The sequence below is a fragment of the Anastrepha ludens genome, chromosome X, assembly GCF_028408465.1.
Source record: "Anastrepha ludens isolate Willacy chromosome X, idAnaLude1.1, whole genome shotgun sequence".
Classification (NCBI taxonomy): domain Eukaryota; kingdom Metazoa; phylum Arthropoda; class Insecta; order Diptera; family Tephritidae; genus Anastrepha; species Anastrepha ludens.
Genome location: NC_071503.1, coordinates 86841649 through 86913737, shown reverse-complemented (window position 1 = coordinate 86913737; position 72089 = coordinate 86841649). Strand labels below are relative to the sequence as shown.

At 37.1% G+C, this 72089-nt stretch overlaps 5 protein-coding genes across 5 annotated transcripts; 2 read left to right on the top strand and 3 right to left on the bottom strand.

Moving 5' to 3' along the window:
• Positions 1-30507: 30507 nt before the first annotated feature.
• On the bottom strand, positions 30508-31456 carry LOC128870321 (uncharacterized; the record flags this gene model as incomplete). Its single annotated transcript, XM_054112931.1, has 2 exons — positions 30508-31291; positions 31352-31456. Coding segments are annotated over 2 exons (861 nt in total), but the record flags the coding sequence as incomplete, so codon positions are not given.
• Positions 31457-31458: 2 nt separating this feature from the next.
• Positions 31459-32333, bottom strand: LOC128869338 (uncharacterized). The gene is made up of 2 exons (XM_054111874.1): positions 31880-32333; positions 31459-31819 (listed from the first exon to the last, which is right to left on the bottom strand). The coding sequence occupies exons 1-2, from the start codon at positions 31983-31985 to the stop codon at positions 31506-31508; spliced, it is 420 nt and encodes a 139-aa protein (XP_053967849.1). The 5' UTR covers positions 31986-32333; the 3' UTR covers positions 31459-31505.
• A 4004-nt stretch (positions 32334-36337) lies between these two features.
• LOC128870320 (uncharacterized) lies at positions 36338-38093 on the top strand. The gene is made up of 2 exons (XM_054112930.1): positions 36338-36747; positions 36848-38093. Exons 1-2 carry the CDS (start codon positions 36338-36340, stop codon positions 38091-38093), a joined length of 1656 nt encoding a protein of 551 aa, XP_053968905.1.
• A 6850-nt stretch (positions 38094-44943) lies between these two features.
• Positions 44944-48092, top strand: LOC128869234 (uncharacterized). The gene is made up of 2 exons (XM_054111767.1): positions 44944-45425; positions 46559-48092. The coding sequence occupies exons 1-2, from the start codon at positions 45205-45207 to the stop codon at positions 47106-47108; spliced, it is 771 nt and encodes a 256-aa protein (XP_053967742.1). The 5' UTR covers positions 44944-45204; the 3' UTR covers positions 47109-48092.
• A 10850-nt stretch (positions 48093-58942) lies between these two features.
• Positions 58943-59937, bottom strand: LOC128870319 (putative nuclease HARBI1). The gene is made up of 4 exons (XM_054112929.1): positions 59439-59937; positions 59283-59386; positions 59072-59219; positions 58943-59007 (listed from the first exon to the last, which is right to left on the bottom strand). Exons 1-4 carry the CDS (start codon positions 59581-59583, stop codon positions 58943-58945), a joined length of 462 nt encoding a protein of 153 aa, XP_053968904.1. The 5' UTR covers positions 59584-59937.
• Between the last annotated feature and the right edge of the window lie 12152 nt (positions 59938-72089).

Genomic DNA, 72089 nt, shown 5'->3' with positions numbered 1-72089 from the left:
TAACAGAAGAAGCAGTATTCTCTCTAACATATATAATTGATTCTGGCACTGGTACAAAATTGGAACTGAAAAAGTGCCAAAAAGGTCAACAGCCTCCTTGGTAGAGCAAGCGTAGTTACCATTGAAAACACAGCACTTAGTCTCCTACAGCTATAGAATTCTAAGCGAATAACAAGCAGTATATGATGATTAACAGCATACGATATTAGCAGAGAATGTTAATGCAATGAGAAGGTGCAAATGTTACTGTGAGCTTTTTTTAGTACAATTGAGATTTGACAGATTTGAAGTAAGGGAATTTAGCACACCGAGTTTATAGACACCTCACTGACTTTTCCCCACACAAAAATTAGAAACACCACACATCTTTCACCTCAACACACAACACATTTCTCACCTCGACATTAAACCAATTAAATTTTTACTATTTTCGTATTTACTAATATATTTTCGTATTATTTTTGAAATAATAAGCGAATACGTAAAATTTATTACATAATTTTTTTTTCAATTACATTATAAAAAAAAACGAATTAAAAAAAAAAATTTATAAAAAAAAGTTTGCGCCGGGAATTGAAATCGAGTCTAACATGTGGCGAGGAAAAATAGTCGATGCGTTTATTTCTTCGACTGCTTATTTTTTTACCATTTTGTTACTTTTGAATTGATAAGCGGATACATAAAATTTATTACAAATTTTTTTACGATTACATTAAAAAAAAAAATTTAACAACGAAAAAAAAAATTTGCGCCGAGAATTGATGGCGAGTCACGTGGGGAGGATAAATACGCAGAGCGTTTATTTCTGCGCCTGCGTTGTGAACAAAAGGTTTGTGATGTCTACGTAGATATGTATGCGCGCGACGCGAATAAGTTTTAATAAATTCTGAAAGTAATTCATGAAGTTTTTCATTACATACATTCATACTCTATATGTACATAAATGATGGTATATGACAATATACATAATATGTATGTATGTACATGTCAATAGGAGGTATTTGCATTCAGAAAATAAAACGGTTTAAGATAAATCAACACTTATTTTATATTGTATGTCACTTTATAGTTAATGTATTCGACAGCATTTACATACATATGTATGTATATATGTACATTTGTATATGAAAAACAATAATGCACAAGCGTAAGAACATCATCTTCCTTTCATACCTACATATGTACATATGCATGTATGCCCAATAACCTTGACTTATGTACATATGTACACATGTACACATGTCACAGCACATCACATTCTTACAAGAAATCAAATACACATACGCACTAGTGAACGAGTTTCTTTCTAACAAGTGCAAAAACAATTCTGCTCTATGTATGTATACATACCCACTTTATGTCCTAGCATATATATAATACATACATACATATATGTATACCTACTTGCCTTCTAAACTTCCTACAAAATAATTGTATTCATATGTTACTACATCCATGCACGTTCATACATTCAAGCATACATATATGCGCGAGCTCAGCGCTCCCTTCTTGATTTCGTGTAGGGGAGGGGGCCCAGTTGTGACGCAGGCCCAGTTGTGACGCAGCTAAATATTTTTGACATGCGGTATGAAAATGACAGTTTGAGCCCTGCCAATCATGTTCGTTTGACGTTCAGCAGTTTTTGTGCAGACACCAACGTTAGTAGTCGCATTGTGTATACACGCACCAAACATCGTGTTGAAAATCGTGCGAAAAAGTTATTTTGATTTTTTTCAAAGTACCAAAATTTTGTGAAATTAACAGTGAAAAGGCGAGTGTAATGCATCAAAATATTGTATTTGCCGTATATTTTGTGATTCTATATGGATTTATGTGATTATGTGGTGTCTATAAAAAACTTGCTTGTCATACACAAAATAGCATCGTGACCCGGTTGTGACTCAGCGGGTGGCCCAGTTATGACGCACCTTTTTTTTGCACTACAATCATATAGAACTGCCGAATTCCTACATTTTTGTTGTTGTTTAAAAAACACCAACTGCCAACTCGATCAATTGCAACGTATGCAAGCGTCCAGTTCATTTGAAGTGCGCCAACATGCAGGCAAGTTATTTCACTTGCAAACACTGCGAAAGTGACGTGGACGACGACTAGGAATATTTAGATGACGATGATGAATAAAAATCGTCGTCATTTATGGCCATTGAAGGACATTTTCTTTTGTATTTTTCATTATTTTTACCATTGAAAGCCTTCAAAATAAATAAATCATTAAATCACAACAATTGGTGTGACATTCCTTTCATATTTTCTCATTTCCAGTAAATTTCTTGAGGTGCGTCACAACTGGGCCCCTTTTTTTTTGTCCTAAAAAAAGTTATCCTGAAAAAATTTGTTCCAAAATTTTTTGAGTAACTCAAATAAACATACTTTCTTTGGAGAAAAGTTGCGTTTGGTTAATAGTTAAATGTTAAACTTCTTCATTTTTCAATTTGCGGAACTGAGGAAAAAATTTTAATTTTTTTCAAAACCCGCGTCACAACTGGGCCCCCTCCCCTACTTTTGTCTTTCACCAGTCGATATTCCTAATATTGTACTTACAAAAACACAATACTTTGATAGACGCTAATGCAACAGCAAGCGCAACGCGATGGCCGCTTTGCCACCACACATTCTAAAATGTTCTAGAACACTACAAAAACACATACCTCACATGCGCATGTCGCCCGAAGCTAAAATCTAAGCCTAGCGACTACAAAAACAAAATACATTCGTAGACGCAGTCGCAGCGGCCATGATTTTATCAGCGACGGCGCTGAACAATTTAGAACAAAAACAAAAAGTTCATTCATAAGTTCGAGCTCATATTTCAATTTCATTCATAAAACGAGCCGCCCATATGCCAATTTTCGCAACCATTCGAAAATAGTCAATATTGGAATATTTCGCGAATTATTTGCCAATATTTGATAAATCTTGAATTTGTGTCATGTTGAGTGGCCGCGGCTCCGTATGTATGTATGCACCCTTATATGTATGTAAATATGTCTTCTAACTGTTCGACAGTCGCGAGTTAATGCGACTTAGATTCCTTGAACAAATCCAGCGAATCACACATTTCTGTTCGCAAAGCCGCATATATGTACCCTATGATCAAAAAGTACCGGGAACGTTTAAATAAAACATAACAGAGTTAAATTTCCGGCAAATTTATACATATTATCTCCTTCAAAATATGACCCGCCTGAAGCAACACACATGTGCCAACGTTTAACCCAGTCTTTCAAACACCCGCGGCAGGCCGACATGGCCTTCAGCTCCTTCGTCGTATTCTCTTTGATCTTTTTGATCGGTGCGATGGCACGTTATCATCTCGCAAAGTCCAAGAATTGTTTGCTCACATTTCCGGCCGTTTGCAACATACAGCATCTCTCAAAGGCTTCAAAACGGATGAATAATATTCTTTATTGACTGTCTGGCCCGATGGAAGGTACTCATGGTGCACTACGCCTTGGCAATCGAAGAAAACAGTCTTTTTGCTCATAGGGTATACATATCCCATCATTTCACTGACGGACAAGAAGACGGTCGCAGTTGTTGTTTTTTGTATGCATACATTTTGCGTTCGTTGAAGGTTTGTATATATTTATATACATATGCGTGTATGAGCGTTTGGCTTTCTGGATGCATCCATGGATATTAGAATATTTTCTCATCAATATGTGTATGTAAGTAGTTCAGATTTGACTGAAGAGATTAAATATAGGAATGCATATTCATATGATTGAAATATGGGACGGTGTACTGCATACACGACACGTCTTTCACGATTGCGCTAAACTATAATTTGTAATAAAGTTTTCTAAATCACTCATTTATTCGACTCGCAGTTTTATATGCACATATTCTGCGTTAGTTGAAAGTTTGTATGCGTAATTATATGCATATGTATATGTGATATTAGAATGATATTTTCTCATCAATATAATTTGGCTTTGATGAAAGAGATTAAAGACATATGTAGGTACATACATATTTTCTGTTTTGATTGATTTATATAAAAATCAGGTCATATCCAGTATGAACTATTTTATACCGAAAGGAAATTTCCATTTATGAAATACAAAAAAAACAGTATTTTAAAGAAATTTTAATTAAAATAAACTCAAAAATTTTACCAAACTTTCCTGGTTTGAATTGTAAAAAAAAATGTGCAAGAAAAAAAATATGACTTCAGGACTTGAACCTGAATTAAATACGTGCCAAAAAACAAAACGAATAATTCCGCCGACTTTAGCTTCTGCACCACAAATTAACTGCCGCGCGGCCTTCTTAATCGCAAATTTATTCGCTTCGCTGTTGGCATGAAATAAGTCGATTTCCTTAGTAGTGTGCCGAAAAATCTTATGAAATTCCTCAGTAGTTTGGTAAAAGCAGAAATAATCTGAATTGCTGTCCTAGCGTGGTAAGTAAAAATAGAAACCCCCCACTCGCGGGGTAAATATCTGCAATTCGCCACTAGTGAGGAAAGTTGAATTTGAAATTACCTTAGTATGAATCTACAAATTAGAACTCGAAAAAAGCTCATTTAACATTTGCTCCTTCTCATTGCATTAACATTCTCTGATATTAGATCAAGACATTCACTAAGTGAGAAATTCATGTTGTGGCTTATGAAAACTAGATCCAGAATTCGAGAAAGCTATCAGCACAGTTGATAATTTGCATAAAATCTGAACTTAAAAAACTTTCAACTAAGTAAGATTTCGAGAAGCTGTTGACATTTTTAGCAATAAAAGCACAGACTACACTCGACCACAAACGACCGAGATGAGTCTCTTTATGATTTCATAATTAACACTAACTTGTCGGTATGTAACAGGGGTAACACTCCCACTTTCACCTTTCGCAGTACGGAGTAAATCAGTGGATGGGAGGAAGTGATCAATGTTACTCTATTGTCTGAAAACAGCTCAGTAAGGTTAGACAATTGGAGGGTCTCTAATAAAAGGTCTTTTTTAGATCGCAGCTGAATCTTCTACGATCTGGATCTTAATGTTGACCCGCCCTTACCGTATATAAATCCACTAAGAACCAACCGGAAGAGGTTCAGAAACGGAGTAAATAACAGGATAGCAGAGATTCTCATCCACCAAATCACTCTCACCGAAAACCTTAAGAGTAGGGTCATAACACTGGAGAAGGCATTTAGTAGGGCCTGCCCCATAAAATCTAGCAAAAAATATCACCATCTTTTGTGGAGCAGTGAGCTCTTAGAACTAACGGAAAAATCTAGATCAACGTTTAACCTCAGCTACTCGACAGGAAATTGGGAATTGTACGGAGAGAGTCGGAGACAGTACAAGAAGGCAATTAGGGCCCCCAAGAAAGAGAGCTGCGGGGAATTTTGTTCGTCAATCAAATCCATCAGGGACTCTGCTAGGCTTAGCCGTGCTCTGTTCAAAGATCACTCAATGGCTTCTTGGGTCAAGAAGTATGATGATGCTTGGACTTCTCCGACAGAAGAATCGGTAGAACTTCTGCTAAACACGCATTTCCCGGGGTGCAGCATCCACAGCATCTTGCAAAAGAAATAATTACAAAGGAGAAAGTTCCACGGACAATTAAATCTTTTGCACCTTTTAAATCTCCGAAGCAATTGCAAAGATGTTACAGGAAGCCTTGGACTGTATCCTACCATGGCTAGAGGAAATTTTTAAAGCGTGTTTAAACATGCGTGGTCATATTGCAAATAGTTGGAAACTAGTCAAGATCGTCTTCATTCTCAGAATAGGCAGGAGGGACATGAATCAACGAAGGACTATAGGCCAATAAGTCTTTCGTCGTTCCTGTTAAAAACCTTTGAAAGACTTTTGGACATATGAATATCTCAGAAGCTCTTTGGAGAGCTCTGGTATAACAACTGCACAACATATTTACCTCAAAGGCAAATCTACGGAGACAGCGCTTCACGAGGTAATCCGAACAATAGAGGGCTCTCTAGAGAACCAACATTTTACCATGGCGACATTCTTGGATATAGAAGGCGCTTTTAACAATGTTCGTACAGATGCCATCCAATGGGCGTTAATAGACTTAGAGGTAGAAAATTGCATCAGTAATTGGGTCATCTCTACGCTAGAAACCAGGATCATCAAAGCTAATATGGGTAATATCTGCATAACCAACAAGGTCCACAGGGGCACTCCACAGGGAGAGTATTACCTCCACTTCTCTGATTATGCGTTATTAGTAAAGTCTTAACAAAGCTTAATAGAGGTGGGGTAAAAGCGGTGGCGAACGCTGCTGATTTGGTATTAATGGCGTCAGGACTGTGTCCTAATACGATCAGTGGGATCATCCAAAGGACGTTAGACGAGCTTAATTCTTGGGCCACAAGCTCTGGCCTAAGTCTAAGCCCGCGTAAAACAGGGCTCGAATCATCACATTCGCGAACGTACCACTCGTCACTGAGAAATGCATATTTCGGAGTATGGCGTACGTGAACGTACCTTCTTATTGCAGTTTCGTATGATGACAATTGTGAACGAGTGCTGAACGTACTCGATTGATCGTACTGTCATTCGAACACCGACAGCCGCTCGTAAACGACCAAATTAAAGCAAAGATGTAAGTAAATTGTAAAAATATATAATTAAATATGGTTTTTATAATAAATTTATTATCGGACGAATTTTAATAAACTCAACCCCACCCAAAAAGATCTGATGGCGGAGTATATGGCCAACAACCCCGGCTTGGCAAAAAACCAACTGCCGAATACCGCGCAAGGCAGATATACGACAGGTAGACTGTGGGAGGAGCTGGCAACGAAATTGAATGCTATTGGGCCCCCAGTTAAAGATGCCAAGATGTGGAGGAAGGTGTGTATATAAATGATATATATTACAATATTTTGAAAACTTATTATTATTCTTGGTTTTTATAGGTTTTTGCTGATCAGAAGTATCAGGGGAAAAAAGCTTTCTTTCAACAAGGCTTTTAAACAGCGGACTGGTGGAGGACCTTTTACCGAAAAGGTGATTACTGCCAGTGAGGAGATACTAATCGAAGCAGCTGGACTTGAGGCTTGTGTAGAGGGAATCCAAAAAAGGAGGAGGCAAACTCTTGTCACAGCTCCTTACCAGGCCCAACAATATACACTCCTGTCTGCACCAAAACTCTGCGAAGCAGAACACCGGGGAAAAAGAGTGGACGTGACGAGAAGCTGGCGTTGCTCCAAGAAAATTTTAAATCTATGCATGAATTCCAAAGGAGGTGGACTCAAAATTGGACAGACTGGTGCTAGCGCAAGAGAGAATGCTGGCAATAAAAGAGGGGAGACATCGCATCCAGCAAACAACGCGCGAGATTGACCTTGAAATTAAAAGACTGCAACTAGAAGCCCTACGCGACAGCTTAGGGAAATAAGTACCTGTTATTTTATATTTTAGTTTTAAGTATTCATTGGAGATTTTATAAGGTTTTGGATTTTATGTGATTTACTTTTGTATTCTTTAGTATTTAAGTGTTTACGACTGACGAACATTTTTATGTGATAAATAATGTATGTGATAAAAATATATAAAAAATTAATTTGCATATCTTTTTATTTCACTTAAAGTATAGGACAAAGGCATATGTATGTGTACATATATTTTTAATTTCGAGAAAAATTTAGTAAGGAATATCTTATTTGGTCTCCTATTGTTTGGCCTATTGTAGTGAGATGATTTGCTTCACCGGCGTCGATTTCAAATGAATGGTCAGAGTCATAATTCTGAGGATTGTAGTTAATTTTAAATTTAATGCAGCACATACGTTAGCAAATCTTGCCACTTTTGTAGGATGTTATCGTCCTCTCTTGCCATATCCTAAAATTCTCCAGCGCCCTTTTATAATTCCAATGCTTCTTTCAATAATGCATCTTGCCTTGGAGTGAATATCATTGAAAATTGCTTCACTTCAACCATCCAAAGCGTTTCTATAAGGGGTTATGCACCATGGTTCAAGGGGGTAGCCAGAATCCCCTGTTACAAAGTAAATAAATCAGTGGAATACACGTTGCGAAGATTTGAAGGATTGGGAACATACCTAAAAGCCATGAGTTATCCTGCCTATTGTCCTGAAATCGTTCTTCCAAAACTCTTCTCTGGTCTGAATGTTTCCAAATGAAAACGTCGTGAGCTGCACCACCGTATTGGCAATTGATTGCCAAAATTTTGTAGGTGTGGTCACATACCTAGTAAAAAGATTGTAACAAATATCACATTTATTCAAGCAATATATTGTAATAGCTACTTGCTACCATTGCGTTGATGCTATGATAGCCTTTCCTATTGAAGTACATGTGCTCGTTTGCTGTAGGTTTTTGCAAGCCGATGTGAGTGCCATCAACGCACCCTATAACTAAAAATTTACTATAATTAGTAAAAATATAATTTAAGTTGTCTGTAGTTACCTCCAGGTACTTTGTACTGCTCCACAAACCACTCCTTGCAGCTAAGTGAATCTTCTGGCGCAAATCGTATTAACTGCGGGCATAACTTCCTTTCCATTTCTTTCAGGACGTGGGATGTTAACTTCGAAACAGTGCTCTGGCCCATACCGATCAAATAGTCGCTGCCAACACTGTGCTGGTACCCACCGCTGGCCAAAAGTGAAAGTGTAGCTGCCAATTGTAGCACTGGAGGCACCGCTTTGGTGTCTGATTTCGTTAAATTTATTTCCTGTAGAACAAATTCGAAGGCCTCTTTGGTCAGACGGAATCGTTTAAGGAACCTGCAACGAAAAGTTCGTAATTGAGCTAGAATAATTAACTATTTACATACTTACGCTGTGTTTGGGAGTGCCAAAGGATTGCTCTATTCTCTTAGCTGCCTCCGCACTATTTTTTCTTCTCTATCACTTTCACTGGAACTCACATATAAAAAAAAGTCGGATCCATGGTTATATTCTATTTGTTATATTTGTATTTTATTTGCAATTTTATAGTTTTTCAGCAGTTTTGACAGTTCCACATCTATTGTGACCTAAAAATACGATCCAAGGCAATATGGAACTCGAAAACTATTGTGAATTGAAAATAAACTACGACCCGTCTGCATTCGTTTGTTTCAATGCGATTCAGCTTATACGATTGACGTGTCGCGTAATTTTCTTTCGTATGGTTGTTGATCGGTGCACGAATGTTATGATTCGAGCCCTGAACTTATGCTTTTCACCATCAGATATAAGGTACTCGTACCAACTTTTCTTCTTCTTCTTAATTGGCGCTATAACCGCTTACGCGATTTTGGCCGAGTTTAACAAAGCGCGCCAGTCGTTTCTTTCTCGTGCTAACCGGCGCCAGTTGGACACACCAAGTGAAGCCAAGTCCTTCTCCACCTGATCTTTCCAACGCAGAGGAGGCCGCCCTCTTCCTCTGCTACCACCAGCTGGTACCGCATCGAATACTTTCAAAGCCGGAGCGTTTGTATCCATTCGGACGACATGACCCAGCCAACGTAGCCGCTGGATCTTTATTCGCTGCGCTATGTCTATGTCGTCGTAAACCTCATACAGCTCATCGTTCCATCGTCTGCGATATTCGCTGTTGCCAACGTGCAAAGGTCCAAAAATCTTACGCAGAATCTTTCTCTCGAACACTCCAAGCGTTGCTTCATCGGATGTTGTCATCGTCCAAGCTTCTGCGCCATACGTTAGGACGGGCATGATGAGAGTCTTGTAGAGTGTTAGTTTTGTTCGTCGAGAGAGGACTTTACTACTCAATTGCCTACTTAGTCCAAAGTAGCACTTGTTGGCAAGAGAGATTCTACGTTGGATTTCAAGGCTGACATTGTTATCGGTGTTAATGCTGGTTCCTAAATAGACGAAGTCTTTTACAACCTCAAAATTATAACTGTCAACAGTGACGTGGGTGCCGATACGCGAGTGCGCCGACTGTTTGTTTGAAGACAGGAGGTACTTCGTTTTGTCCTCGTTCACCACCAGACCCATTCGCTTTGCCTCTTTATCCAGTTTGGAGAAGGCAGAACTAAAAGCGCGGTTGTTAAGACCGATGATGTCAATATCATCGGCATATGCGAGCAATTGTACGCTCTTATAAAAAATTGTGCCTGAGCAATTAAGTTCTGCGGCTCGTACGATGCTCTCCAACATCAGGTTAAAGAAGTCACACGACAGCGAGTCACCCTGTCTGAAACCTCGTTTGGTATCAAACGGCTCGGAGAGGTCCTTTCCAATTCTGACGGCGCTGTTGGTGTTGAGCAACGTCATCTTACATAGCCGTATTAGTTTTGCGGGGATACCAAATTCAGACATAGCGGCATACAGGTAACTCCTTTCCGTACTGTCGAATGCAGCTTTGAAGTCGACGAAAAGATGGTGTGTGTCGATTCTCCTTTCATGGGTCTTTTCCAAGATTTGGCGTATTGAGAATATTTGGTCGATGGTAGACTTTCCAGGTCTGAAGCCACACTGATAAGGTCCAATCAGTTGGTTGACGGTGGGCTTCAGCCTTTCTTTGTTCTTACAGGAAAACGCCCCGGTCTTAAAACCTTCTGTAAGCCGCCGAACTCTCTGGTAGAATTTTCGGGCGTTGTTCCTGTTGGCCAGCATCTCAAGCTCTTCGCACTCACGTATTTCGGCCTCTCGTTTCTTCTGTCGGATAATACGTCTCTCTTCCTTTTTCAGCTCTCTGTAGCGATCCCACATGGCTCGCGTTGCGCCCGATCGCAGCGTGGCTCTATAGGCGGCATCCTTTCTTTCTGCGGCAGCATGACATTCCTCGTCGTACCAATTGTTTTTTCGGGCTCGCCGGAATCCGATTTCTTCTTCGGCGGCGGTACGTAGAGAACGAGAAATGTTGCTCCATTGTTCGTGGATGCCGGTTTGTTGGGCAGTACTCTCTGAGAGCAGGAGTGAGAGTCGAGTGGCGAATCTTCTGGCTGTCTGTTGTGATTGCAGCTTTTCGAGGTCGAACATTCTTTGCGTAGGTAGATGCACGTTTTTTGCTGCACAGAGGCGCGTGCGCAGTTTGGCTGCAACAAGGTAGTGATCCGAGTCAATGTTGGGTCCTCGGATCGTACGTACATCTAATACACTAGAAGCGTGTCTTCCATCTATCACAACATGATCGATCTGGTTTCGCGTTTTTCGATCAGGGGACAGCCAGGTAGCTTGGTGTATCTTTTTATGCTGGAATCTGGTGCTGCAGACTACCATGTTTCGGGCCCCGGCGAAGTCGATCAGCCTCTGTCCGTTACCGGATGTTTCGTTGTGTAGGCTGAATTTTCCGACTGTGGGACCAAAAATTCCCTCCTTGCCCACCCTGGCGTTGAAGTCGCCAAGCACGATTTTTATGTCGTGGCGGGGGCAGCGCTCATAGGAACGTTCCAGGCGCTCATAGAAAGAATCTTTGGTCGCATCGTCCTTCTCTTCCGTCGGGGCGTGGGCGCAAATTAGCGATATGTTAAAACAACGGGCTTTGATGCGGATTGTTGGGAGACGCTCGTCCACCGGAGTGAACGACAGTACTTGGCGACGAAGTCTCTCTCCCACAACAAATCCGACACCGAATTTGCGCTCCTTTACATGGCAGCTGTAGTAGACGTCGCAAGGTCCTATGGTTTTCTTTCCTTGCCCCGTCCATCGCATCTCTTGGATGGCAGTGATGTCAGCCTTTACTCTCACGAGGACATCAACCAGCCGGGCAGAGGCACCCTCCCCATTAAGGGACCGGACATTCCAGGTGCATGCCCTCAAATCATAGTCCTTAGTTCGTTTGCAGGGGTCGTCATCAGTATAGGGAGGTCTCATCCGAGGCTTTTTTAAAGTTTTCATTGGGGGCGATTTTTAAGTGGCGGGTCCCAAACCCAACGCACAACCAGCTATCCTGGAATGTTTCGCCTTCTCACTTTAGCTCACTCCCGAACGGGTGTTCGGAAGCTACCCAGAGGATACGTGGGCTAATCCCGGCCGTTGTGAGCTGCTTGAACCATATGTAGAAGAATCGTCCTGGCCACTCCCAAGTGAATGGCGATCAGTAACTTTCGCCACTTGCGTGGACTTCTACACATGGAACCATCCTCCCAACTTTTACCCTATCAAATATTATCCGTACCAACTTTTACCCTATCAAATATTAAACTCTCTCACTATCACCCAGCGCAAAGTACTTGGCGGTAATTCTGGACTTCAAACTTAGCTGGAAATTATGTGTCGAAGACCGGGTAAGAAAGGCAGAAATTGCTTTATATGTCTGTAAACGTATGCTTGGAAGAAGATGGGGTCTCCAACCTAAGCATACATTATGGCTGTATAAGACGGTTATACGACCTATTTTATCGTATGGTTCGGCAGTTTGGTGGAAAGCTCTAGGGAGAGACTGGATATAATCATGCTATAAATAACCGTTTAATAAGTTGGTAACGAGGATGTGGCAACAAAATGGTGCGGAAGCGCCTGGAAGAATCACCACTTTAACCAACCAACCAAAACGCAGAAATTGCAGCCAGAATGAATACCCACAAGGGCTGTTGCATTATCAACATGCATCTTATACAAATTATCTCGACTGGCCGGTAGAATGTAACTAGCACAGACGTAAAGATTTGATTTCCCATGTACTAGGATGCAAAGATGATCCAGAAGTGAGTCTTTGTTGTTTAAATGCTTTAACGATGATCGATGCTGACGCCAAAAAGCTATTAAAACTCCTCCTCCTCTTGACAGGCCTATTTTTTGGGAGTCTCGGTCTTTCCGGTATACATTAAAAAGATTCGAACCAAAATACTCATTTTCATTAAATTCAGCATTCAACCAAGTCTCAACAAGAACATATGTATATGTCATAGTGCAAGTAAGTACTCCAATTAAATAGAGTCTTAGACTTAGTTCTAAGTCCGGAACCATTTTGGAAATAAATACTTACACAGACTTGGACTTGGAAAACACTCTTGCATAGTAACATTCATATTCGACTGTTAAGTCGATTCTGCCAGTGCAGCAGCATGTGAGCGATTCGATGCAATTACATCAACGGAACCAGCAGGCATTGGTAATAGAGGTTCTCGTTTCTTTGGTGAGGCTTTCGCATTTTTGGTTTGGTTTCACATCTTTGCTTGACACTAACAAGCAAGAAATTCTAATAAATGTTTAGCCACCCTAATGTTAATTGCGCCTACCGTTCCGACTGTTGCAAACCACCGGTTCCAGTCGCTGCAACGTTAAAGCCGTTAACCTCAGCATTTCCCCGCAGAACAGTTAAAACGTTTGCTGTGTTAAACGCTGTTCGGCGAAATTACTTTCGTTTTAGCTTTAAAATTTGATTTCACTGCCATCGGAGGTTATACTATATTCATAATAAATAATTAATTCCGTGTTATTGTATCATATACTCAATAAACATATATTTAAATATTAATAAAATACTAGGATCGCCTACGGAAAGCAAAATTTAGTCATACCTTGTTTTTAGTATTTGGCTTATTGCCAAACAGGCTAACCTAACCTTTTTTAGTATTTATAGTCATAGAAAAAAATTTAAACATATATAAATGCATAGCTTATGTTGAAACTTTTTACATAATACTTTTTGACGTGATAACGTATTATAATTCGATTTAGCTGGCTGCACGCACGAAAAAATGTGTCATCTTGCTCAATCGTCGTTATCTTGCTCATTCGGCGTTATCTTGCTCATGGTCGTTACCTTGCTTGAACTGCAAGCGAAAGCGCGGAACGAACGACAAAGAGCACAATCGGCTCCCGCATTCGGCAACGTTCGACGTCTGGCTCTCTCCTACTTGAGTGAGCATATATATGTATGTATATGCGCATTTGTATATAAAATCACATATTTGTATTTGCATGATGGAAAGAATAATGAGATGGCGCCTATCGTGGTCCCGTTACTTTGCGCGCAGCGAATTTGACAACTAGTTACGTGATTTTAGCCCCAGTATGGCCAGATTACCATTTTCGTAACTTGATTTAGAATTTTGTTTTTTTTGTTATTTAGTCTCGGAGTTTTAGTTCTTTCTTCATGACATTTTTTTATCTGTTCTAACTGAAATGTCATGTTTATAATTTTGTAAAATATACATTTTTTAATAATTATTTAAATAATTCACTCAGTTTTATTTAGCTTTACTTTTTTTAACATCTGGTGGCATTGCCCGCGATTGCAGGTGTTGTTGGTGTTCTTCTGCTTTCGGCAATCAAATCTCTCTCTCGCTACTGCAGTGTTGCCTAGCTTTGGATATAAAAACGCACTAAAATGCCCATTCAAAGAAAATAACCCAATAAATTTTTATTGAATCACTTAAAGAACTTTGTATGCGTGACAAATTGTCTTTAAAATGTGAGTTTTTTTAAATAAATGTGTTATGCTTATGTATAATTTAATTTATGAGGTTTTTTTGTTAAGCGAGACTCTTTTGTTAAGGGAACGACTTTTTTGCTATATTTGAAGTTATGTTACTAGATAAGGTACTCTTTTTATAAAAATGTCAGTATGGTTTCTTTAGTATTTTCTTGTTTATTTTTAAAATGAATATAACTCTTAATGTCCTATGTCTCACCAAGGATTGATGACCGGAAGAAACGATTACACCTCTATGGTTTTAATTCGCATTCAATAAATTCAAAGGCTTTTTAGAATGTGTAAAAGATTTTCAAACTTAAGAAGAGTTACATTTAATATTTTTGCATAACCTTAAATGGAGCCAAAAATTAAATTTGCACTTTCAAATTATCAAATTTTATAAGAGTAAAAAAATGTTCATTAGCACTTAAATCTTCTCAGAGTGACCTTTTTTAACCTGTTTTTGTTTAATAATATAGGTTGTTTTTTAACCTGAAGTTTCGGTAGCTTTAAATTAAAAAAAAAGAAACAAACACGAAACTTCAAAATTTTCGCATTTTCGGTATAAAAAAGCACTAAATTTATTGCGAAGAGCAAATGGTTGGCAATACTGCACAACTCAGCAAACGTGACGTCACGTACGCTCTGATGGGCGCAATCTTCTTTCTACCATTCTTGTTGTATTTGCATATGCCTTCTTCCCGTGTGCATGGTACAGAGAACGTTAATGTATAGAGAAGTCTCAATGACAGGAACGTATGGAATTTCGAGGGGTACACGTCTCGCGAAGACTTTTTCCCCACATACACATTTTTCACCAAAAGTTAACAGTAAGGGGCTGAATTATGTAAATTTAGCAGCAGTCGATTAGAATTTGTTGGTGATTAGAGGCAAAGAATGTTAGGTAGCTTTTTAATATGACCTATATATTTGAATGTTTCCAAATCATCCAGAATTATATACATATGTTATGTCTGTGTGTCTGGTGTCTGTAAAACTTTGTTGAATCCCTTCAACTGAATCAAAATCCTCTATAGAAAACGCTTCATTTCCAGGCACACAAGAAGATGGCATATGCAAATGTAAATTTGTGAATTTATATACATACATATGCGCATATGTATATGCTGTGTGTATGTATGCTCACTAGCCACAGCTCAAAATAAAGCGGTAAAACTTCTCAAGAAATCCGGGCGCGCATTCATAGGCGCAGCGCAAGAATGATAGAAACAAGATTGCGCCCATCAGAGCGTACGTGACGTCACGTTTGCTGAGTTGTGCAGTATTGCCAACCATTTACTCTTCGCAATAAATTTAGTGCTATTTTATACCGAAAATGCGAAAATTTTGAAGTTTCGTGTTTGTTTCTTTTTGCGTTTAATTTAAAGCTACCGAAACTATAAGTTAAAAAAAACTGTATTATTAAAGAAAGAATGTTATAAAAGGTCACTCTGAGAAGGTTTAAGTGCTAATGAAAATTAGTTGATTCTTATAAAATTTAGTATTTTGAAAAAATGGTGGGGAAAATCTTAAATATTTTGCAAATCATATTAAATTGTTCAACCAAGTCGTGGATCTGCACATTTTATAGTGTCTAATATTGTTGCACAGCCGCTGATAAGATTGAACAATGTGTGAATGTGGATTTTAATAGTGCTGATGGAGTTGCGCCAGGAGAAGTGCCTTGAACGGATGGTGCCACTGGATGGATGGCGGAGGCAGTGTACTCAGTCCGTGGATCGGTGCTCAGTTACTATTCCTATAGATATTTTAAAACATTTAACTTTAATTTAATGAAATATTATAAACATATGTATGTATGCTTTATTGAGGTTCTTACTAGCACAATTTTTCACTGCACATTTCATGTTTTCTTATTTTTCACTTATACGAGTACACTTTCACGAATTATCTTATTTTTGCGTAAATATTCACTAAAACGTTTGTTACCGTTTCTTCTTATAAACGCACATTTCAAAGAAGAAACGAATATTCATAAACATCAACAATAACCGCAATCATGGGCAATGTGACCAGATCTCTGAGAAGACTTTAGTGCTAATGAAATTTTTTTTACTCTTATAAAATTTGATAATTTGAAAGTGCAAATTTAATTTTTGGCTCCATTTAAGGTTATGCAAAAATATTAAATGCCCCTCTCTCAACTCTTCTTAAGATTGAAAGCCTTTTTACACATTTTAAAAAGCCTTTGAATATTTATTGAATGCGAATTAAAACCATAGAGGTGTAATCGTTTCTTCCGGTCATCAATCCTTAGTGAGACGTAGGGCATTAAGAGTTATATTCATTGTAAAAATAAACAACAAAATACCAGAAAATACTAAAGAAACCATACTGACATTTTTACAAAGAGAGTACCTTATCTAGTTACATAACTTCAAATATAGCAAAAAAGTCGTTCCCTTAACAAAAGAGTCTCGCTTAAAAAAAACCTCATAAATTAAATTGTACATAAGCTTGACACATTTATTTAAAAAAACGCACATTTTAAAGACAATTTGTCTCGCATACAAAGTTCTTTAAGTGATTCAATAAAAATTTGTTGTTTTATTTTCTTTGAATAGGCATTTTAATGCGTTTTTATATCCAAAGCTAGGCAACACTGCAGTAGCGAGAGAGAGATTTGACTGCCGAAAGCAGAAGAATACCAACAACACCTGCACTCGCGGGCAATGTCACCAGATGTTAAAAAAAAGTAAAGCTAAATAAAACTGTGTGAATTGTTTAAATAATTATTAAAAAATGTATATTTTACAAAATTATAAACATGACATTTTAATTAGAACAAATAGAAAAATGTCATGAAGAAAGAACTAAAACTCCGAGACACAAAATAATAAAAATAACAAAAAAAAATGATAAATCGAGTTACGAAAATGGTAATCTGGCCATACTGGAGCTAAAATCACGTAACTAGTTGTCAAATTCGCTGAGCGCAAAGTAACGGGACCACGATGGGCGCCATCTCATTATTCTTTGCATCATGGGCGCAGCGCATATTCATAGGCACAACATTGTACATATACACATATTTACATACATATATTGGTGCATACATATGTACGAAGCCGCGGGAGTTACATATGCACATAGACATGTAAAGGAAAATGATAAATTTGCAGAATTTATCAGTCAAATAAACCAAACAACAGGAAAGTAATATGATATCATTTCCGTTGATTTCCCAATATTTCATCGAACTCAAAAATAAGCATTTTTGATAAATAAGCATTTCTGATAAATAAGCATTTTAATCAATAAGCATTTTAATAAAATAAGCGTTTTGATAAATAAGCATTTTAATCAATAAGCATTTTAATAAAATAAGCATTTTAATAAATAAGCATTTTAATAAAATAAGCATTTTAATAAATAAGCATTTTTGTTATTAAGCAATATAATATGTTGAATAAGCAATTATGTATACAGTTGTAAGCTTTCGTTAAACCTAAAATTAATTAATAAAGTTAGTCTGTGACTGAAACCTTCTGGTCAAACAACTGTCTTGCATTTTTTAAAAACCCCTTTTCTTAAATCAATTATAAAATTGGCGCAGTCGGTTGTCCTTTCACAAAAAGTAATGAAAGGATAGTGATACGAAATTACGGGATAAAGTAGTGAACAAAAAATTACAAACACTATAATACCCATACTAATCCTGCGAATCCGTAGCCAACTCAGGAGTTGACCGGACCCTCCAGGGTATAAATTAAGAAAATAGTGCAGTGAACACTTACAAAGTGAACGCCACTATAAATTAATACTACAGTGCAGTGAATACTTATGTATAAAGTAGACACCACCAAGATAAAAACAAAGGGAACCATCAGCTTAGCAAACAAGCTAGCTGATAAACCAACAATCAAAAAAATTAGCAAAAGACAGCAAAGTTTTGACGAAAGAAGGAAGATGGAGCAGGCTCAAGGAAGGATGCCGCCAGAGGATATAGTGGAAGAACTGGCGAGGAGAGAACAGCAATTGGAACAGCTAAGACAGGCGTACATCGAACTACAACAACGGCACGCAACCAATGACAACGATCTACAGAGAATAATGAAGAACATTACTCACCTTCCGACATTTACGGGAACAGGCGAAGTAACAGTCAACTCCTTCATGAGCAGTGTCGAATATGTGCTATCAACTATTCAAGACGAAGGAACGCGAAGAGAAGCGACAAAAGCAATATTCTACAGAGTAATTCAAGGTGAAGCAAAGGACGTAGTCATCAACATTCCTCAACCGGACAATTGGAGTCAAATAAAGAAGGCGCTTAAACTTCGTTACAAGCCAGACGTGGAGCCTTACGAAATATATCGAAAAATCTGTAACCTGCGAGCAAACACGGTAGGTGAATTGGCAACAGAAGCCCAAAAAATTAAGTATAAGGCAGATGAAATTAATGTATATTATAAAGGAGATGCAGGTATAGATTTATCTAATATAAATAGTGTACTGGTGAACAACTTAAAAGAAATCACTCAGGGGACATTGTTAGACAAGATATATGAGGAACATAATTTATATACAGTATTAGAAATAATGACAAAACGACGATATGAAGACAGTTGCATCCGGACAGAATTCAAAAAGTTTAGAAGAACAGACGAACAGTTTAAACAGAATAAAACACATTACCAATATAAACAGCGTGAAAAATATTCCCACGAAGGTAATAAAGACAATCACTCAGGCCAAAAGAGGTGGAATAACCAAAATTTTTCAAATCATTGGGGAAATAGGGAGAACAATTCAGGCCAAAGGAGATGGAATACTCAAAATTTTACACCAAACTGGGGAAGTAGAGACAATTATTCAGGTCAAGTAAGGCGAAATAATCAACATTTTTATAAAGATAACAATTCAGGTCAAGGAAGAAGGAATCAACAATTTTATAGAGGCAATAACTTAGAGCAAATAAGGGAAAATCGAGGAGAACCAATGGAAATAGATAATGTGGAAAGAGATTACGATAGATCGCCAAATGCAGGACACCCTAACCATAATTGCAGCCAAAATCGCTTGCAATTATCTAGGCAAAGCTATGGAGAATCTGAAAATCAAGGAGAAATCAACAATTCAATTTTTTTTATGAAACAGCCTCGGAATGCTTACCAAAAATAGAAATGAGAATAGAAAATAAAAATTATAATGCATTGATAGATACAGGAGCTAACCTAAGTTTAGTTAATAGTGAAATAAAAGACTTTCCTAAAATAAAATTAAAAGACCCAATACGATTCAGCACAATTACTAACAAAGATATGATAAATTATGAAATATGCACAGTGGCACCAACAGAATTTAATCTTCCCAGCAACGCAAGAGTGAGATGGAAAGCAACTCCACTCAAAGGAAGAAAATACGATTTTATAATTGGCATGGATATACTAAACTTTCTAAATGCACAAATAGATATTGAAGAAAAGAAAATAATTCTAAACCAAAAGGAATGCAGTTTTTTAAATGACCCATTCAATTTTACCCAAATTCATAGCCTTGAAACTACTGACTTAAGTTTAGACAGATTATCATTAGACCATCTGAATGCAGAAGAGCATAGAGAAATCACAAAATTACTAAAACGATTTAATAATTTATTATTCAAAGAAGGCGATAAATTAACTAACACTACGGAAATTCAACATGAAATCAAAACTACAACTCAACAACAGATCAATTCAAAATTATATCGATATCCACCCCAACATGAATTAGAAGTAAGAAAACAAATTAAAGATATGGAAGAACAAGGCATAATTCAAAAAAGTCACTCCAGATATTCAAGCCCTCTAATAGTAGTACCAAAAAAACTAGATAATTCAGGTGAAAAGAAATACCGTTTGGTAATAGATTACAGAAAACTAAACGAAGTTACAATAGACGATAAATACCCACTTCCAAATATTGACTCAATTTTAGATAAATTAGGAAGAGCTCAATACTTTACCACGTTAGATTTGGCAAAAGGATATCACCAAATTTTAGTAAAAACTGAAGATCGCGAAAAAACGGCATTTGTAACTCCACATGGGTTATATGAATTCATAAGAATGCCATTTGGTTTAAAGAACGCACCAGCCACATTTCAGAGGCTAATGAACGAAATTTTAAGAGACTATATAAACAAAACTTGCGTCGTATATTTGGACGATATCTTAATATTTAGTACATCATTAAGTGAACACATCAATGCAATACAGGACATATTTAAAGTTCTTGAATATAAAAATTTCAAAATACAAATAGACAAATGTAATTTTTTAAAGAAAGAAACGGAATTTCTATGGCATATCTTGACAAAAGACGGCATGAAGCCGAACCCAAATAAAATTAAAGTAATTGAAAATCTTGTATTACCTAAAACTGAGAAGCAAATAAAAAGTTGTTTAGGACTTACTGGCTACTATCGGAAATTCATTAAAGATTATGCCAAGGTAGCACAGCCCATTACAAAATATTTAAAAAAGAGCGTAAAAATTAATGTAAAAGATCCCACATATATAGAGGCTTTTGAAAAACTTAAACTATTGATCAGTTCGCATCCAATTTTGCGATACCCAAATTTTGAAAAAGAATTTACACTTACCACAGATGCATCAAATTATGCAATTGGCGCATTTATATCACAAGAAGGACATCCAGTATGCTTCGCGTCAAGAACACTTAACAAACATGAGCAAAACTACTCAGCAACTGACAAAGAATTTTTAGCTATTATGTGGAGCGTGAATTATTTTAGACCATACTTGTATGGAAGGAAATTCAAAATAGTAACAGACCATCAACCAATAAAATATTTACATTCAAAATATAGAGGTAAAGATATGTCACCGAGACATCAAAGATGGCTATTAAAATTAGGAGAATATCAGTTTAATATAGAATATATTAAAGGAAAGGAAAATAGAGTAGCAGACTCTTTAAGCAGAATAGAGAATAACGAGGACGTTATTAAAGATAAGGAGGAGGGTGAAAATACCAGCAAAGCACAGTCATTACAAAATTTAGAAGATTATGAATGTAACGTAAATATAATCGACAATTTAGATGACGATGTGTCGATGGAAACGGTCCATTCAGCTGAAGAAAACTTAAATGATCATTTCTATATTAAAGACGAGATAGTTAACAAATATAAAACACAAATTATTCTAACAAACAACAAGATAGAGGAATTAAAAAGGCTACATGGAAAAAGAATAATTTTTATATCCGAATACGATTTCAACAGGATGAGTGAAATCTTCAGGAAATACATAACAAAAGGAAAAGTAGGAATATTCTCGGAAATATCGGAACGAAAATATAACATAGTTCAGGAAAAGTTAATAGAAATGTATTCCAACTATAAACAAATAGAGTTTATAAAGTGCACAATAAGAGCACAAGATATCGAAACCGAAGTTGAAGCGGTTAAACAAATTTCGCTATATCATGTTAGAGAAAGCATGCACTCAGGTATCCAAGAAACATATAACCAGCTTAAAAATAAAATTTACTACCCGAAATTATTGGAACTAATACAAATAGTTATTAATCAATGTGAGACATGTCAGGAAATTAAATATGATAGAAGACCAATCAAACCAAAGTTCTTTCACACGGAAACACCCACAAATAAGGGAGAGATTATTCATATAGATACCTATGTCATGAAGAGTTGCCACTTTCTAACAGTTATAGACAAATTTTCAAAGTATGGAGTAGCATATTCTTTAAACGACAGAAATCATATTACTATCATTGAACAACTGGAAGACTATTTCACTAAAATAGGTAAACCGAAAAATATAATAGCTGACAACGAATTTAATGTGACAAGGATTAAGGAATTTCTAAGCAATGAAGACATAGAACTTCATTTAACCAAGCCTAACAGTCACACTGGCAATGCGGACATTGAGAGATTCCATAATACCATTTCTGAAAAGTTTAGAATGTTACATAAATTAAACAAGGGCATATCAGTTAAACAGTTAATACAAAAAGCTATTAGAAACTATAATGATAGGTTTCATTCTACTATAAAATTCACTCCTTACGAGGTACATAATAATAAAGTGAATCAAGATGTTGTAAGAAGAAATTTGGAACAGATAAAGGAAAAAACAATTGACAAACTAAATAGAAACAGAGAAGAGTATACAGAACAAAGAACAGAAGGATTTATAAAGAATTACAAGGCAGTTAGACACAAGGAACAACCCAAATACAGAAAACACAAATTAGATAAAGTCCATCCAAGCAATATTAAACGACCTTTAAAATTTACAGACATGCATCATGATGATAGCAATAATACTAACGATACGACAATGTAAAGGTATAATGACTTTGACGGAACTAACGGAACAAACCGGATTTATAGATTTACAAATTAGAAACCAAGAAATACCCAAGGATAGTGACATAGTACTACACATGATTGACGTTTACAAACTAGAAACTATTATCAACGAAATGACGGACAATATAATATTAATGAAATTAGAAAATAAAGAGACACTACAACGAGAGTTGTTAGACATAAGGAATAAGTTACTAACGCTCATGCCAGTAAAAACTAGAAATAAACGCGGACTAATTAATGCAATAGGTAGTATGTCAAAATGGTTTTTTGGTACAATGGACGAAGACGATAGACAAAATATACAAACGCACTTTTTACAGACGAATGACACATTGAACCAACAAATCAAAATAAACAATTATTTCAGTTCAGCTATAGAGCATCTCAAAGAAATTGTTAAAAGTGATAGAGTAAAAATTGAAAAAGAACTTAATTCTATTAATAAATTTATGTATGACGAATATAAACAAAATTTATACTTAGACCAGTATACAAAGATTCAGTTATTAAAAAGTAAAATTGAGCAAATACAAGAAAATGTTGTATCAGCCAAATATGGAATATTACACCCAAATATTTTAACTAGTGAAGAAATAGTAAAATATAATATTGATTATAATAAGCTTAAGTATCTACAATTAGGCACAGCCATTTTAAATAACACCTATCTAATATTCGGCATTAAAATACCTAAAAACTTTGAATATGTAATAATAAGAAAGGTTATTCCAATACCTAATAAAGAAAATAACGAAATAGAAGCAAAAATAGAAGAAATATTCATTTATGCAAATAAAACTTTATTATTTGAAGAAAATAAATCTTTAAAAAAGATTGAAACCAAGTAAACACTGTATATTAAAACAAAACTGTCACCTCACCAGAAATAAGGATCTTGAAATTCTAGCCATAGACGTAAAAACGATTATTGTTAAAAATGCTGTAAATTTACAAATGAATCAAACATGTAATAAAGAGAAACCAATTATGAACGGAAACTATATCATAAGATATAATAATTGTTCAATTAAAATTAGTGACTACTATTTTTCAAATTATATCGAAAACATAGAAGAAAATATTGAAAGTGTAAAATATGAAGACATTCGGAACTTTACGAAAAAAATTACATTCGATGAAATATTGCAGGAAAATAGATCAAATATAGAAAACATTTTTAAATTGAAAATTCATAGTAAAATCTTACATATCTGCAATGTACTAAGCATTATCATAATTCTAATAACTGTCATTGTTGTCATCAATAAACACAAACGTATAACTATTAAATTAAATACCCGAATTCAGGAGAATTCTAATCTAAAAGGGGGAGTAGTAACATATGCACATAGACAGGTAAAGGAAAATGATAAGTTTGCAGAATTTATCAGTCAAATAAACCAAACAACAGGAAAGTAATATGATATCATTTCCGTTGATTTCCCAATATTTCATCGAACTCAAAAATAAGCATTTCTGATAAATAAGCATTTCTGATAAATAAGCATTTTAATCAATAAGCATTTTAATAAAATAAGCATTTTGATAAATAAGCATTTTAATCAATAAGCATTTTAATAAAATAAGCATTTTAATAAATAAGCATTTTAATAAAATAAGCATTTTAATAAATAAGCATTTTTGTTATTAAGCAATATAATATGTTGAATAAGCAATTATGTATACAGTTGTAAGCTTTCGTTAAACCTAAAATTAATTAATAAAGTTAGTCTGTGACTGAAACCTTAAAGTCAAACAACTGTCTTGCATTTTTTAAAAACCCCTTTTCTTAAATCAATTATAAAATTCGGGCACTCCACTTGACAAACATTCAAGATTTACCAAATATTGGCAAATAACTCTACGCGAAATATTCCAATATTGACTATTTTCGAATTGTCGAGAAAATTGGCGTATGGGCGGCTCATTTTATGAATGAAAGTACTTTGCTCATAGAAATATTTTTTTTTTTTGTTTTTTTTTTTTCTTCCATAAAATATTACATCTGTCGTTAGACAATAAGAAATTTGATATACAAAAAGATGGAATGAGAGTGATATTGAAGGCAATGCCCCCCAAGCTCATTTAGAAGAAATATATACATATTATTTAAAAACAAGTGGTTAACAAACAATGACATATACGATTAGTTGACAATTGATTACAAGGATTTTGCAAGATCTGTTGGTGTTTGACTTTGGGTAGACTTATCTTTATTTGGTAGTCTTCTCATCATAGGATTTGTGTGCGTTAATAATCTATTTACGTGTCTTCTGCTAGCGCTTTGTATTGTTTCATCAATAGTATCGATGTCAAGGTCGCGATGAATATCTGCGTTAGGTATGTACCAAGGTGCATTAGTTAAGGACCTAAGTATTTTAGACTGAACTCGATGAAGTATACTTAGATTACTTTTTGCAGCAGTGCCCCAAATCTCAGTTCCATATTTCCAGATCGGAGCAATTATCGTTCGATAAATAAGTACTTTATTTTGCAATGATAAATTGGACTGAGGTCCAAGTAGCCAGTGCAATCTCTTAAAACGATTTTTAATTTCATTTCGCTTTTTCTTTATATGCTCCTGCCAGTTTAATTTCGAGTCGATCGTAATACCCAGGTATTTCGCTTTGGTGTTAATATGCACGTCAGAATTACCAACGCTAACTGGTTCAATGGTTGTCCTTCGGTTTGTGTATATTAGTTTACTTGTATTGTTTTGTCAGCGTTAATTTCGATGTTCCATTTTTTGAACCAGTTTAATGTCACATTTAATTCGTTTTGTAAATTTTGTTTTGCGACTTTTGTATCTTTATGAGATACCATGAGGACTGTGTCATCCTCAAATGTTGCAATCATGCTGTTTTCTGACTTCGGTTCCGGTAGATCAGCCGTGTACAATAGATACAATGTTAGTCCTAAGACACTGCCTTGGGGAATGCCTGCGTTCATAGGTTGAATGTCTGAACATGCGTCGTTATATTTAACATAGAATTTCCTATCTTGGATGTAACTCTTAAGCATAAGGTAAAAGTCATTAGGTAGTTGTGTTTTTAATTTATGGAGTAACCCAGGATGCCACACTTTGTCAAAAGCTTTAGCTACGTCGAGGTATATGGACTTGCACACTCTTTTTTTATTCAGGACATCATTAATTTTGTGAACTACTCTATGAATCTGTTGGATTGTTGAATGGTTTTTCCTAAATCCAAATTGGTGTTGGGGTATCAGATTCATGCTTGTTATAATAGGATTTATCTGGTCAAATAATATTTTTTCTAATATAAAATTTTTGATATTGTCGGTAGTAGGCTGATTGGTCGATATGATGTCGCTAGTGTAGCGTTTTTGTTAGGTTTCGGGATCGCTATAACTTCAGCTACTTTCCAGGTACTAGGGAAATATTTGAGACTTATAGCAGTGTTGAAAATATTTCTTAGATAAATTATTGCCTTGTCAGGCATATGCTTCATAATTGTTTCCGAAATTTGATCGTATCCAGGCGATTTATTGTTCTTTAGAGTTTTTATTAATTGTTTTATCTCCGTAAGTGTGATTTTTTTAATTTGCTTCTTATTCTCATTTGCTGCATAAGTGAGATTTATGTCGTTATTATTATTTTCAAAAGTATCTTTAAAATGTTGAGCTAAGACCGTTGCTTTTTCTGAAGTGGTACGGGCCCATTCCCCTTTAGTTGTTTTTATTGGTGGTAAATGTATTGTGGCGCCCACCACTTTTTTCGTCGCCTTCCAAAGTGTGTAGTTTGAGGATTTTGTTGCATCAATATTTTTGAGATAATTGCTAAGTTTTTTGTCTTTTTCCTTTTGAAGTAGGTCTCTTATATCTTTTCCCAATTTGTTTAGCTTTTTCTTGTCGTCTGGAAATCTTGTTGTCTGCCATTTCTTCCTTAGCTTTCTTTTTTGTTTTAGTTTCTTTTTTATCGTATCAGGTATGTAGTCATTCTTTACTTTAGTTGGTGAAGAGGGTGTAGATTTACTAACTGCCTTAATAGTTTTGTCGTTAAAAAAAGCTATAGCTGTCTCAATTTCATCGCCTGTTTTCAAAGATACTTTTGTGTCTAAATATGATTCCAACAGCTCAGCAAACGCATTCCAGTCTGTACGATGATTGTAAAGTGGTGGATTTAAGTTTTGTTGTGGTGGTTGTTGGGTTCTTAGTATAATTGGCGAGTGATCTGATGAGAGCTCAAGACATGATTCAATTGTCAGTACGTTTGGATTAATTGATTTCATGATAAAAAAGTCAAGTAAGTCAGGTACTTTCTTAATGTCAGAGGGCCAGTAAGTGGGTTCTCCGGTACTTATATAATTACAATTACGCGCTCTGATGGCGTCAAGTAATGCTTTTCCTTTTGTGTTTGTTAATCTTGAACCCCACATCATATTTTTTGCGTTATAATCTCCTCCGGCAATAAATCTACTTCCAAGTGTTTCAAGGTAGTTAGCGTATTGTGTTGTTTTGTTGTTGTGTTTCGGAGGGCAGTAAGCAACTGATATAGTAAGCTGGCCTAGAGTGTCATTTATTTGATCGTCGTTGCTTGCAGATGGTCCATTTGATATTCTTCCATTTTGTTAAACATAATATTTTGTCTCAGTATAATAGCTGTTCCGCCGTGTGCTCTGGTGTCAGGGTGATTGGTGCATATTATTTTGTAGCCGGGTATACTAACTTAGCTTTTGTCATTAAAATGAGTTTCTGACACCAATAGTATGTCAATGTTGTATTGGTCAATAAAAGTTTTAGTTTCAAGAATATGTTGATTTAGTCCGTTTGCATTCCATAAGGCTATTGTCATTTTACTTTGCTTGTTCATCGAATTTGGTGACCAGTAGGGTGATTATATTCATCATGTTAGTCATTTGATTAATGAGCTGGCTCATAATTTTTTTAAGTTCTTGAAAATCATCATTTTGAGGGTTAGGCATACCTGTTTTATTATTTTTAGCTTGTGCTGCTACTTGCGCATAGGTTGATAACCCGATTCTAGCGGGTTTCACTGTGTTTTCTTGTTGCGGCGGGTTCAGTATCGGAGTCTGGAGTTCATTTTTGCGTAGAGCTGGAAAACGTTGCACCCTCAGTGATTTGTATACCATACATCCTTTATAATTGGCTGTGTGTTTTTCGCCACAGAGTGCGCATTTAATATTGCTACTACTTTTATTGATTGAACAGTTCGCAGTTTTATGCGGGCCTGCACACTTAACACAGATTGGATTTTTTGTGCAATAGTTTCTAGTATGCCCATATTTTTGGCAGTTGAGACATTGTGGAAGAGATCTTATTTGACGTGGGGGCTCAAATTTCACCTTACAATGCAATAGATTTATTATATTGTATATATCTTTGTTGTTACTATTTGTTTTGATTTCCCGTGAGAATAAAGGTAGAGGTTTTTTTGAGTCGCTTTTGAGGATGTTGAAAATATTTGTTACATCATGACCGTATTCAGCGAGTTCAGATTTAATGTCATTTATGTCTGTAGAATGATGCATATTGCTCAGAATTACTTTAAACCCTTTTTCTTCCTTTGGTCGGAATGTATAGTATTGAGTATATCGTTCTTTAAGTAGTTTTATTGTTGCTGAATAATGCGTTGATTCCTTCGTTTGTATCTTTATTTCATTGTCCTTAAGTACTTTTAGTTCATAGTTATTTTGTATACATTCATTAAGAGCTTTGATAAGAGTGCCTAATACTTGTACTTTTTGTACGTAGATCGGTGGTGGCTTTGGTACATATTTGGGCTTTGTTGTTATTGAATTAAGAGTTTGCGTCTTTTCTTTTTCATTCTCTTCTAATTCGTTCTCTTCTAGTTCGTTCTCTTGGTCCAGTATATCAAATCTATTCTCTGACGGTGGTTTACCCAGCCAATATGTGAGCTGTTGTTGTTTTGAGGACAATTTCCTTGTTTTCTTGTTAGCATTTATTTCTGCTTTTTCTCGAGAACTGCGTAAACGCTTTGAGTTGTTGGGTTGCTCAGCAATAGATGTTTTTAGTATCGTGCACATAATAGACTTTGCGTTAGTCGCTGATGATGATACCGTGGTTGTTATTGCTGAGGCTGTCGTTGTCGTGCTGCACCCCATTTACACGATGTCTCCACTGGAAGGGAAACATTTTGTTCGGTGGTGAAGGACGGCCGCGGAAGAGAGAAGGGAATTTGTCTCCTGTACTGGCGACACGCTTTGTGCTTCTTATTCGTATTTCCAATTGTGAAGTTGGCTGCAAAACAATTTTTGACAGTTGCTTCATTCGTTTTCTTGTTTTGTGGTAGAAAGTACTTTAATATAAACCTATTTTGAAAATGGAGTGCAAGTGGAACCGTATAAACATAGAAAAGTTAATAGTGTATATTCAAGAAAATGCTTGTTTGTACAGCATAAGATGTACTGACTATATGAACCGAGCCAAAAAAGCTATGGCATTTGCGGAAATCCAAAAAAAATGGCAACAGAAATGGTTGGAGTTACACAAAACGACATCCAAAAAAAATGGAAAAACCTCCGTAGCCAATATATGAGGGAGCTACGGTTGATAAAAAATTCGAAGAAAAGTGGAAGCGGCATCAATGAGGTGTACCAAACAAAGCTTTGGTGCTTTGATCAGCTCTCATTTTAAGAAGGCCATGTAGCCACTAGACAGAGCCAAGACAATATTGAGGTAATATTAAAATGCAATGTGTTACAAATTTTAAGAAAATACAAATTGCGGTATCGTCAGACGTATACTATATAACTGATATGAAAGAATAATTAACATACGTCACAATTTTTTTTTTTTCAGATGCCTTCTTCTTCGACTACCTCAACGTATACGGGTGCAGAAAATAGTAGCTCGAGCGTTAACGACGAGCCATCGAAAAAACCAAAAAAAGTACATAACATTACGATTAATAAAAAAATATATTATATAATTGTTTTTTTTTTAATAGAAAAGTAAGCAGTATAATCAAATGCATCAGGAGTTCTCTCAATTTAAACAAATGATGCATAAAAAGAAAAGCTCCCGAAAATACGCCTGGTTGGGCACTTTGGTTGCAAATCAAATGGAGGAAATTGACAACGACAAACAACACAGCGCTGCTTTGGAAGTACAGACGGTTTTGAAAAGATTTATTGATGAATCCAATCAGCGCACTCCTTCATCATTAGCAACTGCATCATCATCAGGCAAGGACTTATTGCAGCTGTCTATGGAAGGAGTTTTTGACGAGGATGATTTTTGCAAGCAAAGTAGGTATAATTCATAAAACCTATGAGACATGTTTATGTTAACTTCCACTTTTTTCCGTTTCTAGATACTTGACCGCCAAAAAAGTGATACTGCATTAAAAGCCACCAAATATGGAAACCAAAGTGCCTATTAAATATAAGACTGTGTAGTATATTTAGGTTAAGACGAAAGGATTTAATTAATATTTTAAGTAAAGTATTTATACATGAAGTATATTTTATTTAATTTTTTTTTAATGAAGTACAAAATCTTATATACCTATATACATTTAAAAAAATTTAAAATCCAAATGAATTTAAAAAAAAGGAACTAAGTCATAATTCTTATGTAGTTTAAGTAAATTAGTTATACATGAAGTATATTTAATTTCATTTTTTTAATGAAGTACAAAACCTTATATACCTATATACATTTAAAAAAATTTAAAATCCAAATGAATTTAAAAAAAAGGAACTAAGTCATAATTCTTATGTAGTTTAAGTAAATTAGTTATACATGAAGTATATTTTATTTAATTTTTTTCAATGAAGTACAAAAGCTTATATACCTATACACATTTACGTTAATAAAAATAAAAGAAATTATTTATTATTTAACCAATCCAGTTTGCCTTCTTCATTGAAATATTTAAGAAATTTTTGACGAACATTCTCCGCTTCACCTTTTCTCGGATTATATAATATATTCGATCCAGTTGGGCAGTTATTGTTTACAGTTTCTACATTTCCGCTACCATCAGTGTATGTATCGCCATTTTCAATTAGATAATTATGTAAAGTACAGCACGTTAGTACAATTTTCTCTACAGTGGCCACATTTAGATTTATAGGAGCAAGAAAAACGCGAAATCGGTTCGACAAAATTCCAAATGCATGTTCCACTACATGCCTTGCCCGGGAGAGTCTTCGATTGAACATTTGTTTTTCTTGACATTGCGTGTGGTAAGGATATGGCTTCATTAAATGCACCTGCAGAGGAAATGCATCGTCTCCGACTACAACATACGGAACGCTTCGATTGTTTCCAATTAAAGCTGCTTTTGGTATTTCTTTCTCATCTTGAAGAACAGTACTTAATTTGCTTTGTAGAAAAACTCCAGCATCATTACTGCGACCGTTGCAACCCACGTCAACGAAAATAAATTTACAATTAGCATCCACCAGGGCTAATAAAATTATGCTGTTAGTGCCTTTGTAATTATAATAAAAAGCTCCGTCAGTGCGTGAGGGACGGAAAGTTATATGCTTTCCATCTAATGCGCCAATGCAATTGGGGAATTGCCACTTAACCGCGAATTCTGTTGCTATAGCCTCCCATTCGGATTTGCTGCTCGGAAACTGCGAAAAAATTTGTTATTAATTGCGAAATATTTATTATAATATAAAATGTATCCATACCTTTAAATATGACGATTTTAATTTGTTAAACAAAGCACTGCATACCTCGGGAACTATCTTGCAAATTGAGGATTTGGATATTCGCGTCTTGTAATCCAAACTGACGTAAGACTCCCCTGAAAATAAATAACTTCTTATAACAATACTACATATATCACCATCTCTTTAACTCACCAGTGCTGAGAAACCGCAGCGTCATTGCCAATTTTTCTGCTGCTGGAATCGCGCTTCTCATTGAAGTATCAGAACGTTGAATATCATCTGCAATTAGCGATAGCAAGTAATGAAATTGGCCATTTGACATCCGTAGAAAATTCTTATAGCTCTGCTCATCGTGCACCAGCAACTCTTTGTTTAAAAAAGCGAACGAGCCGTGATCGCATCTGTTTTTTCGCCATTCTTTTACCCATTGCCGCTTGGTCCTCTTGATAGGCAACAATGAAACTTTTTCGCCCAAATTTGCTAATCCTAATTGGAGTATACTTTAACAATTTAATGCGCACATTTTACAAGCATGTAGATGCTTACCTAAAAGTATTTCTTCTTTATCGCTGTCGTCAGAGTCTAATTCCGCAGCCTCACCAATGCATTCCCATATGCTTTTAATCAGTTCACTTTTTTCTTCGTAATCCATATTTAATCGCAATAAACTAATATATTTCTTCACAATATAAAATTCAAACAAATCACGGCTATACGAATGAGAGAAACGTCAAAATATGCTAACGATTGTTGCCGAAAACATTTTTGCCCGTGTGTCCGCGAATGAGACATGAAAAGAGAATTTCCAGTGTCTCCCTTCCAGATGTCTCCGTGTGTAAATGGGGTGCTGGTGTTTGTTGTGAGTGTTGCGAGAGCAAGAGTAGCTTTTGTTGCGGAGGATGTTGCTGTGGTGGTGGTCTTTGTTGAAGATGTTAGTAGAGCAGCTAGAACATTTTCAGTTATAGGAGGAGGGTGGATTTGATCAATTTCTTTGTTAAGCTTATTCGCGTGCGAGAGTACGGCATTTGGTCGGACCGCAAGCAGTTGATTATGACCCGATTTACACGAGGAGACATCTGGAAGGGAGACACTGGAAATTCTCTTTTGAAGTTTCATTCGCGTTCACACAGGCAAAATTGTTTTCGGCGACATTTTGACATTTAATACTTTAGCATCGTCTGGTTCGGATGTATTCTAGCACGCGCTTACATGTAAAGCAGAGAGCGTTCGACAACAGTTTCTTAAATATATGAATGAAAAATGCAAACTGGTTAAATAATAAATAATTTGTTGTTTTTTTATTGAAATATATTTATAAATTCTTATACTTGAATAAAAAAAATTAAATTAAAAGTACTTCATATGTAAATAATTAACTTAAAACTAACTTGAGTAACTAGAAATGCGAGGAAAATTAGAATTCAACATAAACATGCCCCATAGTATATTTTAAATTATACCTACTTTACTAGCAAAAATAATCGTGCATTTCCCAAGCAGTGTTCGGATGTTTGACATCTTTGTTATCTTCCGTTTGCTTGAAAACCAACACATAACTCAGAACCTTCTCCCACAAAAGAAAAAAAACGAATGAAGCAACTGTCAAAAATTGAAAAGATTGGAAATACGAATAAGAAGAGCAAAGCGTGTCGCCGAGTACGGGAGACAAAATCCCTTCTCTCTTCCCCGACCGTCCTTCGCCCCCGAACAAAATGTTTCCCTTCCAGATGTCTCCTCGTGTAAATCGGGTCTATTTAAGAAATGGTTTACACTGTGAGAGCGCCTACGCTCGCACGGAGGAGATAGAAATATGAGCTCGAATTTATCAATGAATTTTTTGATGATGAGTTTTTGTTGATGTGAGTGCTCTGTGTATGCGGTTGTATGTATGTACATGCATATGTGTATATTAATAAGCATTGTTTTGCTTGAATTCAATTCACATACATATTTATATTTGCATATGCCATCTTCCTGTGTGCCTGGTAATGAAGCGTTTTGTATGACCCGATTTACACGAGGAGACATCTGGAAGGGAGACACTGGAAATTCTCTTTTGAAGTTTCATTCGCGTTCACACGGGCAAAAATGTTCCGCGACATTTGGACATTTAATACTTTAGCATCGTCTGGTTCGGATGTATTCTAGCACGCGCTTACATGTAAAGCAGAGAGCGTTCGACAACAGTTTCTTAAATATATGAATGAAAAATGCAAACTGGTTAAATAATAAATAATTTGTTGTTTTTTTATTGAAATATATTTATAAATTCTTATACTTGAATAAAAAAAATTAAATTAAAAGTACTTCATATGTAAATAATTAACTTAAAACTAACTTGAGTAACAAGAAATGCGAGGAAAATTAGAATTCAACATAAACATGCCCCATAGTATATTTTAAATTATACCTATATTACTTTACTAGCAAAAATAATCGTGCATTTCCCAAGCAGTGTTCGGATGTTTGTCATCTTTGTTATCTTCCGTTTGCTTGAAAACCAACACATAACTCAGAACCTTCTCTCACAAAAGAAAAAAACGAATGAAGCAACTGTCAAAAATTGGAAAGATTGGAAATACGAATAAGAAGAGCAAAGCGTGTCGCCGAGTACGGGAGACAAAATCCCTTCTCTCTTCCCCGACCGTCCTTCGCCACCGAACAAAATGTTTCCCTTCCAGATGTCTCCTCGTGTAAATCGGGTCTATGCAGAATTTTTTGATCAATGAACGTACATAGTTAGGGATCAATCATCAATGATCAATTGAACGTACATAGTTAGGGCATCAAGTGTGCATAAACGCACATGCAAATACATACGTCGATGCATATGCAGAAGAAGTGGTTTTAGCATTTGCAGGAATTCGATCATTCGAATATTTACTCCCTAATTATTGCATGAAATATGATAAGGCGATGCTCTTGAGGTAGGTCATGTTGCTTCAGTGCATACATATGCATGCAACACTATATTTTTTAAAGATGCGATAGAGCTTAGTTGTCCCGTATATGTATGCAAATACGTTTCTTTAAAGTTTTCTTTTATTTATTTTAAATTTCAAAGTTTTATACTATCTATAAAATGCATACATATATGAATTATTCTCTGTAATATACATATGTAAATTGAAAAAACTTCGTTTGGCAAAGGAACAAAAAATGCATATTCAAATGTTCATAAATATGATAAGACAATGCGTCGTGAGATAGGTCATTGTTGCTGCAGTGCGTGTACACATACATTTGTAGCACTATAAGAATTGAAGATGCAATTGAACTTTTGCACAAGTATAATTAACATAATATATATATGTGATATATATACATATATTGATATACATATACATATATTCATCAATATACCAATATGCTCTTTGAATTCTTGTCTAAATTCTTGTCTAAAATGCACACAACAAAATGTGAGGTCGTTTTATGTATAATGTATTTTGTTTAAATTTTTCTTTTAAAATTAAAGCAACAAACATTCAAGTTACTTTGATTTTAAATGTTGTTAAATCTTTATTTGATTGTTGTTCGCAGCAGCACTAATTGGTATTTTCGATATTCTCATCACTAAATGGCGTGATCATAACTACAACTGTAATTCTCTCAATGTACTAAAATTCTTCGTATTTCCTTCTTATTTCATTCTTATATACATATATTCGAGTATGTACCAACATACATATGTAAGTGTAGCATAAATTTATATTGTGACAACTTAAAAACTCACTTCTACCATAGATGACTAGATGTGAAACTCTTTTTCTCGTGAGAGCGCTGAAAAATGTGCATTTTTTATAACATTTTCCAATATTGCCACACCGGTAGAAACATGAATTGGGTATTTTGTTAAATAAAAATTGGAAATTTTTAGTTTCCACACCACCATTGAGGTTAGTATTTAGTGTGCGGTTGCCCAATAGTATATTACTCGTAAACACCTACATATGTTAAAAATAAGCACAATCCGTATGAAATATGTACATGAATAAACAAAAAATTTAAAAATTTATGTGCAAATGAAATTAGTTAAAACTGAAATACAAAAGTAATTTAATAATAATAAAGTAATGAACGCGAAAAACTTAATTTATAATTAAAAACATGACATATTGCAATTTTTTTATATAACACAGAAAGTGGGTAACAAAAAAAAAATCTCAAACAACGAACGGAATAAGTTAAAGCAGATACGTTTAATTTTTGTAAAATATCTCAAACTAAAATTCAATTCCCTCACCTACTCTTTTCAACCATAAAATATTTACGTATATACAAATTTACAGAAACCAACACACAGTTTTCAATAAAATTACATTATGTTGCATAAGACTAATTAAAAGTAGAAGTCGAAAAGGATATAACGAGCTTTGGATTCTCCAAACTCACTTCAATTCAAATTATTACATTTCAATTGAATTAATTTTAAGACAAATAATTATAAACATTTCAACACGTCATTTCTCCATTAAGCAAAAACGAACTGTTTTCGTCTGTTATTTTTGGCGCGTTTCTTCTGGCAGTCTGCCATTTCGCCTATCAGCTGTTCAAAATCCCATAATGTGTGAGTGGTGCCAAGTTTTGAAACGTCCTCATGGGCGCGCTCTCTCTCAAAATGAATAAGTTTCACATCTAGTTATCTATGCTTCTACCGCGATCGTGAAACAATAAAGTTGTAAATCATTCGTTAGCGCTTATTTTTTATTCGAAATTAATTGCATACATACATAGGTGGTGCAAAACAGCTCCTCCTCGAAGCATTGGTGACCCCGACGTGATCGGGTAAGAAGTCTTTTCGCGTTATAACTATTCGAGTTTTAACTAAATAAAATTTTTGCTCATTTGCGTGCAAGCAAAAATTTGAGTGCAGTTATTGAAACTGTAAATAAATTTAATTCGTTCGTCAGTACATAACCGCATAACGGAGGTATCTGCTGATAATGCAGCTACTCCTATTTTTTCGCATCTGTCGTGCTGCGCACATTTAATTGTATTGTCAAAATGCCCAAAGGCAGCAAATCGAAAAAGGGTATCGACGACACATCATCCGATGCAACGATCAACAGCTCCGATTCAATTTCGTTTAATAAAAGGAAAAGTGCGTCGATTAAGCACCAATTAATTGCGTTAAACAAAACATTGTCGTCGCATCGTCTTGGTGAACTTGATGAAGCTGAACTTTCTGTCCACATGGAGTACGTCGAAAGCATTCACGACAACTTTGACCACGTGCATTCTATTCTCGAAGAAGCTGATCCACGCGAACTAGATGGAGTAGGCCGAGCAGAATTTTTCGACGTGTACCTAGAAGTCAAAGCAAAGCTGTCGCGTGAGCTCAATTTGCATCGGAAGACAAACGTAAGACATTCATCGACTGCTAGGCATTTCGCATTGGAAGAATCGCCATCAACGTTATTCTCATCGCAAAGAAAGTCTCGCCTTCCTGAGCTAAAAATACCGAAATTTAGTGGAGCATACATTGATTGGCCTAATTTTTTTTGCCATGTTCAGTAGCGTTATTGACAAGGACCTCGAGTTAAGCAAAGTGGAGAAACTCCAACATTTACGCGCTAGTCTGCAAGGAGCCGCTTTGGAAACAATTTGCTCACTAGAACCGGTTGAGGAGAATTATGACAAAGCCATTGCCCTATTAAAAAATCGATTTGATAATAAATTACTTATTTTTCAGGCTCACATTAGGGCGATTATCGAATTGAAGAGTGTTGATAAAGGTTCAGCCAATCGTTTGCGCGAATTGTGCGACAATTTTAATTCCCATCTTCGTGCACTTAACACCATGGCAACACCAGAACAAATATCGGATGGTTTGCTCATACATCTTGTTACTAGAAAGTTCGATCAGAAGACGCAGGAGAAGTGGGAGGAGGACTTGCCCACGCAGACATTGCCAACTTTGAATTCAATGACCTCATTTCTGGAGAAGCGGTGCCGAATTATGGAAAATTTGGAAGGTGCTATGCAAACACTTAGCAATCAGATTGGCAAACATTCGAAGGCAAATAAAGGTATTAGAAATGCTTTGGTAGCATCCTCAAGTAGCTCTAGCTTTTGCATATTTTGCGATTCGAAAGAACATTACATAAATAGTTGTTTAAAATTTTTAAATTTGTCGCCAAATTTGCGCTACAAAGAAGCTAAGCGATTGCAACTTTGCTTAAATTGCCAACGCAAGGGCCATAGTTTACAACGGTGTAAGTCTGGACATTGTCGTCATTGCCCAGGCAAACACAATTTGCTTCTCCATATGAACCCGCATACCTCGTCTATATCCCCGTCTTCAAACCTACCAACAATTGAACCTACAGCCCCTTCACAGCAAACACTCATTTCATCGCTAACTTCAAGTACAGTCGCTCAAGCCCCAAAATCGGACGCCAATAGTAATGTGTTGCTTGCTACAGCTATACTTTCAGTCAAAAATCGTTCAGGTGACTTCGTTCCATGTCGTGCTATTCTCGACTCGGCCTCTCAAATAAATTTTGTAACCGCTCGCTTGGCAAATATGCTGCAACTTCCATTCAAACAATCTGCAATTTTGATTTCCGGTATCGGCGAATCAAACTTTGTTGCCGACAAAGAGATTGACGTTTTCGCACAGTCGCAAGATAAAGGCTACAACACTTCGTTCACTGCTGTGGTCACACCCAGTATTACAGATTATCGACCTAACTTCAGCCTTTCTTCGGAATGGATAATACCGTCAAACATTAATCTAGCAGATCCATTCATCCATTAAACCCCAGCGCATTGACTTGCTTATCGGCGCGGGTTTGTCTTTTGATTTGATGTGCGTTGGCCAAATACGCATTGGTAGTAATTTGCCATTACTGCAAAAAACTCGACTGGGCTGGGTTGTTGTTGGTGGTGTTTCATATACCAACAAACAATCATCCTCACTCGCTGCCTGCAGCAAAAACGTATTTGAACATCAACATAATAAGAGATGTTGCTTCGACTCTGCTCACCCTCCATCTAAAGAAGATGACTGGTGCGAGCAGCATTTCAAGAAATATTTCTCTCGGCTTACTTCGGGAGAGTATTCAGTGCGTTTGCCAACAAAAACAGGCTTTAGCGATCTTGGCGACTAATACAATCGTGTTCTTCGCAGATTTAAAAGCTTAGAGCGAAAATTGGAAAATAATCATAACTTAAGAACTCAATATATTCATTTTATGAGTGAGTACATATCGCTGAACCACATGTCACTGGCAACACCTGGGGCAACAACAAAAACATTTTTTCTACCGCACCATTGCGTGCATAAGTTTGACAGTACAACGACAAAACTTCGCGTCGTATTCGATGGCTCCGCAAAAACAACAACAGGCTACTCGTTGAATGACCTTTTGCTAGCGGGTCCAACTATTCAAGCAAAGCTTTTCAAAACTCTCTTACAATTTCGTTTTCGTAAATTCGCTCTGTGCGGAGATATATGCAAAATGTACCGATGCGTACGTATGACATCTCCAGACGAATATCTGCAATGTATTTTATGGCGCGAGAACCCACTCGATGAGGTAAAGGTATTCAAGTTAGACACTGTAACATACGGAACAAAATCTGCCGCCTTTCTTGCAATACGAGCTATGCATCAACTTTCGTACGATGAAGAAGGGTCATTTCCAATGGGTGCAAAAATCGTGAGGAGAGACTTTTATGTTGACGATCTCATTTCAGGCGGAGATACTATAGAAGCAGTGGTTGAGATCAGACGTCAGGTTCAAGGTTTACTTCAGCGTGGAGGATTCAACATTCGTAAGTGGTGCTCAAACGAGAATCTTCTTAAATTCCACGATGGAAGTGATGTTGCAAAGACTCTTTGCCTCATCTGGGACCCTAAAACTGATAACTTCTTATTCTCATTTTCGCCTATTGTTAATAACGCACGCACGACAGAACGCACGATACTTTCATATATTGCTAAAATTTATGATCCGCTTGGCTTGGTTTCGCCAGTCATTACGAAAGCAAAAATTTTCCTGCAAATCCTTTGGAAGGAACAATTGCAATGGGACGAAAGCTTGCCTCAGTTGTTGCAAACTACCTGGAACGACATTTGTGTACAGCTTGGTCTAGTAAGCAGCTTTAAATTTCCTCGCTTTGTATTGACGCCTAATTCTAGTTGGGAGATTCACGCATTCTGCGACGCAAGCTTGGCGGCGTTTGGTGCATGTGTATACATTCGTTCGGAGTGTGATGGTATTTTAAAATCATGCTTACTTTGTGCAAAGTCGAGAGTCTCGCCTCTGAAGAGTTTAACTATTCCTAAATTCACTCTATCATGGCTTCGCGAACAACCATCAAATTTTAACATTTTTGTGTCAAATAGAGTTAGCCAGATACAAACACTAACCAAAGGTATGACTTGGCATTATGTGCCTCCTTCTTTGAATCCGGCAGACATTCTTTCGAGGGGGTGCACTCCAAAAGAATTACTAAATTCTGAACTTTGGAGAAGTGGTCCACAATTTTTGTCAAGAAGGCAATCGGATTGGCCTAATCTCCTGGATTTATTAACTGATTTACCCGAACGGTGATGTAAAGTCTTAGTTGCTTCTCAACTACGAGACATAACGCTCGATTGCAAGTACCACAACTCCTTTGAAAGGTTGCAGCGCATCTTTGCCTACATTTACTATTTTTGCCAACCGCACCGTACTCGCGTTGATGGCCAACCGTTGACTCCGCTGAATATTAAAATGGGTACACATTTGCTAATCCGTAACATTCAACAAATTCATTTTGCAGCTGAGCTCAATGCGCTAAGATTTGACAAGAAACTTAATTCGTCAAGTAAGCTACACTCATTAAATCCGTTTATTGACTCATTTGGGCTTCTTCGTGTTAGAGGACGTCTGCAAAATTCTTTATTGGACTTTAAAGCAAAACATCCACCTTTGTTGCCAAAACATCATCCGGTCACAAACGCAATAATTGACCACTTTCATCGCAAATATCTACACGCTGGACCGCAGAGCGTACTGGCTTCAATTCGGTAGAAATATTGGCCAATTGGCGGTCGCAAGACTGTTGCTCGCGTTATAAGTAAATGCATTCGTTCCTATGCGGAACTCTGAAAATCAATAATCGAGCACAAGAAAAACCACAACCAACTACTGAAAAAGGTACTGTTCAGAAAGAAACTAATAATGAAATAGAAGAACTGAAAAGAATGGTCAGAACTCTAGTCGAACAGATGGGTACTGTACTCAATCTGCTTACAGCCATGCTTCCGAATGTTCCAAAATGAATAGGCCGCTGCTGCTTGCAATTTGGAATGCCAATGGGCTCATCCAGCACCGCTATGAAGTGGAAGTATTTCTAGCAGAAAAAAATATTGACATAATGTTAATATCTGAAACACACTTGACAGACAAATGTTACGTAAAAATTCCAAAATATGATTTATACCACACAAATCATCCTGCTGGTACAGCAAGAGGAGGCACAGCCATCTTAATCAAAAATAATATTGCGCATATGGTTCATGCAAACACTAAAAATTACAATCTACAGTCGACTGCTATAACAGTCACAGATGGAAAGAGCTCTCTTGTGATTGCTTCTGTGTACTGCACTCCAAATCAATCAATAAAAAGCGTTGAATACCAAAGGTATTTCAAATCGTTGGGACCTAGATTTATAACAGGTGGCGGCTACAATGCGAAACATCCGCAATGGGGCTCACGCTTAATAACTCCAAGAGGGCGCGAACTCCTCAAAGCAATGCAGGCCAATAAATTATTCCACGTCTCAACAGGACAACCCACTTACTGGCCTAGTGACCCAAATAAAACACCGGATCTTATAGATTTCTTCATATGCAAAGGTGTATCGAAAAATCAGGTCTCCATAGACACATGTCTAGATCTCTCATCAAACCACTCACCTTTGCTGTTAACAATAAACTCTTGTTTTCAAAAAAAGGAAATGACACCAAAGCTACACAATAAAATGACAAACTGGGAATACATTAAAGAACTAGTCGAGGATACACTGTGCCTAAATATTCCACTAAAATCCAACTCTGATCTGGACACGGCCGTTGAGATTTTCAACAACTGCATTCAAAGAGCTGCGTGGACCGCTACGCCGGAAATTAAGCACACTCTCGCTGAAGCGCACATTAACGATCACGTCAAAATTTTAATATCAGAAAAACGCAAGCTTCGGCGCATATGGCAAAGCACCAGAAACAGGAACGACAAAAAAAAACTAAATAAGCTCACAAAACAATTAAAAAACATAAGAGACGCAAAAACTCAGAACTGCATAAATACTTATCCAACTTGTCACCTACGGAAGCTACTGACGACTCACTCTGAAGGCAACGAAAAAGATCTCACAACCAACGCCTCACAACGCAGCGATAAAAACGTGTAATGGAGATTGGGCAAAAACTGATAAACAAAAAGCAATAGAGTTTGTTAAACATCTATCAAATGTTTTCCAACCATTTCCGAGTCAAAGTGCGGAGGTAGACTCAGAAGCTAACGAATTTCTCTCAGCTCCTTTTTAAATGGATTTTCCGACTGTACGATTTACCTGGAAAGAAGATAGATTCGCAGCAACCAAAACTCTTAAAACCAAAAAGGCGCCAGGTTACGATCTAATAACTAGTAAGGTTTTAAAAGAACTGCCCAAATGTGGATACAAATTCCTCACCATTATATTTAACGCGATGATCAAACAAGAGTATTTCCCAACTCAGTGGAAAGTTGCTGAAATCATCCTTATACAAAAGCCAGGGAAGACCCCGAGTGCGGTATCCAAATACAGGCCAATAAGTCTATTGCCTGTTGCCTCCAAGCTCTTCGAAAAGCTGCTTTTAAAAAGGATAAATCCAATAATTGCGCAAAGAAATCTAATTCCAGCCCACCAATTTGGTTTTCGTAAGTATCACTCCACTATAGAGCAAGTTAATTGTGTGTATGATTTCGCTAGACAAGCACTTGAGAGGCGGCAATTCTGTACAGCGGCATTTTTAGATATAACGCAAGCCTTCGATAAAGTCTGGCATGAAGGCCTGCTATACAAGCTTAAGCAGGGCTTACCGCACAACTGTTATATGCTCATAAAATCATATTTGCAAAATAGACATTTTCTTGTTAAAGTAAACAACGAAACCACTAACCTTCACGCAATCAGAGCAGGTGTACCACAAGGAAGTGTTCTAGGCCCCGTCTTGTACACTTTGTTCACGGCAGATCTTCCACTATCAAAGAACACATATACAGCCACGTATGCAGATGATACTGTCGTCATGGCCAGGAGTACCCTTCCCTCAATTGCTTCTGATTACGTACAAGAAAACCTTAACAGTGTTAGCGGCTGGATGAAAAAATGGAAAAAGATAACATTCACTCTTCGAAATGGCTCATGTCCTGCCGTATCTCTTAACAGCGTTCCAATAATACAAACAGATAATGCCAAATATTTAGGTATTCTATTAGACCGGCGTCTTACTTGGCGATCGCATATATTTTTTAAGCGAAAGCAACTTGGACTGAAATTGCGATCACTACACTGGTTAATCGGCTACAATTCAGCACTTACACTAGACAATAAGGTGCTTATCTACAAATCTATTCTGAAACCGATATGGACGTATGGCGTTCAATTATGGGGCTCACCAGCAAAATCAAATCTAGAAATCATGCAAAGATTTCAGTCAAAGGTTCTCCACATGTGTGCCAATGCGCCATGGTTTATACGAAACGAGATATTGCACCGTGACCTAAAAGTTACGACAGTTTTCGAAGAAATAAACAACCTCAGCCAGAGATACAACAACCGACTTGCCACTCATCCGAATAACCGAGCAAATAACCTTTCTAGGGTTTACAGCGATTTCTTCTTTAGCATATTGGCCCTGCACAGTTTTTGGCTTCTGTAGGAAATCAAATTGACGAATAGCCGACGGCATTTTGCAAAGTATTTGCTTGTGCATTTTTATGTTCCCTTGATAAACGAAAATTTATTCAATTTGTATTTTCAAACAAAGGTGATGAAGAAAAAATTATTGAATATTTATTATATGCGCCAACATTTCAAATCAAAGTAACTTTAATATTTTGATTTAATTTAAAAAAATACATTATAAAACGACCTCTCACATTTTGGTATGTGCGTTTTAGTAAATTTAAAACTAAACAAATTTGATGAAAATTTTTTACCAATTTTTTGAGTCGAAATTAATTCATAGCATACAAGTGTTTTGGTATATCGACATATGTATTTAGATTTGAATATGCATTTATTTGTTCCTTTGGCAAACCAAATTTTTTTCAATTTACATTTTATTACAGGGAATAATAATATACATACATTTGTATGCATGCATTTTCTAGATAGTATAAAACTTTAAAATAAATAAAGGAAAACTTCAAAGAAACGTATTTGCATATACATATGGGACAACTAAGTTCAATTGTATCTTTATTAAATATAGTGTTGCACGCATATGTGTGCACTGAAGCAACATGACCTACCTCACGAGCATCGCCTTATATTTCATGTAAATAACCGAATGATCAAATTCCTGCCTCACAAATGCTAAAACAAATTTCTTTTCAATACTCATGTACATATTTGTATGTGCGTATGTACACTTGGTGCCCATATCCCTTCAAACAAATCACAAAATTCTGTATACAAAACGCTTCATTACCAGGCACACAGGAAGATGGCATATGCAAATATAAATATGTGAAATTCAAGCAAAACAATGCTTATTAATATACACATATGCATGTGCATACAACCGCACACACAGGGCAGTCACTTTATTCCTCAAAATGCGTATGTCTTTCAAAGCTAAAATTCTGTGCCTAGCGACTACAAGAACAAAATGCAGTCATAGACGCAGGCGTTGCGGCCATCATTCTAGTTGCCATAGCGCTGAATAGTCGCGGCGGCGCCGAACAGTTTCAACTATTGTACTGTACAACAAAAACTCAACATCAAAAAATTCATTGATAAATTCGAGCTTATACTTCTAAGAGCAAGTACTTTCATTCATAAAACGAGCCGCCCATATGCCAATTTTCTCGACTATTCGAAAATAGTCAATATTGGAATATTTCGCGTAGAATTATTTGCCAATATTTGATAAATCTTGAATTTTTGTCAAGTCGAGTGCCCGCGGCATCGTACATACCTATGTATGCACCAATATATGTATGTAAATATGTCTTTCTAAATGCTCGACAGCCGCAGCTGCTGTGCGCCAAGTGCGCGCATGAGCATACAGTAAGTTGCAGAAGAAAACAAGTAGCTTAAAAAAAAGGTCTGATTCGAACATTTTAATACTAAGAGAAAATTTGGAAACAATTATTTTATGTTAACTGATAGTAGGCAAATAGGTAATTAGTAGATTACTTTACGTATGTAGTTCTTGAATTGATAAAAAGTGCAGAAAACCTATGCATATATCTGCAAAGTTAGAAACTTACTCTGAAATCAGAGCATTTGAAGGTGCCTGTAAACATGTCAAGGTTACTGCTACAAACAATGCTGTGCCTATGAATGTGCGCTGCGCCTTTGAATACGCGCTGGATTTCTTGAGCACTTTTAGGGTAGATTCACACTATGGTGCCGATCACGGTTCGTTCTCGGTCTAGTCCCGGTTCGGTAAAATCTTTCGACATCTACATTTGTGTTCTTACATCGGTCCAGTCGCGATTCATCGTTCGTCGCGTGAACACGTAAAACAGATCTTGTGCATTTTTTCGCCAAAAAATGGCATTCAATTTTGATCTTGAAGACTAAGCCGTTATGGCTATCCTGCTCGACGAAGAAGACAAAGCTGAACAACCACAAAAAAAAAAAAAATAAGAACAAGAAGAATGTGGATCCATCCAAGTTTAATAAATAGAAAAATCGAAGGAGAATATCATACTTTGTATCGTCATTTAATAGACGATGAAGAAAAATTTTTGCAATACTGTCGAAAGGATTCAGGAACGTTTGAAATGATTTTAAGAAAAATTGAACATAAAATTTTGAAAAATAACACGACTTTTCGTGAAGCTATTTCACCACGAGAGAAATTGTTGGTATGCTTAAGGTAAGCGATTATTTTTATTATGAAATTTTTAAGTAAGATGGAATGAATATTGAAATAACAAGATTAAACAAATTACATAAAGTACATTGTGCAATATATGAAAAAATTTTAACTTCTATTATTACTGTTGTTTGACGGTGGGAACTGATATAAATTTGTTGAATACTGATCTTCAACTGGTTGATATTGTGGCGATGGTGATAAATGATGTGATGTGCATTGCGACAAATCGACAAACGTTGATGATGTTGATTGGGTTGATGCGAGTGGAGCAGCTTCCTGTTGATTCATGTATGAATGTTGAGACGATGGGGTTGAACATTCACGGGGAGAAGAAATATTCGTGGCAAAAAAATTGGACGATGATGATGAAGTTGAAGACGCAGATGGAGCAGGTGATGCGACAGATGATCGTTGGCCATGATAGTTTGTCGGTGGTGGCAAAAATGGTGACGAACTGGACGCTAGATATTTTTCTTCCATTTGATTTACTATGGTAAATACTTTTGTCTTGACTATATGTTGGTCAATTGGTGAAAAATTTTTGACTGTAGTAGCCATTAATGAAAAAAAACTATCCATCGGATGAATTGCGCGTTCTTGATTTTTTTTTTCTAAAATATACTTCATCAATGTTGATGATGCATTTTCTTGTTGTATGTTGCCTTGTTTATTTTTTACTTTTGAAGCTACCGGTGTGGCCTTAGTAAATGTATTGACAATATGCCCTATTGGTTCAACTTCATCATTTTCATCAAGCTTTCTAGCAGAGCTGGGTTGGGCATTCGATTCCTCATTCTGTATTTCACCAGTTCTCTCAGTTTCATTGTCAATAATTGAAGATGTTCGAGGCCTATCAATTTTATCAAAGTCGTTGAGAAATTGCATTTGTTCACAATATCGCCATTTTGCAATTTTTGACGCTGCTTGGCCACTTTTAGTTTTCAATTTCGCTAGATATTTACGATATTGAGCTCGGAGCGATTCCCAACGAGTCTTGGCACCTGTAATTGGAAAATGGAGCAGATGAAAAATAAAACAGTATGACATGGTCCACAATATTAATCAGTTAATTAATCTTATGATTATCGTTAATAATTAATAACAATTAAGTAATAATATTTTTTTTTCAGATTTTTGGCTACTGGGGATTCCTATAAAACAATTGCTTTCAGCTACAACCTAGGCCATTCGACAGTACAAAGTATGGTTCTTGAAGTATGTGCGGCAATCAACGAATGCTTATTGGCAGAATATATTCCTGCTCCTTCTCGCGAAAAATGGCTACAAGTTGCTCATGAAATGTGGACAATGTGGAATTTTCCAAATTGTTTGGGAGCATTAGATGGCAAGCATGTAGTTATACAAGCTCCTGCTAATAGTGGATCATTGTATTTCAATTATAAAAAAACATTTTCAATAGTATTATTAGCACTGTTGGACGCTAATTGTAAATTTATAGCGGTAGACATTGGGTCCTATGGTAAAAATAGCGACGGAGGTATTCTCGCTAATTCTGCATTAGGAAGAGGATTGGAAAATGGAACGATGAACATTCCAGAAGACTCTCCACTGCCAGGCACAGAAATACTAGCTCCTTACGTAATATTGGGAGATGAAGCATTTCCATTGAAAAAAAAATCTAATGAGGCCTTATCCAGGATTGAAAAATGTAGAAGATAATGAAAAGAGAATTTTCAATTATCGTCTATGTCGAAGAAGAAGATTAGTAGAGTGTGCTTTCGGTATATTGTCGCAAACCTTTCGTATCTACCAGAGAAGACTGATAGCTGATCCCAGGAATGTAACATCGATTGTTTTGACAACGTGTATTTTGCATAATATTATGAGAAATGCCAGAATTATTAATAACGAAAATATTTCGACTTGTACTAATACCGATTGTATAAGAAATTTGAGGGGACAAGGTGGCAATGCCCAGGCCGAAGCGTTTCAAACAAGGGAAATTTTTAAAAATTTTTTCAATTCTCCAATAGGTTCAGTACCATGGCAAGCAGATCGTATTATGTGGTAGAAAGTAGATATTTCTTTATAGTGTAAATGATTCCGTGATAATTATTTGACTTACCGTTTAGTTCTATTGCTCGTTCTATTTCGTCCCATGTTTTTTTTTTATAATTGTTGTCACTATAATATTGTGACTGTAGGACATAAATTCCAGGCTTACTTTTGACAAGTTCGATGAGCATTTCATCTGAAAAATGTAAATAAATGGAATTTTCATTCACGTCATATTGATTACTTTATTATCTTGAATACTGATATTGATCGTTATTTTTTAGTTATTCACCATTTGAATAAAACTTCAAAATTTATAATAAATCCTGTATGCAATTACTTACCTTTTTCAAAAGACCAAGATTTTTCAGCTGTCATTGTAAAAACTTCGATCTGCACTCCTTTGCTATTGTCGAAAGACTGAACCGAGAACGCAACGTTATTCACACTATCAGTACAAGTCGCGGCAAGTTCGATCACGCTCCAGCAAAATATTCTTCGAACTTGATCGATGCTGGAGTGTGACTGTACCGAAACTTGAACAGCACGGATAGTGTGAATACAGTCATTGTTTTTCGTTTGTGAATATTTTACCGGACCGAGACTGGACCGAGAGCGGACCGTGATCGGCATCATAGTGTGAATCCGGCCTTACCGTTTTATTTTGAGCTGTGGCTGGTGAGCATACATAAACACAGCATATACATATGCGCATATGTATATAAATTCACAAATTTACATTTGCATATGCCACATTCCAGTGTGCCTGGAAATGAAGCGTTTTCTATAGAGGATTTTGATTCAGTTGAAGGGATTCAACAAAGTTTTACAGACACCAGACAGACAGACATAACATATGTATATAATTTTGGATGATTTGGAAAAATTCAAATATATAGGTCATATTTAAAAGCTACCTAACATTCTTTGCTTCTAATCACCAACAAATTCTTATCGACTGCTGCTAAATTTACATAATTCAGCCCCTTACTGTTAACTTTTGGTGAAAAATGTGTCTGTGGGGAAAAAGTCTTCGCGAGACGAGTACCCCTCGAAATTCCATACGCTCCTGTCATTGAGACTTCTCTATACATTAACATTCTCTGCATTAACGTTCTCTGTACCATGCACACGGGAAGAAGGCATATGCAAATATAAATACATATGTGTATTGAATTCAAGCAAAACAATGCTTAGTAATATACACATATGCATGTATTCCATTTACCTCCTTCTCTATATCCATACAAAATATATATCAAACAAATAAAATTAAAATTTAGTTTTGAAAAATGCAAGCATTACATCAGTATTTTCTTATGACGTTGTCACGTTAAACTATCGTCAGTAAACCGACTTTACAGACAACCTCTTTTTTTCATAGAAATTTATATAAAAAATGACCAAAAAATAAAAAAAACATTAATCGTTTGTTCAATCACCACTGAAACTCCCGTTATGAAAAAATTACGCACCAAAAAAATTGTCTTATTCTTCCAAAATTACCGTTTAAACAAATCTAAATAATCTTTTTTTTCGTTTGATGCGACATTTTACTTGCCTAAAATTTTTTTTTTGTTCAATCACCAATGAAATTAAAACAAATCTCAATTTTCAAAATATTTTATTTTCATTCGAAGTACTTTTTCCCCTTTTAAAATTAATCTATAATTAATACTTACTCTCAATTTTTGTTTGAAACACAATTCACTTAACACTTCCTTCACAATTCTTAATAGAATGAAATGTTCTTTTTTTGTTTGCAATTATGATACACTATCGTCACACACCATCCTCTTCTAATTAATATTATGAAAAGAGATAAGAAGTGACGCCAAAATTATTTGCCCATACAAATGTACGAACAAATCAACTTTTAAGACATAAAAACATTAGCTTACAACAGCTGATCTGCTATTGAAACGCATAAACGAATACTGTGAAAACAAAATGAGAAACCCCTTGAGAGTAGGGTCACAACACTGGAGAAGGCATTTAGTAGGGCCTGCCCCATAAAATCTAGCAAAAAATCTCACCATCCTTGGTGGAGCAGTGAACTCTTAAAACTAACGGAAAAATCTAGATCAACGTTTAACCTCAGCTACTCGACAGGAAATTGGGAATTGTACGGAGAGAGTCGGAGACAGTACAAGAAGGCAATTAGAGCCGCGAAGAAAGAGAGCTGCAGGGAATTTTATTCGTCAATCGAATCCATCAGGGATTCTGCTAGGCTTAGCCGTGCTCTGTTCAAAGATCATTCAATGGCTTCTTGGGTCAAGAAGTATGATGATACTTGGACTGCTCCGACAGAAGAATCGGTAGAACTTCTGCTAAATACGCATTTCCCGGTGTGCAGCATCCACGAAAGTGGGAGGTGAAATATCAGGCGGAGTTAATGTATTCCGCAGCATCTTGCAAAAGAAATAATTACGAAGGAGAAAGTTCCATGGACAATTAAATCTTTTGCACCGTTTAAATCTCCGGGGCCAGATGGGATCATTACAAAGATGTTACAGGAAGCCATGAACTGTATCCTACCATGGCTAGAGGAAATTTTTAAAGTGTGTTTAAACATGCGTGGTCATATTGCAAATAGTTGGAAACTAGTCAAGATCGTACACACATAATACTGGGTACTGGGTATCGATCTTGGGTCCCTCAAGGTTCTTAAGTTGAAGTACGGGTGCCGTCCTCACCTACATCTGGGGCGAATCCACTTCCGTGGCTAGGATAAGGTGGAGGACAAAGCGTAAATATACTCAGTCTCATGACTGAAGTAATATTTACACAGATAAATCTGCAGCATAGCAAAGCGTCTACGGCTCTCTTGTGCCGTAGGCATGCAAAACTGCAAACAAACCCACACATAATACTTATACAAGAACCATGGGTATGTCACAAGCATATCTGTGGTCTAGGTGCTATGTCGTGAGGACAAATACTTCATTGTGAAGGGAATGTGAGACCGCGAGCATGTATTATCATGCCGAGGTTGATCGAACACACGATGTTAAAAGAGCTATGCTCCGGAGATATCGTTGCTGCCAGAATAAAGTACTTGAAAAGTGGGAACAGTGTCGAAGCTATCATGGTTTCGGCCTACCTACCCTACGACTCTTTACAGCCACCTCCTTCGAGGGAGCTAAGAGAAGTGGTCAAGTACGCAGAATCCAATAATCTGGGGCTAATAGTGGGCTGTGATGCAAATTCACAGAGCATTGTGTGGGGAAGCAGCAAATGCAACCCCAGAGGTCTCAAGTTACTGGATTTTATCCTGTCATCCGATCTGGTCATTCAAAACACTGGTAACAAACCAACTTTTGTGACCAGAAGGAGACAAGAGGTGATTGATTTAACACTTACCAATAGGTCAGTTGGAAATCAAATCAACCTATGGCGAGTTTTGGAGGAGGACTCTCTTTCTGATCATCGTCTTATCGAATTCCGACTGGGAATTGACACAATATCAATACCTTCCGGTAGGAATCCTCGAAATGTGGACTGGGACAGGTATGGTGAGCTTGTAACAGAGCGATTACCAAACCTGAAAAAACTCAAATCAGCATAAATGATTGAAGATGCTACTAAGAAATTAGAAGGTACTTTAATCAATTGCTTTGAGGAACTGTGTCCACTCAGGCAAAGCAGACAGGGGAAAGCGGTTCCTTGGTGGAACCCTGAACTGTCGAAGCTTCGTGTACGGTCCAGGAAACTTCTTAATAAGGCCTTGAAGAGCAAAACAGAAGAGGGCTGGGCTAATCATCGACTTACACAGAGAGAATATAAGAAAAAAGTACGGCAAGCCAAACTTGGATCCTATAGAAATTTCTGCAGTAACGTCGAAGAAATGAGGGAAACAGCGAGACTTTGTAAGGTCCTTCATTTAGACCGCTCAGTAAGGCTGGATTCCATTTGAAAACCTGATGGGCGTGTTCGTGGGCATTGAGGGGGCTTTTGATAATGGCACTTTCGGCTCGATATGTTCTTCTACCGAACGACACGGAGTTAATCAAGCCATTATAAAATGGATGTATTCCATGCTCTCTGAGAGGCTGTTAACGGTTGGTGGGAGCAGTGACGAACAAATCACAGTCAGGGCCAAGCAAGGATGTCCCCAAGGAGGTGTTCTTTCTCCGCTGCTGTGGTGCTTCGTCGTAGACTCTCTATTAGTGGAGATGCAGGAACTCGGTTTTCACGTCCAAGCATATGCGGACGACGTCTGTGCGCTAACATCAGATAAATCCTTAAGGAGGCTTTGCACGAAAGTGGAGAGGATTCTTGACAAAATCGATGATTGGTGCATGAGACAAGGTCTTTCCGTTAACCCGAACAAAACAACCATAGTCTTGTTTACGAGAAAACGGAAATTGGATGGACTCAGTCTTCCAACACTGAAAGGTGTGACACTTGGTCTTTCCAACGAAGTTAAATATCTAGGAGTAATCTTGGATAAGAAGCTGACTTGGGAGACACACGTTTCACTGAAGGTGAATCGTGCATTGAAGATTTTTCAGCAATGCCGTAGAGCCTTTCGCAAAACTTGGGGTCTGAAACCTGCTGTGGTCCTATGGATATACACAGCACTTATCAGACCAATCATCACTTACGCTTCTGTGGTCTGGTGGCGACGGAGCATGGTTAAGTCCACAATCCGGGAACTATACAGGCTGCAAAGTGTATGTTTATGCATCACGGCTGCCATGAGTACAACCTCTGGTGATGCCCTAAATGCTATGCTTGATTTGCTCCCCCTGAATCTTAAGATACAACAGGAAGCAATAAAAGCAATGTGTAGACTCCATAAATATGATTTCTGGCACGAAGATGGAACTTCGGGACACAGAGAAATCTTTAAGTTGATGTCGGAGCAGTATCTACTGTTTTTGGCACCTAAAGATGACCTGATACCCACAGTTTCATTTGGAAGGAAATTTGATGTCACGCAATGGAGCAATCCAGAATGCATGCAGGGAGGTTTGGCGGATATTTTCTTTACCGATGGGTCCAAGAGTGAAATAGGGTCTGGAGCCGGATGGTACTTAAACGATAGTAATAAGTATCACTATGCTATGGGGGGAATGACAACTGTTTTCCAACCAGAAGTTTTTGCCATCCTAAAAGTAGCCGAATGGATAATCGAGAGGAGATGGAGTGGGAAACAGATTGGAATCTCCAGTGACAGTCAGGCTGCATTGAAGGCCCTGGAGAACGCGAAGCAAACCTCAAAGATTGTTCAAGAATGTAAGAAGAAGCTTAATTCTGTCGCAAGACAAAACAGGCTTGTACTTATATGGGTTCCGGGACACTCCGGTGTTCAAGGAAACGAAATTGCCGACGAATTGGCCAACCGTGGATCAGCGGTGAACCACAGGGGCCAGAGCCAATAATCGGAATCAGTCCCGCAGGAATCAAGAATTGGATCAACGATTATGTAGGCAATCTACATAAAGAGCGATGGTCCGGTCTAGAACGCTGCAGAACTGCAAAGTGTTTTGTGACAAGTCCGAACAGAAAACTGTCAAACTTTCTACTAAAACTTAGAAGGAAAGACATTCGGTAGATGGTCGGCATCATTACAGGACACAACCCATGGGGTCAGCATATGACCACCATTGGAATTATCGAGGACCCGGTATGCCTGTCATGCTTGGAGGAGGCGGATAGCACTGAGCACTTTCTCTGCGAGTGTCCTGCCTTTGCTAGAGCGCGACTACGAGTATTGGGTTCCGATGTCATGAGAATGAGTAATATTCGTTCTCTAAAACTTGAGGATATTTACAGATTTGCCAAAGAATCTGGAAAATTTTCACAGGACTAACTATCTCTATGGAGGATGGTTCCATGTGTAGAAGTCCACGCAAGTGGGGAAAGTTACTGATCGCCATTCACTTGGGAATGGCCAGGACGATTCTTCTGCATATGGTTCAAGCAGCTCACAACAGCCGGGATTAGCCCACGTATCCTCTGGGTAGCTTCCGAACACCCGTTCGGGAGTGAGCTAACGTGAGAAGGCGAAACATTCCAGGATAGCTGGTTATGCGTTGGGTTTGGGACCCGCCACTTAAAAATTCCCCCCAATGAAAAGTTTGAAAAAGCCTCGGATGAGACCTCCCTATACTGATGACGACCCCTGCAAACGAACTAAGGACTATGATTTGAGGGCATGCACTTGAAATGTCCGGTCCCTTAATGGGGAAGGTGCCTCTGCCCGGCTGGTTGATGTCCTCGCGAGAGTAAAGGCTAACATCACTGCCATCCAAGAGATGCGATGGACGGGGCAAGGAAAGAAAACCATAGGACCTTGCGACGTCTACTACAGCTGCCATGTAAAGGAGCGCAAATTCGGTGTCGGATTTGTTGTGGGAGAGAGACTTCGTCGCCAAGTACTGTCGTTCACTCCGGTGGACGAGCGTCTCGCAACAATCCGCATCAAAGCGCGATTTTTTAACATATCGCTGATTTGCGCCCACGCCCCGACGGAAGAGAAGTACGATGCGACCAAAGATTCTTTCTATGAGCGCCTGGAACGCTCCTATGAGCGCTGCCCCCGCCACGACATAAAAATCGTGCTTGGCGACTTTAACGCCAGGGTGGGCAAGGAGGGAATTTTTGGCCCCACAGTCGGAAAATTCAGCCTGCACAACGAAACATCCGGTAACGGACAGAGGCTGATCGACTTCGCCGGGGCCCGAAACATGGTAGTCTGCAGCACCAGATTCCAGCATAAGAAGATTCACCAAGCCACCTGGCTGTCTCCTGATCGAAAAACGCGAAACCAGATCGATCATGTTGTGATAGATGGAAGACACGCTCCTAGTGTATTAGATGTACGTACGATCCGAGGACCCAACATCGACTCGGATCATTACCTTGTTGCAGCCAAACTGCGCACACGCCTCTGTGCAGCAAAAAACGTGCATCTACCTACGCAAAGAATGTTCGACATCGAAAAGCTGCAATCACAACAGACAGCCAGAAGATTCGCCACTCGACTCTCACTCCTGCTCTCAGAGAGCACTGCCCAACAAACCGGCATCCACCAACAATGGAGCAACATTTCTCGTTCTCTACGTACCGCCGGCGAAGCAGAAATCGGATTCCGGCGAGCCCGAAAAAACAATTGGTACGGCGAGGAGTGTCATGCTGCCGCAGAAAGAAAGGATGCCGCCTATAGAGCCACGCCGCGATCGGGCGCAACGCGAGCCATGTGGGACCGCTACAGAGAGCTGAAAAAGAAAGAGAGACGTATTATCCGTAAGAAGAAACGAGAGGCCGAAATACGTGAGTGCGAAGAGCTTGAGATGCTGGCCAACAGGAACAACGCCCGAAAATTCTACCAGAGAGTTCGGCGGCTTACAGAAGGTTTTAAGACCGGGGCGTTTTCCTGTAAGAACAAAGACAGCGATCTGGTGACTGACGTACAGAGCAATCTTAAATTATGGAGGGAACACTTCTCGAACCTATTAAACAGTGACAGCTGCGCATGTCACCGAGAAAGTGAAGATCCCGATACCCCAATCGTTGACGACGGAATTGTCGTTCCGTTACCCGATCATGACGAGGTGAGAATAGCGATAACGCGGCTAAAGAACAACAAAGCCGCGGGCGCCGACGGACTGCCAGCTGAGCTATTCAAACATGGCGGCGAGGAGCTGGTAAGGTGCATGCATCAGCTCCTATGCAAAATATGGTCGGATGAAAGCATGCCTGCCGATTGGAATTTAAGTGTGCTCTGCCCAATCCATAAGAAGGGCGATCCTGCAATTTGTGGCAATTGCCGCGGGATTAGTCTTCTAAATATCGCCTATAAGGTTCTAGCGAGCGTATTGTGTGAAAGGCTGAAGCCCACCGTCAACCAACTGATTGGACCTTATCAGTGTGGCTTCAGACCTGGAAAGTCTACCATCGACCAAATATTCTCAATACGCCAAATCTTGGAAAAGACCCATGAAAGGAGAATCGATACACACCATCTTTTCGCCGACTTCAAAGCTGCATTCGACAGTACGGAAAGGAGTTACCTGTATGCCGCGATGTCTGAATTTGGTATCCCCGCAAAACTAATACGGCTATGTAAGATGACGTTGCTCAACACCAGCAGCGCCGTCAGAATTGGGAAGGACCTCTCCGAGCCGTTTGATACCAAACGAGGTTTCAGACAGGGTGACTCGCTGTCGTGTGACTTCTTTAACCTGATGTTGGAGAGCATCGTACGAGCCGCAGAACTTAATTGCTCAGGCACAATTTTTTATAAGAGCGTACAATTGCTCGCATATGCCGATGATATTGACATCATCGGTCTTAACAACCGCGCTTTTAGTTCTGCCTTCTCCAAACTGGATAAAGAGACAAAGCGAATGGGTCTGGTGGTGAACGAGGACAAAACGAAGTACCTCCTGTCTTCAAACAAACAGTCGGCGCACTCGCGTATCGGCACCCACGTCACTGTAGACAGTTATAATTTCGAGGTTGTAAAAGACTTCGTTTATTTAGGAACCAGCATAAACACCGATAACAATGTCAGCCTTGAAATCCAACGTAGAATCTCTCTTGCCAACAAGTGCTACTTTGGACTAAGTAGGCAACTGAGCAGTAAAGTCCTCTCTCGACGAACAAAACTAACACTCTACAAGACTCTCATCATGCCCGTCCTAACGTATGGCGCAGAAGCGTGGACGATGACAACATCCGATGAAGCGACGCTTGGAGTGTTCGAGAGAAAGATTCTGCGTAAGATTTTTGGACCTTTGCACGTTGGCAATGGCGAATATCGCAGACGATGGAACGATGTGCTGTATGAGCTTTACGACGACATAGACATAGCGCAGCGAATAAAGATCCAGCGGCTTCGTTGGCTGGGTCATGTCGTCCGAATGGATACAAACGCTCCGGCTTTGAAAGTATTCGATGCGGTACCAGCTGGTGGTAGCAGAGGAAGAGGGCGGCCTCCTCTGCGTTGGAAAGATCAGGTGGAGAAGGACTTGGCTATACTTGGTGTGTCAAACTGGCGCCGGTTAGCACGAGAAAGAAACGACTGGCGCGCTTTGTTAAACTCGGCCAAAATCGCGTAAGCGGTTATAGCGCCAATTAAGAAGAAGAAGAACTATCTCTATCTCTGTCTCTATTCTTTCCTATCTCTTTCTCTGATACTTTTCTCCCTCTCTCCTTGACTATCTACCCCCTTTCCAGAGCTTTAAATACAATGGGCTCTTTAGCCTGAGTGTTTTAGGAGCCACCAAATCTCCTGGTGCTCCTTGGCTCGACCTTTTCAAATTCAAATTCAGTCAAGATCGTCTTCATTCTCAGAATAGGCAGGAGGGACATGAATCAACGAAGGACTATAGGCCAATAAGTCTTTCGTCGTTCCTGTTAAAAACCTTTGAAAGGCTTTTGGATATGTGTATATCTCAGAAGCTCTTTGGAGAGCTCAGGTATATCAACTGCACAACATATTTACCTCAAAGGCAAATCTGCGGAGACAGCGCTTCACGAGGTAATCCGAACAATAGAGGGCTCTCTAGAGAACCAACATTTTACCATGGCGACATTCTTGTATATAGAAGGCGCTTTTAACAATGTTAGTACAGATGCCATCCAATGGGCGTTAATAGACTTAGGGTAGAAAATTGCATCAGTAATTGGGTCATCTCTACGCTAGAAACCAGGATCATCAAAGCTAATATGGGTAATATCTGCATAACCAACAAGGTCCACAGGGGCACTCCACAGGGAGAGTATTACCTCCACTTCTCTGATTATGCGTTATTAGTAAAGTCTTAACAAAGCTTAATAGAGGTGGGGTAAAAGCGGTGGCGAACGCTGCTGATTTGGTATTAATGGCGTCAGGACTGTGTCCTAATACGATCAGTGGGAGCATCCAAAGGACGTTAGACGAGCTTAATTCTTGGGCCACAAGCTCTGGCCTAAGTCTAAGCCCGCGTAAAACAGGGCTCGAATCATCACATTCGCGAACGTACCACTCGTCACTGAGAAATGCATATTTCGGAGTATGGCGTACGTGAACGTACCTTCTTATTGCAGTTTCGTATGATGACAATTGTGAACGAGTGCTGAACGTACTCGATTGATCGTACTGTCATTCGAACACCGACAGCCGCTCGTAAACGACCAAATTAAAGCAAAGATGTAAGTAAATTGTAAAAATATATAATTAAATATGGTTTTTATAATAAATTTATTATCGGACGAATTTTAATAAACTCAACCCCACCCAAAAAGATCTGATGGCGGAGTATATGGCCAACAACCCCGGCTTGGCAAAAAACCAACTGCCGAATACCGCGCAAGGCAGATATACGACAGGTAGACTGTGGGAGGAGCTGGCAACGAAATTGAATGCTATTGGGCCCCCAGTTAAAGATGCCAAGATGTGGAGGAAGGTGTGTATATAAATGATATATATTACAATATTTTGAAAACTTATTATTATTCTTGGTTTTTATAGGTTTTTGCTGATCAGAAGTATCAGGGGAAAAAAAGCTTTCTTTCAACAAGGCTTTTAAACAGCGGACTGGTGGAGGACCTTTTACCGAAAAGGTGATTACTGCAAGTGAGGAGATACTAATCGAAGCAGCTGGACTTGAGGCTTGTGTAGAGGGAATCCAAAAAAGGAGGAGGCAAACTCTTGTCACAGCTCCTTACCAGGCCCAACAATATACACTCCTGTCTGCACCAAAACTCTGCGAAGCGGAACACCGGGGAAAAAGAGTGGACGTGACGAGAAGCTGGCGTTGCTCCAAGAAAATTTTAAATCTATGCATGAATTCCAAAGGAGGTGGACTCAAAATTGGACAGACTGGTGCTAGCGCAAGAGAGAATGCTGGCAATAAAAGAGGGGAGACATCGCATCCAGCAAACAACGCGCGAGATTGACCTTGAAATTAAAAGACTGCAACTAGAAGCCCTACGCGACAGCTTAGGGAAATAAGTACCTGTTATTTTATATTTTAGTTTTAAGTATTCATTGGAGATTTTATAAGGTTTTGGATTTTATGTGATTTACTTTTGTATTCTTTAGTATTTAAGTATTTACGACTGACGAACATTTTTATGTGATAAATAATGTATGTGATAAAAATATATAAAAAATTAATTTGCATATCTTTTTATTTCACTTAAAGTATAGGACAAAGGCATATGTATGTGTACATATATTTTTAATTTCGAGAAAAATTTAGTAAGGAATATCTTATTTGGTCTCCTATTGTTTGGCCTATTATAGTGAGATGATTTGCTTCACCGGCGTCGATTTCAAATGAATGGTCAGAGTCATAATTCTGAGGATTGTAGTTAATTTTAAATTTAATGCAGACGTTGTGTAATACAGCACATACGTTAGCAAATCTTGCCACTTTTGTAGGATGGTATCGTCCTCTCTTGCCATATCCTAAAATTCTCCAGCGCCCTTTTAGAATTCCAATGCTTCTTTCAATAATGCATCTTGCCTTGGAGTGAATATCATTGAAAATTGCTTCACTTCAACCATCCAAAGCGTTTCTATAAGGGGTTATGCACCATGGTTCAAGGGGGTAGCCAGAATCCCCTGTTACAAAGTAAATAAATCAGTGGAATACACGTTGCGAAGATTTGAAGGATTGGGAACATACCTAAAAGCCATGAGTTATCCTGCCTATTGTCCTGAAATCGTTCTTCCAAAACTCTTCTCTGGTCTGAATGTTTCCAAATGAAAACGTCGTGAGCTGCACCACCGTATTGGCAATTGATTTCCAAAATTTTGTAGGTGTGGTCACATACCTAGTAAAAAGATTGTAACAAATATCACATTTATTCAAGCAATATATTGTAATAGCTACTTACTACCATTGCGTTGATGCTATGATAGCCTTTCCTATTGAAGTACATGTGCACGTTTGCTGTAGGTTTTTGCAAGCCGATGTGAGTGCCATCAACGCACCCTATAACTAAAAATTTACTATAATTAGTAAAAATATAATTTAAGTTGTCTGTATTTACCTCCAGGTATTTTGTACTGCTCCACAAACCACTCCTTGCAGCTAAGTGAATCTTCTGGCGCAAATCGTATTAACTGCGGGCATAACTTCCTTTCCATTTCTTTCAGGACGTGGGATGTTAACTTCGAAACAGTGCTCTGGCCCATACCGATCAAATAGTCGCTGCCAACACTGTGCTGGTACCCACCGCTGGCCAAAAGTGAAAGGGTAGCTGCCAATTGTAGCACTGGAGGCACCGCTTTGGTGTCTGATTTCGTTAAATTTATTTCCTGTAGAACAAATTCAAAGGCCTCTTTGGTCAGACGGAATCGTTTATGTAACCTGCAACGAAAAATTCGTAATTGAGCTAGAATATTTAACTATTTACTTACTCACGCTGTGGGAGTGCCAAAGGATTGCTCTATTCTCTTAGCTGCCTCCGCACTATTTTTTCTTCTCCATCACTTTCACTGGAACTCACATATAAAAAAAAGTCGGATCCATGGTTATATTCTATTTGTTATATTTGTATTTTATTTGCAATTTTATAGTTTTTCAGCAGTTTTGACAGTTCCACATCTATTGTGACCTAAAAATACGATCCAAGGCAATGTGGAACTCGAAAACTATTGTGAATTGAAAATAAACTACGACCCGTCTGCATTCGTTTGTTTCAATGCGATTCAGCTTATACGATTGACGTGTCGCGTAATTTTCTTTCGTATGGTTGTTGATCGGTGCACGAATGTTATGATTCGAGCCCAGAACTTATGCTTTTCACCATCAGATATAAGGTACTCGTACCAACTTTTACCCTATCAAATATTAAACTCTCTCACTATCACCCAGCGCAAAGTACTTGGCGGTAATTCTGGACTTCAAACTTAGCTGGAAATTATGTGTCGAAGACCGGGTAAGAAAGGCAGAAATTGCTTTATATGTCTGTAAACGTATGCTTGGAAGAAGATGGGGTCTCCAACCTAAGCATACATTATGGCTGTATAAGACGGTTATACAACCTATTTTATCGTATGGTTCGGCAGTTTGGTGGAAAGCTCTAGGGAGAGACTGGATATAGTCATGCTGTAAATAACCGTTTAATAAGTTGGTAACGAGGATGTGGCAACAAAATGGTGCGGAAGCGCCTGGAAGAATCACCACTTTAGCCAACCAACCAGACGTAAAGATTTGATTTCCCATGTAGTAGGATGCAAAGATGATCCAGAAGTGAGTCTTTGTTGTTTAAATGCTTTAACGATGATCGATGCTGACGCCAAAAAGCTATTAAAACTCCTCCTCTTCTTGACAGGCCTATTTTTTGGGAGTCTCGGTCTTTCCGGTATACATTAAAAAGATTCGAACCACATGTCATAGTGCAAGTGAGCACTCAAATTAAATAGAGTCTTAGACTTAGTTCTAAGTCCGGAACCATTTTGGAAATAAATACTTACACAGACTTGGACTTGGAAAACACTCTTGCATAGTAACATTCATATTCGACTGTTAAGTCGATTCTGCCAGTGCAGCAGCATGTGAGCGATTCGATGCAATTACATCAACGGAACCAGCAGGCAATAGAGGCTCTCGTTTGGTAATAGAGGCTCTCGTTTCTTTGCTGAGGTGTTCGCATTTTTGGTTTGGTTTCACATCTTTGCTTGACACTCACAAGCAAGAAATTCTAATAAATGTTTAGCCAATAAGTAATAAATTCCGTGTTATTGTATCATATACTCAATAAACATATATATAAATACTAATAACATACTAGGATCGCCCGTACGAAATTTCGACGTTATATAAATACGGAGAGCAAAATTTAGTCATTCCTTTGTTTTTAGTATTTTTCTTATTGCCAAACAGGCTAACCTAACCCTTTTTATATTAGTATTTATAGTCATAAAAAAAAATTGAAACATATATAAATGCATAGCTTATGTTGAAACTTTTTACATGATATTTTGACGTGATAACGTCTTATAATTCGATTTAGCTGGCTGCACGCACGAAAAAATGTCTCGTTATCTTGCTCAATCGTCGTTATCTTGCTCATTCGGCGTTATCTTGCTCATGGTCTTTACCTTGCTTGAACTGCATGCGAAAGCGCGGAACGAACGACAAAGAGCACAATCGGCCCCCGCATTCGGCAACGTTCGCCATCTGGCTCTCTCCTACTTAAGTGAGCATATATATGTATGTATATGCGCATTTGTATATAAATTCACATATTTGAATTTGCATATGCCTTCTTCCCGTGTGCATAGAGAAGTCTCAATGACAGGAACATATGGAATTTCGAGGGGTACTCGTCTCGCGAAGACTTTTTCCCCACAGACACATTTTTCACCAAAAGTTAACAGTAAGGGGCTGAATTATGTAAATTTAGCAGCAGTCGATAAGAATTTGTTGGTGATTAGAAGCAAAGAATGTTAGGTAGCTTTTTAATATGACCTTTATATTTGAATTTTTACAAATCATCCAAAATTATATGCATATGTTATGTCTGTCTGTCTGGTGTCTGTAAAACTTTGTTGAATCCCTTCGACTGAATCAAAATCCTCTATAGAAAACGCTTTATTTCCAGGCACACAGGAAGATGGCATATGCAAATGTAAATTTGTGAATTTATATACATATGCGCATATGTATATGGTGTGTGTATTTATGCTCACTAGCCTCAGCTCAAAATAAAACGGTAAAACTTCTCAAGAAGTCCAGCGCGCATTCATAGGCGCAGCGCACATTCATAGGCACAGCATTGTACATATACACATATTTACATACATATATTGGTGCATACATATGTACGAAGCCGCGGGCTCTCCACTTGACAAAAATTCAAGATTTACCAAAATTGGCAAATAATTCTACGCGAAATATTCCAATATTGACTATTTTCGAATTGTCGAGAAAATTGGCGTATGGGCGGCTCATTTTATGAATGAAAGTACCTTGCTCATAGAAATATGAGCTCGAATTTATCAATGAATTTTTTGATGATGATGTGATTTACTTTTGTATTCTTTAGTATTTAAGTATTTACGACTGACGAACATTTTTATGTGATAAATAATGTATGTGATAAAAATATATAAAAAATTAATTTGCATATCTTTTTATTTCACTTAAAGTATAGGACAAAGGCATATGTATGTATGTGTACATATATTTTTAATTTCGAGAAGAATTTAGTAAGGAATATCTTATTTGGTCTCCTATTGTTTGGCCTATTGTAGTGAGATGGTTTGCTTCACCGGCGTCGATTTCAAATGGATGGTCAGAGTCATAATTCTGAGGATTGTAGTTAATTTTAAATTTAATGCAGACGTTGTGTAATACAGCACATACGTTAGCAAATCTTGCCACTTTTGTAGGATGGTATCGTCCTCTCTTGCCATATCCTAAAATTCTCCAGCGCCCTTTTAGAATTCCAATGCTTCTTTCAATAATGCATCTTGCCTTGGAGTGAATATCATTGAAAATTGCTTCACTTCAACCATCCAAAGCGTTTCTATAAGGGGTTATGCACCATGGTTCAAGGGGGTAGCCGGAATCCCCTGTTACAAAGTGAAAAAATCAGTGGAATACACGTTGCGAAGATTTGAAGGATTGGGAACATACCTAAAAGCCATGAGTTATCCTGCCTATTGTCCTGAAATCGTTCTTCCAAAACTCTTCTCTGGTCTGAATATTTCCAAATGAAAACGTCGTGAGCTGCACCACCGTATTGGCAATTGATTTCCAAAATTTTGTAGGTGTGGTCACATACCTAGTAAAAAGATTGTAACAAATATCACATTTATTCAAGCAATATATTGTAATAGCTACTTACTACCATTGCGTTGATGCTATGATAGCCTTTCCTATTGAAGTACATGTGCTCGTTTGCTGTAGGTTTTTGCAAGCCGATGTGAGTGCCATCAACGCACCCTATAACTAAAAATGTACTATAATTAGTAAAAATATAATTTAAGTTGTCTGTATTTACCTCCAGGTACTTTGTACTGCTCCACAAACCACTCCTTGTAGCTAAGTGAATCTTCTGGCGCAAATCGTATTAACTGCGGGCATAACTTCGTTTCCATTTCTTTCAGGACGTGGGATGTTAACTTCGAAACAGTGCTCTGGCCCATACCGATCAAATAGTCGCTGCCAACACTGTGCTGGTACCCACCGCTGGCCAAAAGTGAAAGGGTAGCTGCCAATTGTAGCACTGGAGGCACCGCTTTGGTGTCTGATTTCGTTAAATTTATTTCCTGTAGAACAAATTCGAAGGCCTCGTTGGTCAGACGGAATCGTTTATGGAACCTGCAACGAAAAATTCGTAATTGAGCTAGAATATTTAACTATTTACTTACTCACGCTGTGGGAGTGCCAAAGGATTGCTCTATTCTCTTAGCTGCCTCCGCACTATTTTTTCTTCTCCATCACTTTCACTGGAACTCACATATAAAAAAAAGTCGGATCCATGGTTATATTCTATTTGTTATATTTGTATTTTATTTGCAATTTTATAGTTTTTCAGCAGTTTTGACAGTTCCACATCTATTGTGACCTAAAAATACGATCCAAAGCAATATGGAACTCGAAAACTATTGTGAATTGAAAATAAACTACGACCCGTCTGCATTCGTTTGTTTCAATGCGATTCAGCTTATACGATTGACGTGTCGCGTAATTTTCTTTCGCATGGTTGTTGATAGGTGCACGAATGTTATGATTCGAGCCCTGAACTTATGCTTTTCACCATCAGATATAAGGTACTCGTACCAACTTTTACCCTATCAAATATTAAACTCTCTCACTATCACCCAGCGCAAAGTACTTGGCGGTAATTCTGGACTTCAAACTTAGCTGGAAATTATGTGTCGAAGACCGGGTAAGAAAGGCAGAAATTGCTTTATATGTCTGTAAACGTATGCTTGGAAGAAGATGGGGTCTCCAACCTAAGCATACATTATGGCTGTATAAGACGGTTATACGACCTATTTTATCGTATGGTTCGGCAGTTTGGTGGAAAGCTCTAGGGAGAGACTGGATATAGTCATGCTGTAAATAACCGTTTAATAAGTTGGTAACGAGGATGTGGCAACAAAATGGTGCGGAAGCGCCTGGAAGAATCACCACTTTAGCCAACCAACCAAAACGCAGAAATTGCAGCCAGAATGAATACCCACAAGAGCTGTTGCATTATCAACATGCATCTTATACAAATTATCTCGACTGGCCGGTAGAATGTAACTAGCACAGACGTAAAGATTTGATTTCCCATGTAGTAGGATGCAAAGCTGATCCAGAAGTGAGTCTTTGTTGTTTAAATGCTTTAACGATGATCGATGCTGACGCCAAAAAGCTATTAAAACTCCTCCTCTTCTTGACAGGCCTATTTTTTGGGAGTCTCGGTCTTTCCGGTATACATTAAAAAGATTCGAACCAAAATATTCATTTTCTTTAAATTCGGCATTTAACCAAGTCTCAACAAGAACATGTGTATGCAGAGAACGTTAAATATAGAGAATTCTCACGAGCTACGAATGGTGTGAATTATCAAAAATGAAGTCTAACCGCCGCCGGGGTGGGGTGAAGCTTTTAAGGGGGGGGGTAAGGGATAAAAATCGATTTTTTTTTTTTGCATGTTATTGTAGTAAAACATTTCAAAAATACCGTGTTAAAATTTTAAGTCAATCCGAGCAAAACTTTTTAAGTTATAGAGCATAAAGCCGAGCCGCCTCAAACATCTGCCGAGACGCAGCAGTTGCGCGCGTAGTCCGTTACAAACTTTAAACGCGGTTTTCTCGAACCTTTTTTTTTAAAGTGCGTAGTCATTGGCATTTGAAAACTACTCAACCGATCCTTTTGAAACTTTGCACACATATTTTACATATAAAAAACCTCCCCCCAACGTTTTTTTTCGCCATTTTTTTTTATATTAAGGTGGTTTTACACCTACAAAATGGCTAAATTTTTTCGTCAAAAATCACTTTTTACTTCAAACGACTACCAAATGGCTGAAAATGAAAATAAATCGTCAAAATAAACGTTGGGGGGAAGTTTAACTCATACTTTAACTAAATTATTAGATTTTTTTGATTTCAGATGATTCTACGCTGAGATATGCTGATTACTGCAAAATGTATTTTTGAAAAGACGTCTACGTAAATGTGCTCTCATTCGCTCATTTTGCAATATTTTTCCATGAAAATTTTATCAAATATTCTTGAAATGTTACTTTATAATATGCAACAACTTTTAATAAACTGACTTGAACCGTTTCGCTACAATAAATTCATGAAAAAAGTGTTTTTTTTTTAGCGTTTATCCCTTACCCCCCCCTTAACAGAGATGTTTTACAGCCTCTGTAGGAAATCAAATTGACGAATAGCCGACGGCATTTTGCAAAGTATTTGCTTGTGCATTTTTATGTTCCCTTGATAAACGAAAATTTATTCAATTTGTATTTTCAGACAAAGGTGATGAAGAAAAAATGATTGAATTTTATTATATGCGCCAACATTTCAAATCAAAGTAACTTTAATATTTTGATTTAATTTAAAAAAATTCATTATAAAACGACGTCTCACATTTTGGTATGTGCGTTTTAGTAAATTTAAAACTAAACAAATTTGATGAAAATTTTTACTAATTTTTTGAGTCGAAATTAGTTCATAGCATACAAGTGTTTTGGTATATCGACATATGTATTTACATTTGAATATGCATTTATTTGTTCCTTTGGCAAACCAAATCTTTTTCAATTTACATTTTATTACAGGGAATAATAATATACATACATTTGTATGTATGCATTTTCTAGATAGTATAAAACTTTAAAATAAATAAAGGAAAACGTCAAAGAAACGTATTTGCATATATGGGACAACTAAGTTGAATTGCATCTTTATTAAATATGTATATGTTGCACGCATATGTGTGCACTGAAGCAACATGACCTACCTCACGAGCATCGCCTTATATTTCATGTAAATAACCTAATGATCAAATTCCTGCCTCACAAATGCTAAAACAAATTTCTTTTCAATACTCATGTACATATTTGTATGTGCGTATTACACTTGGTGCCCATATCCCTTCAAACAAATCAAAAAATTCTGTATACAAAACGCTTCATTACCAGGCACACAGGAAGATGGCATATGCAAATACAGTGCACTCGCGATAACTCGAACTAATTAAAACAGGCGCTGTTCGATTTATCGAATTTGTTCGACTTATCAGTTGAGTGTGCTATGTTAAAAAAACAGTCATCGATATCGATTTTTCGATCGATTGTTGAAAATGGAAGCCAGTAGAAAATTTCTGTAGTATAGTTTCGTTATACGAATTACATTTTGGTCCATTGGCTGGATCAATGGTGTCACATTCGGCGGCATAAACATAGTTAAAATTAAACCATCCTCGGACTTTAATTCGATTTCGTTGGGATGTGATGGGGCATTATCAATTAGAAGAAGAGCCTTCTCAGGTAGTCCCCATCTTTCAAATTTTTTCTTACCTAAATGTTAAAGTCATTTAACTTGGTTAAAAAAATTGTTTTAATGAATCTGGATTTTACCTGCGGCACGAACGAATTATGAAACCAGTCTTTGAAAATCGCCGAAGTCATCCAGGCTGATTTGGAATTTTTGTACTCCACCGGACAGTTAAAATTTTTGAAAACACGAGGATTTCTTGCTTTGTCAATAACGAGAAGGTTAAGCTTATGGTTTCCGGTAGCATTAGTGCAAGCCATAAATTGCCTTATCTTTCTTTTTTATAAGACTTATGGTGGACTTGGCTACCCCATATTCCTTCGCTAGAGAAGTAACACTACGTCCACGTTTAATTTTGTTAAGGACTTCAGCCCTCTCTTTTAATGTTAAACACTTCAACCTTTTACGATCCATTACTCACGTGTACTGATATACTACAAATGACAAATTTAAAGCAATTTGGTCAATGCAAAATGTTGTTCCCAGAAAACTAACGGGATATTAACGCCGAAATATTCATATGGACAATACACTAGTATACATATAATTTATATACATATACTATTACATATGTATCTATGTACAAAATGTACATGTTTGAAAAGAATGTGTGTACAAATAAATTTGTTTTTTTGTTCGAGTTATAGCGCTTTTTTATTGTTCGAGTTACAAAGAAGTCAATAGGGAAAAAAATGTGTTCGAGTTAGCACGTCGTTCGACTTAGCGGCTATTCGAGTTACCGCGAGTGCACTGTATAAATATGTGAATTGAATTCAAGCAAAACAATGCTTATTAATATACCATACTAGCGTACGCTCGCCCGCTTCGCTAGACGATAAATTCAATGATTTGCTGAAAGAGAATAAAATTAATACGAAACAAAGCAAATTCTTTGATACAATTTCATTCGAACTTTATTGTAACACTTTTTGGTAGACAACGTTTTTGGTTTTTTCATCTTTCGCGTGAATAATGACGATGGTTTGCCAACTCGTGAGCAAGCTACATACAATTGTCCATGAGAAAAAATTGGGTATTCTAAATTAATACCGCACATTTGTAGAGACTGTCCTTGCGCCTTATTAATTCTCATAGCGAAGGCAAGGCGAATAGGGAACTGCAAACGTTTGAAATCGAATGGTAAATCCGCCGGAATCAGTGGAATTCAGGGTATCAAAATGTCTTCTCCTTTGTACTTCCCTTTCAAAATTGTTGCTTCGATAACGTTACCCATTAGCTTCTTCACAGCGAGTCTGGTACCGTTGCAAAGTCGGGGCACATTACTATTGCGCAGCATAATAATCGGTGCTCCAATTTTTAATCGTAAATTATGAGGTGGTAAGCCTGGCAAATCGAGTGAGTTTAAGAATTCAGTTGGATAATTTACGACCTCATCTTAATCAGTAATAGTGTCCATTGACTTATACGCAACTATGTCACCAGGTATTTGATCTAAAATAGCTGAATTTATATCATTGACGTCCTTATTTTTCCCAGCTAAAATTGCTCTTTCGCTGAGTCAATCATGGTTTTTGTAATGTTGAACTATGTTTGGAAATACACTCTGTATCAATGCCTCTTTAGACTGTGCAAAAGTGCAGAAATTGTTAGGCAATGTTATCATTCCTGTTGTTTTTGAAAAAAGGTTTATTTTTTTTGGTTAAAAAGTGTTTTTTGAAGTTTTGAAAAACACTTCGCTCTAACAAATTTCTTCTCAGTTAATTGCTGAAAATTAAATATTTTGAAAAAACAATTTTTTTTTTAATTTAACGTTTTTGAGAAAATTTTGTTCTTGAAAAAATTTCATACTTTTGTAAAAGTTTAAATTGATTTGTTAAAAAAGATTTTTGTCCGCTTTGAAAAACACCCCCTCGAAAAAATGTATTCTCTATTAATAGTGGAATATGAAATGCTTTGAAAACACCATTTTTTTTTTAAATTTTGTTTGGTTTTCAGAAAATTTTGTTTTGACAAAATTTCATACCCTTGAAAAAGTTTTATTTTATTTTATTTGTTTAAAATTTTTGAAATTTTCTTTTTTGTAATTTTAGAAAAACACCTCTTCGAAGAAATTTCTTTTATCTTTTTGAGGAAAATTTGGGTTTGAAAAAATTTCATGCTTTCGAAATTTTTTTATTTTACTTTATTTCTTCAAAATTTTTTAAAACAATTTTTTTTATAATTTTCGAAAAACACCCCTTTGAAAAAATGTTTTCTATGTGTCATAGTGGTATTCCATTAACTTTTAGGATTATAGTCAAATACTTACAAATATCTACGCTTTCACAAATAGCAACAATAAACAAATTTCCTCAAAACCAAAAAATTTACTTTTTTTCTAAAAAAATTCTAAACAAACAACGTAATAAATTTAGAATTTTGTGTTCACGAAAAAACAGTATTGTTTTTATTGTATTAACTGAAAACCAAAATGTTGCAAAAAATCAAAACAAAACTAAATTATTTTTTTGTGTTCATTTGGTCCATATGTTCCATAAAAAGTTGATATGGTAAATAATATGCAGGGTCTGATACACGCAAATTTCCATTGACCATTATAGTGACAAAATTATCGATCACCAATTCCAACAGGATTTCAAAATCAGAGTTGGAATGAGTTGTTGTGTGGTGTACTTCTGAAAAAAATGAGAAATAAACAAAATAAATCTAAAAATTCGAATTCTAACTTTATCTTGTGTATGTTCTTATTACCTTTGAATTTTTCCAATGAAGCACCATTCATTTTAAATTTTCCAAGATTTTTTTTTATCATTTCGCGTTTCTTTCCTTTTTCATTCGATTCCAACATTTGTTCATAGCCGAAAACATCGTTTGCAAACGCATTCATTTCCATATAGAATTGGTCAAAGAAAGCATTGCTCAATTGAATTAAAACATTATTTTCATAAATACTTAGGACCTTAACTAATGCACCTTGGTACATACCTAACGCAGATATTCATCGCGACCTTGACATCGATACTATTGATGAAACAATACAAAGCGCTAGCAGAAGACACATAAATAGACTATTAACGCATACAAATCCTATGATGAGAAGACTACCAAATAAAGAAAAATCTACCCAAAGTCGGCTTAACCGTCAAACACCAACAGATCTTGCAAAATCCTTGTAATCAATTGTCAACTAATCGTATATGTCATTGTTTGTTAACCACTTGTTTTTAAATAATATGTATATATTTCTTCTAAATGAGCTTGGGGGCATTGGCCCTTCAATATCACTCTCATTCCATCTTTTTGTAAATCAAATTACTTATTGTCTAACGACAGGTGTAATATTTTATGGAAGAAATAAAAAAAAAAAAAAAATTTTCATTCGAATCATTTGAAATTTCTGTATACAATAACGAAAAATTCAAAAAAGTTGTACACATAAAATGAATGTCGATTCGAAACTTACTTTAATCTAAGAATCGAGCAAGTTTTGTTTTGTACAATATTTTGATTTTTTCTTTTTTTTTATATGAAGAAAATATTTAAAAGAAATTTGTTTTTGCTAAAAACCTTCCCCTAGTGGATCCCTATAATATGAAAAAAGAACGAATAAAATTGGCCTCGTATCGGCCCAAAAAAATGCGTACAAACGAACATCATTTCATTTTTATATATATAGATGCATGTACATACAACCGCACACACAGGGCATTCACTTTATTCCTCAAAATGCGTATGTCGTTCAAAGCTAAAATTCTATGCCTAGCGACTACAAGAACAAAATGCAGTCTTAGGCGCAGGCGTAGCGGCCATCATTCTAGTTGACATAGCGCTGAACAGTCGCGGCGGCGCCGAACAGTTTCAACTATTGTACTGTGCAACAAAAACTCATCATCAAAAAATTCATTGATAAATTCGAGCTCATAGTTCTAAGAGCAAGTACTTTCATTCATAAAACGAGCCGCCCATATGCCAATTTTCTCGACAATTCGAAAATAGTCAATATTGGAATATTTCGCGTAGAATTATTTGCCAATATTTGATAAATCTTGAATTTTTGTCAAGTCGAGTGCCCGCGGCTTCGTACATATGTATGCATCAATATATGTACGTAAATATGTGTATATGTACAATGCTGTGCCTATGAATGTGCGCTGCGCCTTTGAATGCGCGCTGGATTTCTTGAGAAGCTTTACCGTTTTATCTTGAGCTGTGGCTGGTGAGCATACATACACACACCATATACAAGTTAGCACCACTTAAGTTATACCCACACCCGTAATGCAATTGCGACATCTCAGATGCTGAATAAACAAACGCAACAATGTAAGCAATAAACATCCGCCATGCGCCGATGTAAAGCAATTGTAAAAAATGCTGAAACTAGCTTTAGCAATAAAAATCTCAATATCCGAATATACTGACACTTCGATCAGCAAAATTAGCTTTATCAATAAATATTAGTTTAAGCAATAAACATCCGGCATGCGCCGATGTAAATCAATTGTCAAAAATGCTGACATAAGTAGAAATATGCTATATTAAGGACAGATTTAGTATTAAGCTTTGAGTTGTAAGTTGGAATTTGAAGAATAAAGGTCTTTCGACCAAGAAAACTTGTGTTTTTTTTCCATCGTCCAATTTCCCGGACGATAACTGGCGCCCGAGTCAAATAAGCTTGGCAGCGTCTAGCAAAGGTTGTTGCAGACATAAAGTGCCACTAAGCTACAAGAAGAAAGTGCCACAAAATTTTTTCTAAAAACTACAAAATAAATTGCCACTAAGCTACAAGAAGAAAGTGCCACAAAATTTATTCTAAAAACTACAAAATAAAGTGCCACTAAGCTACAAGAAGAAAGTGCCACAAAATTTTTCCTAAAAACTATAGAAATAAAGTGCCACAAAATTTTTTCTGAGCTACAAAATAAAGTGCCACTAAGTTACAAGAATAAAGTGCCACAAATTTTTTTTCTAAAAAGCTACAAAATAAAGTGCCAAAAAAAACTTTGAAGAAGAAATCAACATAAAAGAGGCGTGAAAGGGAACGTGGAACTTCCCCGACGCCCCAACGACAAGCCAGACAAAGCCAGCCCGGACAACAACAACTTCATCAGCAAGGAGCAAGCCTAGTGCCCCTCAGTACCCACGGAAAACAGGACCACGCACACTTGCCGGCACCCAAATGCAGCTGAGATTACTGTAAGAATACAATAGATTATATAATATAA

What these genes read in the sequence shown, in the direction of transcription:
- LOC128869338 (XM_054111874.1), bottom strand. Translation starts at nt 31,985, where the DNA reads ATGGATTACGAAGAAAAAAGTGAACTGATTAAAAGCATATGGGAATGC. An exon ending in TAAAGAAGAAATACTTTTAG is followed by an intron (nt 31,820 to 31,879) that starts GTAAGCATCTAC and finishes TACTCCAATTAG; the next exon opens with GATTAGCAAATTTGGGCGAA.
- LOC128870320 (XM_054112930.1), top strand. Translation starts at nt 36,338, where the DNA reads ATGCCCAAAGGCAGCAAATCGAAAAAGGGTATCGACGACACATCATCC. An exon ending in TTGGAAGAATCGCCATCAAC is followed by an intron (nt 36,748 to 36,847) that starts GTTATTCTCATC and finishes TGCCATGTTCAG; the next exon opens with TAGCGTTATTGACAAGGACC.
- LOC128869234 (XM_054111767.1), top strand. Translation starts at nt 45,205, where the DNA reads ATGTGGATCCATCCAAGTTTAATAAATAGAAAAATCGAAGGAGAATAT. An exon ending in AAATTGTTGGTATGCTTAAG is followed by an intron (nt 45,426 to 46,558) that starts GTAAGCGATTAT and finishes TTTTTTTTTCAG; the next exon opens with ATTTTTGGCTACTGGGGATT.
- LOC128870319 (XM_054112929.1), bottom strand. Translation starts at nt 59,583, where the DNA reads ATGGGCCAGAGCACTGTTTCGAAGTTAACATCCCACGTCCTGAAAGAA. An exon ending in GCAGTACAAAATACCTGGAG is followed by an intron (nt 59,387 to 59,438) that starts GTAAATACAGAC and finishes GTAAATTTTTAG; the next exon opens with TTATAGGGTGCGTTGATGGC. An exon ending in ATAGCATCAACGCAATGGTA is followed by an intron (nt 59,220 to 59,282) that starts GTAAGTAGCTAT and finishes TCTTTTTACTAG; the next exon opens with GTATGTGACCACACCTACAA.